Source organism: Agelaius phoeniceus, chromosome 3 (genome assembly GCF_051311805.1).
Source record: "Agelaius phoeniceus isolate bAgePho1 chromosome 3, bAgePho1.hap1, whole genome shotgun sequence".
Taxonomy (NCBI): domain Eukaryota; kingdom Metazoa; phylum Chordata; class Aves; order Passeriformes; family Icteridae; genus Agelaius; species Agelaius phoeniceus.
In genome coordinates this window covers 84,896,337-84,967,976 of record NC_135267.1, presented here as the reverse complement: position 1 = coordinate 84,967,976, position 71,640 = coordinate 84,896,337, and the positions used below count along the sequence as shown (strand labels likewise).

At 48.0% G+C, this 71,640-nt stretch overlaps 1 protein-coding gene across 6 annotated transcripts; it reads right to left on the bottom strand.

Moving 5' to 3' along the window:
- Nucleotides 1–38,113: 38,113 nt before the first annotated feature.
- VEGFA (vascular endothelial growth factor A) lies at nt 38,114–61,521 on the bottom strand. 6 transcript variants are annotated; one of them, XM_054629757.2, is made up of 8 exons: nt 60,445–61,516; nt 54,605–54,656; nt 49,294–49,490; nt 47,552–47,628; nt 47,103–47,135; nt 44,303–44,374; nt 43,051–43,182; nt 38,114–40,812 (listed from the first exon to the last, which is right to left on the bottom strand). In XM_054629757.2, exons 1-8 carry the CDS (start codon nt 60,508–60,510, stop codon nt 40,791–40,793), a joined length of 651 nt encoding a protein of 216 aa, XP_054485732.1. In that variant the 5' UTR covers nt 60,511–61,516; the 3' UTR covers nt 38,114–40,790. The 6 variants fall into 6 exon arrangements, with proteins under 6 accessions (XP_054485732.1, XP_077031893.1, XP_054485733.1 ...); XM_077175778.1 differs by lacking the exon at nt 43,051–43,182 and having other exon boundaries at nt 60,445–61,518; XM_054629758.2 differs by lacking the exon at nt 44,303–44,374 and having other exon boundaries at nt 60,445–61,517.
- Between the last annotated feature and the right edge of the window lie 10,119 nt (nt 61,522–71,640).

Genomic DNA, 71,640 nt, shown 5'->3' with positions numbered 1-71,640 from the left:
AGAAGGGATTGTAAGGATCCCTCCACAAAACTAGCCCAAAGTTTCTCAACCTGGGTGGGGAAATAGGAATTTCTTTCCCTGAAACAAACTGGACAAACAAATGGATGAGAGGAGTTCACCTTGCTGCTCTTTCTGCATCTGGAATGCTGGGGCATACATGCTTCCCAACTCTTCTCAACAGCTGCCCACCCCAGCCTCCCAAATCTACCCTGAGCAACAGTGAACATCAGCCAGAGTGTCTGTGCTGTGGCACTGACAAAGTATGCAGGGGCTTAGGATACTTTTGGTGCCTCTGCAAACCAGAGGCCCCAAGTGTTTGTCTGTTTTATCAATGTTTAGTGTGGGTCATGTTAGGGGAAGGGAAGGGAAGGGAAGGGAAGGGAAGGGAAGGGAAGGGAAGGGAAGGGAAGGGAAGGGAAGGGAAGGGAAGGGAAGGGTTAGGGGTACATAACAGTGCAAGATGAAGCACTGCTTTATTCCCACGTGGCTAAGGCACTTGTGTTTCAGTGGATGCACATGCGCTCACAACCCAGTGATCTGTTGACTCAAATGCTGTCATGGACATAAGCAGCATAAACTTTGCCTGAGCACGAGCAGCTGTCACCTTGTGAGGCGCATGTGCTCCGAACCAGGTGCGTGTCACTTCTGTAATGCTGGTGGATATGTCTTTGACTTGGCCATAAAAGGAAGGAGGGGGGACGGACCTAGGGAAGATATGGACACTGCAGCAGGTACTGGAAATTGTTCTTGGCTCCTAGCAGCATTGTTTGATGTGTTCAGTGGGTCATGTGCCAGCCAGCCGACTTGCTACGTGTATTTAGACAGCTCCTGCATGTCTGAATTCTCCTGGCCAGCTGGTGCTTTAACTCCTTCAGCTGCCCTTACTGCCAGGAGTCAGTATTGGAAACAGCAAAATAAAACCCAGCAGGGTTGAAAAGTAGCATAGGGTTTGAGTTAAGTGAAGATGGGTTTGGGAGTGACAAAGGAAATGAGAATTTGCTGGGACCTTCGCATTAATGATTGCTATAGGTAAAAGAGCATGACCATCATCCTCCTGAGATGTGTTTCCTAACACGCTTAATAGAAAATTAACCAGGAGAGCCTCTGCTCTCTCAAGCTTTGAAATCCTGCCATGGAAACCCGTTGCAGAGAATGAAGACACAAAAGCAGCAGCAGCAGCACAACCTGGCATCAAGAATAACTGTCAGAGACAGGTGCATACACTTGTCCTGCCATGCCTCTTCAGTTGCATGCCCCCTCACAAAAACAAATACTAAGACTAGAAAGCCTGCAAAAGTGTCACTTTTCACTGAAGCTCATGACAAACCTGTGATCCTCACCCCCTCCCCTCCTTACCCCATCACCTGACAGCTTTTAAAGAATAGTCTCTGCATTAGTGCTGCAGGTCCCCTTGAAAACAGGCTTAAATGTGAACCCAGGCAGAGCACTGGAGAAACACTGAAGAAAGTTTTCTAGACTTCCTACCTCTCTGTGAGTCCTTTCTTTAAAAATATTCACTAACAGCTTTGAGGTTTTGATGTGACTTTTTGCCCCTGTTACATACTGAAGCCCTTATACCAGCAACCCCTCTCTCTTATACCAGTAACCCCTCAGCCTCTTCTGCTGTGCTGATCCAAATTCTCAAGTCACTGGTAGCTATCCAGAGTCATTCCCCGGGGTTTATTCCAGCCTGTCGGCAGCATTGCTGAAAGCTGTGTGCACCGTCCTATTTCCCACCCCTTCACCCAGGGTGACAGGCTGGTTGTGAGGTGTTCTGTGACATCTCACACTTCAGGCATTGTATTGGTGTTTGTCATGTTGCAGCATGAGGAGACCCAGCTGGCATCCTGGGAATTTCAAACAGCATCCATGAAGACTTCTTTATTCTGCTCTTGGATTCTCCTGCACTGATGATCTGTTGTCCTTTTCTGCAGTTCAATAAAAGCAAGGGCAGAATCCCAGTCATGTCAAATGAGCTGGGGAAATCCCACAGAGAATGGGAATGAAGGAGGGATAGGGACACCCTTCCACTCAGCAAACAGGCCTGGGGCCACCGTGATCACGCAGTGTCTGGAGACCATCCATAACATAAAGAAACCATTACAAACTACTTTGATGGTGAAATGGCAACACATTCCCACTGACGTTTTCACAAGCTAAATGGTTCTTGCACTGCTGACAAGAAGGCTGTTTCCATCCATCATGCCACTGAAGTCAGGACAATCACACTGATGCAGAAATTGCAACAGTTGAGATCAGAATAAGCTGCAATTTTCCAGCAACAGTGAGAAAGAGTGAGCTTCCTTTCATTAGCTCAACTATGAGTCCTAGGGAGGCAGACTCACTTCCTCACTCCTGTTCCATGGACCAACCAAGAAGTTGTTCAGGCTGTCAGAATGGGGACTAGGCTAATTATGGAGGAGGTCATGGGTTGGTTCCTGTGATGGCTACTTTTTCTTCAAGAGGGGATTTGTTAGTATGTGCAACTGGCCTGGAAAGAGAAGTGGGAAAGAAGAAAGAAATGGCATGTAGCCCCCCACTTCCATCTGCATTTGCCTGCTTGGGATAGAATATGCTGCTAGTGCTACCCTTGACAAAAGTCTCAAGCAGGGGTGCCATAACATATCCTTGCCTTGTTTCTCTGCATTTATGTCTGCCCCAGAAGGCTGGAAACTTGCCAGGGGGCCTTGCAGAATCTGGGTCTTGTTTGCTCTTAGTTGACTTTATTCCGTTTTACAACAGCAGCTGCAAATGCCAAGTAGCAGCTCAGCCCCCAGTTTACAGGATCAGGGAGCACATGGCTCCATTGGGGTGCAAGATTAGTATCCAACCCACTGGCTGGGGGTTCTTGTGCATAGGGGTGAGGGAGCAGGCATCACTGCCACCTTCATCATGGCAGAGACAAGCAGCAATAGATTCTTTGGGCACCTGTCACCTCCAGACCAGCTCCCTCTGTCATTAGGTCTGCTATCAAAGGCAATGCTATGTCCTCCCCAAACCTCTTGTCTCCAAAAGTAGATCCTGGCTGCTAGGTACACAGCTATGAGCAGAACTCCTGTCAACTTTGAGAAGCAGCTTTTTCCATTGTATCTTTCTGAAATTATAGATGTCTGCATGGAATCTTCTGCCTGCAGAGAATAGTACTGAACTTCTCTAGGACTGAAAGCATCACAAGACAATGAGGGGATCAGGTATGGGTTTATGAAAGTCAGCTCCTGCTTGACCATCCTGACCTTCTGTGACAGGGAGATTCTCTTAGTGGATGAGGGAAAGGCGGTGGATGTATCTACCTGGACTTAACTAAAGACTTTTGTACCAGTTCCCACATCATTCTCCAGGAGGAACTGGCTGCTCATGGCCTGGATTGGTGCACTCTTCACCGGGCAAAAAACTGTCTGGATGGCCAAGCCCAGAGAGTGGTGCTGAATGGAGTCACACCAGCTGGTGGCTGGTCACAAGTGCTGTTCCCCAGGGCTCATAACTGAGGACAGCTCTATTTAATATCTACTGATGGTCTGGATGAGAGACCTCAGTACTGACCTGGGCACCCTCAGTCAGTTTGCAGATGCACCAATTTGGGCTGGAGTGTCAATCTGCTGGAGCATGGGAAAGCCCTGCAGAGGGATCTGGACAGCCTGGATCAATGGGCTGAGACCAACTGTAGGAGGGTGAATAAAGTGAATTCTGGGTCCTGCCCTTGGACCACAACAATCCCTTGCAGCACTGCAGGATGGGGCAGAGTGGCTGGAAAGCTGCCCAGCAGAAAAGGACCTGGGAGTGCTGGTTCACAGCAACTGAACATGAGCCAGTTTGTGCCCAGGGGGCCAAGGAGGCTGGTGGCATCCTGGCCTCTGTCAGCAGTGGTCTGGCCAGCAGGACCAGGGCAGGGATTTTCCCCATTCTGCTGCACAAGTCTTATGAGGAGCAGCTGAGGGAGCTGGAGGTGTTTAATCTGGAGAAAAGGAGGCTCAAAGGGCACTTTATCGCTGTGTTCAACTATCGGAAAGCAAGTTGTAGCCGCATGGATAGTGGTCTCTTCTCCCAGGTAACAACATACAGGATGAGATGAAACAGCCTCCACTTGTGCCTGGAGAGGTATAGATTCAATATTTAGAATGGAAATTTCTCCAACAAAAGGGTGAAGAAATGCTTCACCAATTCTCAAGCATTGCCCAGGGAAGAGGTTGAGTCACCATCCCTGAGAATTCTGAGTATCTGAGAACAGCGCAGGTCAGTAAAAGAAACTTTTACATCCAGTCCTCTGTTGTGGCAACCAACCATGACCACAAATGTACTCAAAAGCACCTTTGTAAATCAGGCTGTCAGGTGCAGTCTATCTACCTTCCTTCCTGGAGAGGGAACTGCAGAAGCAACTTCAGCGTCAGCAGAGCAGCAGAACGAATCAGACAGCTATCTTCAATAACCAAGATGGATTTGTGGCATTAGGACATCAGCACTGATCTCAGTAAGTGGGTAAATATCTGAAGCATCACATTGGGACTGATTTTATCACTGATAAATTGCTCTTACAAAATTTTAGCTTTAAAAATGAGAGGAACTTCTATCCTCATTAAGTTTTCATGATCTGGACCCATGTGCTACTTTTAGAAGAGACAAGAACTGTTCCCTTGCTCAAGTTTTCTACTGTCCACACATGCCAATTAAAAAAAAAGTTGTTGTTTTTTTTTTTCTTTTTTGTTGAGAGAGGCAAAGGGGCGGACAATTCAACACCAAGATCTGAGAATTTGTGTACCTTATTGAAGTCCCTTTAGGTTTGACAAATTGACCCTTCTTTGCAGCCTAAAAGGAATTACAAAGCAAAATAAAATATTTTAAATGCTTATTCATATTGTTGCACTGCTCTGTTTAATTGCTCTGGCAAACCTACTGTTGGTTATAAATTTCTTCCCTATGCCAAGTCGACCCAGCAACAATGAAACGTCCATGCACCTGAGTTACTCTGGGCCCTTGGCCTCCTGGCACTTATTATCCTTTTATCCTTTCCTACCTATGCCTGTGGCTGTCTGTGTGGTGCTTTGAAACTGGTGAATGTTCACAGAGGGCTGCAGCCTGTCAAGAAGACACCTGGCCACACGCACACTTCTCACCCGTATGCCACCAACTCACGGCACCCCTGGGCTGAGTATCCCAGCAGCCAGGGCATATCTTCCCTGCTGACTCTGTCTTGTCCTTTCCCACACCTCAACCCTCTCCACTCCAACCTGCCTGACCTCCTGGCTCCCCACACCCAGACCTTACTGAATGTTCAGGTGAACACTTGGGTCCAAGCCAGCAAGGCCATTGCTATGTTCTTATGTGCTGTGTACCATCCAATAGGTCTTTTTGTTCTTTTATATGAACCTAAGTTCACCAGAAACTCAAATACATCTAACTTGTTGAGCGATGACAGATCTCCCAAGACAAAATGCCTAAATGCCTTCTGCCCTGAATGCTGCACAGCCTGGCCCTGGATTGTATGTTTGTGATTGTATGTTTGTTGAGATCACACGTGGCCCTATGACTTCATCATCAAGAATATTCCCAAGCATTAGGGCAAACTATTGCATTTGAGGAATGACTAAACACCCACAGCACTCCACAAACACCAGCACTGCTGGGAACCCCAGCAGTCAAGCAGATCAGCATGCTCCCTTCCCCACATGGCCCAGCATGCCTACAACACCATCCAGAACATGTGAGCAGCTCCACGTGTGTGCACCTGTGCCCTATGGACTCTGTGTGGAAGCCCTGCACAGCCCCATGATCTGCCTGCCTTGGAGGAGGTGGTGCTCAGGGAGCCACACCTGTGGAGCAAGTATCTGTCACTGTGAGGCACCTTCTGCCAGAAGGTGTCACAGCAGATTGGAAAGGTACACCATCCTCCTCACTTATCTCTTACAGCAAGCTTGAGTCAGTGACAGAGGTGATGGGGGTGCCCCATGTTACCCAGCAGCAGCTGGCTCCCTAATGTGCATGACAACAACCAGAACAGTGGTGTGCAGAGCCCCTGGCAAATATACCCAGGCCTCCTTCATCCCTACAGTAAAGATAACTTCTGCCTGCAGACAGTGTCCTATCAAGCACAGGGATCTCTGTGTCCTGTGTCTGCACTCTGCATGAAGGAGACTCAGCATGGCTTCACCTTGATATCCTGAAAGCTTCAAGACTCATACAACCTAGTGCCAAATACTTCTTTGTGAAAACCGAACTCCAGGGTAGGATTTGGGGTGTGAACAGCTTTTGAAAATTCTTGCTCCATACCAGTGTGGGTTTTGTTTGGTAGATAAATTCATACACGAGGAAAATGGTCCCATCTGTAGCCTTCCGACAGTAACAACTGCCCAATGTCCTCTTGGTAAGTTCTCAAAAGTGATGTTATTATGGGTAGGATAAAAGTCTCCAGAGATGAGTTCTGAACTCCTTTCATTCCTGACTAGGTACATCTTTCAGAACAAAACTAATTCTAATTTTTTCTCGACAAAGCTAGCAGTCATTCTGGAATAGAAGTTTGTTTCATGTCAGTGGAGAGGGAAGCAAAGTCTGGCCTTTGTGTTGACCTATGTCATACCTATGTGGCTGCATGTCACCAATGCTACAATCTGGCAGGTCTGTCAGTGTTGCACTCTGCATTCTGGTTCTCAGCTGTATCCCCTTCGCCTCCAGCCCACACAGGATGTGCAGCTGCTGGGATGTCCTTTCTAATAACAGAGCATGCCCAAAGCTCATCAGCAACCCCTCGAGATTGAGTGATGATGTCACGTTGAGTATCTGCAGAAAGGGAGTGTGTGGCAGGCCTGTAGGTGCCCTAAGGACTGCACACACCCTTGGACAGGCTCGCCTCAGGGCACAGTGCAGTGCAGTTGCCATCTCCCGTGTGTGCTGTTAGGTCCACCTACTCTGCCTGGGTTTTGTGTGGTTGAGTGACTTTGAGTTTCTTTCATAGCTCAGGATGTTTCCCTCTGCTGGTATGTTGTTAGAAGGGTCAGGCATTAATTTGTGTGGTTTTATAATTGATGTGCCTGCACCTGAAGGTCACAACAACAATTTGCACCAGGAAAAACGGAACACTCAGAGGAAAGCCTTGCTCATTTTCTGCACCACAAGGGAAGTCTCTGGACCCCGCACATGACTCAGACATGGTCCACAGCAACTGCAGGATTCTGGCATCAGCCTGGTGATTTTGCAGGGCTGCCTATTGTACTCTAATCACCTGCTCTCATGGGCAGCTGCACCAGCGTGACAGGTTTTCCTGCCTCTTCAAAACACAACGCTGGCCAGTGGATATGGGCAGAACTTACTGTTTACACTTTTCTGCATGGCAGACATGTCCTGTTTTTCTGTGGGAAACTGCTGCCTGGGAGGAAGTGGTGACTTCCTTGCGTGTCCTGTGCGTTACCCTTTCATCCCATCTTCACTCCTAATCTCAGGACTGAGATTTTCCAACCGACCAAAAGGCTTTGAAATTCATGCTCCTCATGCAAGAACTGCAAGCTAAAATGCTCCTCAATGCTTCTAACATGCTTGGTTGCTTCAAAGCGTGCTTCAGGGTGGGGATTATATCTGACAGCAGTGACCAGAAAAGCCAGTGTTGGCAGTAGGCACGACCCCAAAGAATTGTTCCCTTCACCCAACTTTGAGTAAAGCAGGTCCCAAGAAGAGGAAATCCTAACACGTATGTGCACTGCGGCAAACCTCATTTCCAGGGCCTCACTGGACCTGGCCATTTCCTTGTCAATCACTGAACTTTGGAGTGAGGCCCAAAGGAAGGCAGGTAGGTTCCATGGCAACTTTAGCCTCTCTCTGCTCACCAGGGTCAGCAGATCAACATGCTGCAGTGGCAGTACCATGAGCAAAGCTAGGAGCCTGTTAGCCCGCTGTCAAATACATGGTGGTAAATGAAATTACTCCAGTCCAAAAGCCAGCCTTATTTGCTTGAAGATTTTATTCTGATGCTAGAAAGCATGGCGCAGGGAAGTTCCTCCACAGCCCTCAGGAAAGTCCTGTCTTCCTAGACTACATCCTGAGCTTCTCTGGGTCTGTATACCAGTGCACAGATTGGCCACCTGAGTAAAGAAGTTGTAGAGCATGGCACTTTTATAACACCAAGGACACACAAATGTATACAAAGTTTATGGGTGTCTTTCTAATGCTCAGGTGTTTTCCTGCACCAGGTGGAATGTGGAGAGGAGATCAGCAGTCCTCTGGTGACTGCACAGACAGGGAGGTTGTTTCACTCACTTGGCATCTGCAAGGACACAAAATGAGTGTGGTGGTATCAATAGAGGCTCTAATTAATGTTTTGTCTGACAGACAGAACCCCTCTGAAACTGAAAAGAGAGACCTGAAAACTCCAAATGGCAAGGGTGATACAGGGTGACAGCTGGAGAGAGAAAAATCCAGTCGACTGTAGACCTGATTTGTACAAGAATTGCACACATCCACTACCTGTCTCCAGCCAAGGAATGTGAGATTGTACAGTCTGCCTGGCTCACCCAGCATGGTCCTCAGTTCTCACAGGCACCACATTTCAGGAATATATTGAATTCCATCTTAAAAGAGGCTTGGTATTTGCCTGGAGTAGAAATCTGTTTCAGAGCTCAGCTACTGAACACAACCCCTCCAGGGTTATGGCATGTTTAACAGAGGTCATGAGCCTCATTGGAAAAGTGCAGAAGTGGAGCTTTGGCTAGAGGTTGGGTAACATCAGAAATATTGAGCCTCCTTCAAATTTCCCTCCAAATTTGCTGTCCTGCCCTCACCTTCTTGCCTTTTAAGATGGAAAAGGCTGCATGCATGCTTCAGTAGCTACCCAGTGTTTGTTTATTTTTTTATGACCCATTTGCCTTAAAATTATCTTGGTTTATTCCCAGTCTCCACAGATCAGCCTTAAAGTTACCATGTAAATCACAGCTCTCCGCATTCTATACACACAGACAGGGAGCAATAAAGAAGCTATAAAAAGAATTTTGGCACTTTTTCAGCTTATCATCTAAGTGTAATTGGTTGTTCTTTACACAAGAAAAAAGTTGACCTCTTGCCTATATTATTTGCATGGAAGAGGTGAAGCTAGATGGGGTTTTAAAGTGGAAAATTTCTGAAAAATCAAGAAGTGAATGGCAGAGAAAGGTCTATTGGCCCAGCTGTCAGGTCTAGGTTTCACCCTGGGTCACCCCTGCATGGAAAGGAAAAACATGTCTCCTCTCTATGGTGGCTGGGTGGACGAAAGAGTTGAGAGCAGCAGGGACCCTGATTTACAGCCCAGCTGTCCTCACTCAGAGGACATGATCAAAGCACCCTGCGATCCCCCACTGAAGAGATGGGAAGAAACGGCCGACTGGCCATCTGCTTGGCATGTTCAGCTCTAGCATGAGGCCAGGCAAGGGCTTTGTTTTCATGGACCAGAGCCTCTCACAGTGGCTGCTGAGAGGAAGTGGCTGAAAACTAATTCTCAATTAAGTTGTAGAACCAGTAGGTGGGAAGTTCCACGCAGGCCAAAAGCCCATAATCTCGTCTAGAGATGATTTTTGTTAAGAAAGAAAAGGGATTTGTGTTGTCCTGTCCACAAATTTCCTGGTGTACTCTGGAGGAGGTCATGACTGCTGAAAATCTGTGCCCCTCTCTCACTGGGGATTGATGCAGTCATTTGGAGACCCAGCTACCAGAACATGAGCAGATCCCCAACCAGAAGTACAAAACAGCAATGTGGGATACTGCTCTCTGCGTTGAGCACAGGAGCAGGCCAAGGCCCTCTGTGGTTATGGGATAAATGTGCACAAGGTCACAAGTCACGAGCCCAGGCTGAGCTCAGAGCAGAGATGGCTGTGGTCTCCTCAGGCCTTCACCACAGCATGGAGTGTGAGGCATCTCCAGAGACATGGCTTGACAGGGACAGTCAGCTTATCATCCTGGAGAAAAGGCATAAGGCACAAGCCATGCCTAGTGCTGTGCTATTTCCAGAACATGGGGCTAAAGGGGTTCCTTTGGAGGGCAGGACTTTCACAGGTGTATACTGCCAGTCTGAATCACATGGCAGGGTGCCATGGACCCCTCACATACACTGCTGATGGCCAGGCCACCAGACCTGGCTCACCTCCAGATGCCTGCTTGGAAAAGGAAGGGTACCCATAGTGAGCAAGCAAGAAAACTGGCTGAAGGGATCCTTGTGAGAGCAGTCCCACTCTCTGCCTGCAACCCCAGCAGCATTTCCTCCACCACAATATGGTGTTGTGTGCCTTGGATTATTTGATCTTTGGGACTTTCTTGAGAGGAAAAGCAAAGAAGGGCCTTTGTGGAAATGTCATGCAGCTTGCCACCAAAGGGGCGGCTCCAGGGCAGCCTCAGGAGGCACCACTCTGTGGATGGCATGGCTCCAGAGCATGTGGGGAGTGTAAGGATGCTGGGTCCTCCCACCTGGGGAAGGCTGCAAAGGAAGCTGATTAATGCCTGGGGGGCTGATTGTTCTTCCCTTATGAACCTGGGTAAGGGGTGGTTAGTGGAGAAAGGGACTGGAGAAAGGGACTGGAAACATATTTATATGGGCTATGGGAAATAAGGAATACTTGAGTCCGTAAAAGGACAGACCTAGGCAGAAGGGATGTGCAGAGGACAATCACTGGGGCATATGTGGTATAGAGGTGGACTTTATGGACAGGGGTAGCTTCCACTTTGGGCCAGTCCTGCAAATCCAGCTGTGATTCCTCAGACTCATAAGCTGGAAAATACAGCAAAGCATTAGATTCCACCTCCAGCATGTTTATTCCTTCAGTTCCTCCAGCCACCTCCTCACCCTAGCCTCTTAGCTGTAATCTTTCATGTTTACATCACACTGCCTACCAGGAGGACTAACTCTTGGCCTGTACAGGAGCTTGGTCCTTGAGGCTTGCTCTCACCATCAGAGTCACACCCTGAGGCACAAGCCACCTGCCTGGCCACCCTTCCCTAACACTACTGCCAGCCTGAAGGAAATGGTTGAAACATGACATCCACACCTGGTGTTGACCCCTGGTGCTGTTGCCATTTCCAGTTTTATTCAGTATGGCTTCCTGGACAAACAGATGGATTTTCCTCTCCTGACCCTTCATAAATATTATTTCAAGGGTGCCTTTGAAATTGTACAAACAATCACCTGTTTTCCACCTTCACACAATATTTTTACTGTCCTTCATTATGCAGATGTTTTTTTTAGTCCCTGACTGAGTTAACATTCTTCTCCAGTGGCTCTCACTTCTGTTTACCTCATAAGCAACAAGTGCCTTTCAGCCACAGCCCTGAATTTCTTGCATCCCAAATGATTTCAGAGTATTTCAGTCACAGCAACGACTGAGGGATTCTTACAGTATTGGAGGCCTGCACCTTCCTCACAGAGATATCAAGGATTCTATCAAAAAGGCCTAGCCTGACAAGGTTTTCTTCCTTGAAGAACTAAAATGCTAAATTTGGATGTCTTACATTACCGTAGAATATAGGCAAGTGAGGGAAAACCTGCCCTTATGTGCCTTAAAGCTTGTCTTTTTTCCTAACTGTGTGATTTGGTGCAAGCAAAAGGTATATTTTCTCCCCATGACACTTTATTTATTTATATTATCTACCACAGATATAACACAAATATGGAACACTGTAAACGTGAATGGCTGGGGTGAGGTAGCAGAAGCAGTCACCCCATCTGTTTTTCAGAATTTAGTGCAACCATAAAAATCATTCCTGATAAAATACTAGAAGCAAAATCAGCAATGAATGCATCATCACCATCATAAAGGCACTGAGAAGTCAACCACAGACAAGCACAAAGGGGAATCTTGAAGGCCTCTGAATTTTGCTGATTTACTGCTACTGCTCTTTTTTTTGTACTTATTAGCTGCCACCCCATCTTGAGTAACATCTCTGAAGCAAGCCCTGAAGAAGTGTGGCAGCCAGGGGCTATTTTTCCTCTGCTCTCATCTTCTGCTTGAAGACCTTTGCTCCCTCAGCAAATCCTAACAAACTTATATGGCACTTGAATGAACAGCTTAACTGTAAACACAGAGCAGGACCAAAGGTGAGATAAACAGGAGCCCAGCAGCTCTCAATGATCCGGGAACAAGGGGCAGAGTTGACGTTCAAGAATTGGACTGAGACTGATGTTTGCTTGCCCCTGAGATCACAGGATGTTGTTTTGAGGACCCTTTCCATGGGGTTCTTGTAGGAAATTCACTGCCTGTTAAAAGCAAAGTGGAAGAACAAAATTAACTCCATAGCTCAGACCACTGACTGACCCTCTGACATGCTCACCCACTGCCTGGTCATCCATCACACTGACCTCATTAGCAGCAATGGGGTCCTCCTGCAGTTTATGCACCCTCTGCTAGTACAGCTCTCTGGGACAGGAGTTTCCCTTCACCAGGTTTGCAGAACACACAGAGCCAGGGAGAATCCGTGGAAATACTTACAGATAGATAACCATTGTTTTTCTAAGAACAGACTTGCATTGCTTTCGGCAACATTTGACACAGCCAGATTCAAAACACTTGTCCTGGACCAGGAACATGAAAAAGCTGAGCAGGATTGCACTGAGAGGGCGCCTTGCTCGTTGAAGAGAAGACTGGTATTAGCTGCTGCTTCCTCACAGCCAGCACTACCTGTGAGACCTCAGCTCATCTGCCTTCCCCCAACACCTCCAGGAATGCATGTGGCTTCATGGTGCAGTGAAGAGGGTGCCAAGGGCGGAGCTGTAAGGCCAGAGTGACTTGACCAGGTGATGTGCTTGGAGTGCTGTGCTGCACCTTTCTGCAGACGTGCCAGCAGCATGTTGGTGAAGCTGCTTCTGCAATGTGTTATTTACCTCCATACCCCACCCAGCATGGCTACACCTGGAGCCAGTGTCTGCAGACAGAGCAGGCTAGAATGTTTTAAAACACAGCTTTTTGCCCCAAAAGGTTTTTATATTAAATGCATTATTTTTTAATAACCAGATATGAATATCAGTGGAGATTTCCCTGGCAAAATACGTCAATTTGGGCATCTTCTTTGTTCTGGGTGGAGAAATACATATTCATAAATTTTAAAAATTCAAAATTTTATTGCAGTTTTCATTGTAATGCTTTTTAACTTAATGAGAGGCCCAGCATGCTATCACCATATGAAAGACTTGAAATATTGCCATTTTATTTCCTTTCTTAAATCATGATGGACAGCTGCTATTTAGTACTAATTAAAACACCTTATCTTTTTTCACAGATCAAAGTGTCTCCTGTTTGTTTTGTAATGAAGCAGTGTGACACTTTTTGTGTTTGACTTTTTGTCAGACTGTTTCATTACAAACAAAAGTCACTTTGATCTGTAGAGAAAGATAAGATTTTTTTAATTAGTACGATATAACAGCTGACCTTAATTGTGCTTAAAAATAAAAAAACAAAAGGCTTCAAATCTGTTGTCATATCATGCACTAAAACTTTGTCCTAAAACAGGCAGCAATCTCTGTAAAACACAAAAAAAAGACATGAATTAGGATTTTTAACAGATGCTTTGAAATTCCAAGATGTAAATGAAATATAAAATGTAAACCCTAAAATCCCCAAACTGGAAACACTATGAGGATCCATATTGTAAGAAAAAAAAATTGATTTGCAAATCTCTTTCAGAATTACTCTTCACATGGAAAAGCTGAGGGTCTTGCCCTGAAAATCCATGGGCAAGGGCTAAGAAGAAAAAATTTTTTGGCATGTTAGGACAACCCACAGCCTTGGTGTTCCCCTGGCTCCTCTTCACTTCTAGACATGGAAATAGCCACGTCTGTTAGATTCGTATCTGCTGCTCTGTATGAGCATTGCCTTGAGCAGCAGAGTCCCATTCTTGACTGGCACCTGATGATACTGCTGATGAAGAGTAATAAAGCATCTTTTGGCAAGGAGACAGCACCTCTTTCCTGCTACACTCACATTTTGAATTGGCCTTTCCAGAGATGACTGCCCACAAATTTATCACCCCTAACTCCAGGTTGGGCACCAGCACCAAACATCAGAACCTTTTGTTCTCTGCACTAGCTCTGTACCAAATTTTGGGCCAAAGTCAGACTTCCAGTTCTTCTCTCCAGACCAATTCACAGTTTGGGTGCTGACTGCCTAAGGGAACTGTTTCATGCTTTCTGGTGGTGGCTGCTCACAGCAGCAGTGATTCACCCTAGAACTTTCAGTCTCAAGGGAATGCTGATGTCTGCAGCAGATGGGCATCTTCCCTGCAGCTGACTCCCACCCATGGAGCTTGCCCTTGCAGGGAGTCACAGGAATGACTCCCAGCTTTCCCATCTCCCAAGGCCAGAGGCATATCTCATTTCAGCCAACTCACCAGAACAACGCCACACACGCCAAATACAACCCTCACTGCTGCAAGCATCAAAGAAGATTGTCTGTCCCACTGATGCAGAGGTGGCCAGCACAACTAAAGGACCTGCTCCCGAGGAAAAACTGTGTGGAAACAGGAGGGATGGCAAGGGAAAGTGGCAGCATCCCTGCCAGCAGCACATCTCTGCCAGCAGCCAGCACCGCATGCTTCATGGGAGGTAGTAAAACCCTCGTAGTGGACAGTTATGCAATAGGCTTCCTTGTCTAGCTCGCAGCAATTATTGTCATGCAAGATGAAGATTTATATCCCATGTAGGTTTTTTAGCCCAGCTGGTGTAGGGGTGGATGATATTTTTATTGCTTCTGTATGGAAAATGTGAGAGTAATGTCTTCCCAAGCTCCTGGCCCCAGTCGTGCTTTCACACAGCGAATTCCACAGGTTACATACTGTGTAATGCAGCGTGTTCCTTTATTAGTATTTCAGGTACAGTATTTTAAGTCATGATCTTTTTCTTGCTCATTCTGGTATTTTAATAAAGAGTAAATGCCTGGATCTTATGCGCCTTCTCCCTGCCAATATTCTTTTCATTCCCATGTCACATCTCTCTCGCTAAATTAATAGTCCTAAACTTTTCTTTGTGAAATCCTTTTCTAATAATTTGTATCAACTATCTTTAGACATCTTCTATTTCTGATATATCCTTCAGAAAAGTGACAAAATCTGAGTACATCGTTTCAAATGTAGACATAATTTCAATTCATAGGAAGGTATCATAATAATCATAATTTTCAGTGCTAGCTATTGTGATCCCTACTTCTTAAGGAGCCTGAAAAGGACCTTGATGTTTTCCAGAGTAAGAAATAAATAATTTAGGGCCTGTCATGTTATGTAAGTAGCTTAAATTGATTTTTCATGTTGCATTACCTTGAACCTATCCCTGCTGAAATTAAACTGCCAGCTGCCTATTCTGCAGATCCTCACATTCTCCTCTTCAGTGCTCTCAGCAACACCACTACCCAGGGCCCAGGCAGGTGCAGCAGATGCCACACAGCCCTCTGGCAGTCTGGTGTGGTGGGTAACATATCCACCATCCTCCACCCACTGCTGGGGAGATGGCTGCTGAATGTTCTGCTACACCACAGACGGGACTGCAGCAAAAGTGATGTGACCCCACAAAGAATGGCTACTGTCTGAGGGGATAAATCCTTGCCTCTGCATGCCCACAGGGATCCTCAGGCACTTTTCATCCAGCTTTCTTCTTAACACCTACTCAGTACTAGCCATAACTTTTCTTTCATTCCTCTTTTCCTCAAGCCTTGATGATTGCTGAACAAGGTAACACCTTGTCTTGGGGTGAACAACTATCTTTTGGAAAGATAGCCAATTCCAAGCTGAGAGAACAAGGCTCAGTGATCCCACTCCATTGGTGTGTATTTCTCCATGGGTCAAACTAGAATTTGGCACATGACCCTAGCTCCATACACCATCTCTCACCTCATGCTGATGATGCTCCTGGGAATATCCATCTCTTTGTGATTGCTGCTGTTTTTTAATTGTGATCAGTGACTCAGCACAGGCTGGAGGAGTTGCATCAGTAAAGCTGAGAGCAATGGAAAGTGATTTGGCTGAACCTGGATCAGGAAAGCTCCATACCTTCTTTACAGTGACAAGGAAGAGCAGAGTTTGGAAGACAGTTGGCAAGATTCTATAGCTTTTCAAGATTTATCTCTTGGTACAGATTCTTGGTGCCTTGAAAGGGGCTTCATTAGGGCTGTTTATGTAGAATTGTCTAAACCCTCAGTAGTTTTAAATCAGCACTTCTCCAATTAATTCAATGAAACTGCCAACTGACACCAGATAAGCATAGTTTCTAATACAGTCTTGAATTCAACCTGATCATCTTTTCATAAATACCTGTCTGGTAGTTTTCCCTCCAGGAGCCCTGCAGACCTTTCCTCCTGGAATCCAGCAGACTCCATGTCCTTGCTGTCTCTCTGGGCACAAAGTAACATCTGAGTGTTAGCTCCATAAAACAAAAAAAAAGAAGCACACATGGTTTTTTTTACAACAGAGACCTATTAGCAAGTCAAAGCAACAGCTTGGAATGGTGGAGGCACAAATGTAAGGAATCTGTGGTATTTGTAAGAAATGCAGATAGCAGATGATTTGACTTATTTCCAAATACTACGGCAAATGTTCCTCTTAATGCACAGGGCTGTGCTCAGCCTATTGCATTGCCTGCAGTAGCACTGTATTTCTGGACAGCCAGAGGCAAATACACAGACCTTCTTGTAAGAACTTCTTGACCCATACAGCAAAGGGATAATGTTCGTCCTTCCAGCAGTGGATTTCTGGACATTTGCAAACAGCACATTCAGCATCAAGGAAACCCTCTGTGAAGCAACTGATTGGAGTTGCTGTACTAAGAGAGTGATTCAGGAGGTTACTGCAGGACAGTGGGAAAGGCAGAAATTAAACTCTACTAACCCACTTTCAGGCTACAGTCAATCACTTCTCCAGCCTTGAATTAGAAGCCAAAATCCTGATTGCACTGGCTTCAATCTTCCCTTTTCATTGGCAGAGTAATACCTACATCTCTCACACTCCTAGCCCGCACTCTAAACATTATACTCTTGGTAGAAAGTCACCCAGAAAGACTCATTTACTTTCTTTGCAATTATGTAAAAGCAAAGTCCCTCTGGTCATGGAGCAGAGTGCATCTTTAGTTTCCTTTGGAAGTCTCCAGTGAAGATTCTTGAGGAGAGGAAGAAGTCCAAGTTCTCAGTAAGAGACTTCTCCAAACTACTTTGCTCCTGTTCGGGCAAAAGTTGAATAAATCATTGCAGTTCAATCTGAATCTCTTGCTGTGTTTTTGGTGGTGATGTTTCAACTCAGCTCATTATTTCAGAACACTGATTCTCATTCCAGGTGATTTCTCCTTTGTCTGCCTTCCTCTTTCCTATTCTCTACATCACATAGATATTTTTTGTGTTTTCCTACTGTTCATTGCACTATATCCCCCAGGTCTTATCCATCTTATTCTACCTTTTTCCATTTTCTTAATAATTTTTTCTTGAAGTTCAGTCTGAATTCAGGGTAAGCTCTCTTTCCTGACTCCAGGGTGTCTGGATATTTTGTTTCTCCTGATGCTGGTTGCTGCATCTTTCCTTTTCTCATTGCTCACCCAGCTGTAGGTGGCATTACTTGTATCTGTTCTGTGAGGTGTAGGAGCATTTTCTGCTTTACACGGCTAAGTCCATAAGCTGGCCAAATTCTGATTTCCTGCTGGGACAATGCTGGATATACTTGATTCTTAGTCTCCATGTTTCTATGCCATGCCTTAATGTCCACAGGAAGAGGATCAAGTTGCCTGTGCAAGAAGATATATTGAAGCCACCTCTCTGCCCTGGAGACTCACAGGGCACAGAACTAGAGCCTGTACCATAGTGTACCTCTCCAAAATGTGAAACAGGTTTTTCTGACTGTACTTGAACAATGATGTAAAAACTCCACCTGTTCAAATATTTTTACCATACCTCCTTACAAAAACTTAAACCAGACTTTGCATGTGAGAAGTGATCAGCACCTCTAAACTTATGATCACATAGTTGCTGAGCCAGGCAATGAGATAAGAGATAAGAGAAGGCTTCCACAACCAAAAATATGTACAAAGATGGAGCCTATAATCACACAGCAAGTTGGCAATAGGTTAGGTACAGCACTAAGTCTCCTGATTGTCTCCACTGGTGCCCTCACCAGATTATATGACATTTCCCTCTCCTCACTCCCTTCTCATCATTTTCTCCATTCCCCCCAAGCCACTCCTTTCCTTTTATTTTAAGAGCTGACTCTGCCATTTCCCATCTATAAGGTGACATATGAAAACTTTCTTAGAAAACAGTCATAAAAAGAAGAACAAAATGAAAAAGAAAGGCCCAATGGAGAGCAGAAAATTACAGTGTCTGGGCCGTATTTACAATAATTATAATTATTATAATGCACAATAGGGTGTAGAAACCCGTAATTCTCCCGGTGCTTTCTGATTTTTAGATCTATGTTTAGAAAGCACATGTCAGAGAAACAGTCAGAAAAGGAATACCATGAAGTCACTTTCCTCTCTGTGTTGTAAAACCATTGGGGAGAATATTTGTGTCTGCAGGAACACAGGGACAAGCAGCTTCAGAAATGAAACCATCATTGTTTGTCCCAGAATAATGTGCTACCTGCTAAAGTGAAAAATATGCTCTCTCCTGACTCTATTTCACAAAAGAGGCCCTCCTTTTTCTTCCCCATCCATGTGTCATTTTTATAGGAGCAGACATTTCTTCACTTCTGAGGCTTTGATGACTCTTCCCCAAACGCCAGCAGCCATGACCCCTATCCCACAGTAACACAAACTTGGAGTTGATCCCTTCCTTACACAAACTATCGTGGTGGTGTCTGAAGACCTCCTGGTAGCACCTGAGGCAGTTTGACTAACATCTACCCTATAGGACTCCTTTCGTCATTCCTGTCCCACAGGCAGGAGCATGAATGTAATGCAAGTGTTTTATTTTCCTCACCAGGTATCACAGGAAGAGAAAGCAACCTTCAAGTGCTCTCATGCATGAGACAGAAGATGGAAAGGCTTGTGATGTTCTTTTTCTCCTGCAGACAGCCCACCAGACAGCTCTTCTGGCAGCCCAGAGGAGCTCTACCCATTTGGCAGCAAATTCTGTTGCTCATTGCTGCAGTTTAGTTCTTAAAACTCATGCAATCTCTTCAAGGAAAGGGATGAGATTTTCAATTCTAGTCAGAGGTCTGTCACGAGAATAAGAGTTCATATTCCAACTTAATCCTCTACAGAGACTCACCTTGAAGCCAAACCAGTCCATTCTGGTCTTCTCCCAGGGTACAGTGTGAGTCTTGTGTCTGTTAGAAGAAAGAGAGAGGTGTCTCCATAATTGCAGTTTCTATTATGTCCACAGGAGTCTGTGTTGGTGTGTATTTACCTCCACCGATCTCTGCACCCTTTCCTGGCTCAGACTCTGCCCTCTGTACCCTGTCTCTCAAGCTCTGCTGTTCTGCTCTAAGCATCACATTGCAGCTGCTGTGATATATGCCAACATCTCCTGCAGGGACACTTTATAGCCAGTAGCAAAAGTGGTGTTTGAAGTGCTATGGAAGTGCCCATATCCCTTTCAGGGATCTTGGGATAACTTCTCAGACTATTTAGCTGGAAGCAACTACTGGACCATAACTCCTGCTGTGCCAAATGGACACTGAGGACTTTCTAACCAGCAAGATAGATTAGAGGCATTTTCACTGGAAATAGATTTCTTTCTAAACACAGGCCCTTAGTTGTCTTTATTAATACATAAATGGGTGATAGCAGGACCTGAATATAAAAAACTCACAGTGAATAATTACTGGGAAACCTGTCTGAGTAGCAGAGCCATGCTTAGTGACATCTGGGTAAATAGGAAATCAACTAGGAGCAGCTGTGAAGGAAGAGACGGTCTGTGTTTTGGGCAGGAGTGAATACACCCTGCCCTCAAGCTCCATTTGTGTTTGGGGATGGGTATAGGGATCAGTTCTGTGTATTGCACAGCTGTGTATGAATGTATGTACATGAATGCATCTCTGTGTGTGTGTGTGTGTTTTTCTTTGAATGTTACACATTTTTTTGCTGAAATAAGGAGGAGTGAGACTGTACCATAGATATCCATAAGTAGATGAGAATAATCCATGCAATATTTATGCCAGTCTGCAAACCCCCTCCCAACCCAGCAGTACACATCAAGATCAGGCTCAGATAAAAAGTCACAGGATTATCCCAAAAGTGGAGTGTGTTACATGCCTTCCCCAGGCATCCCCCCTGCTCTGGTGCAGGCCTAGAGGAGAAGAAGGATGAAGAAGCCCAAAGATCTTAGAGGAGATCTCATCAACCCTTGCTGTTTCCTAAGGGGCAGGTGGAGACTTTTGCATGGTGCCTTCAGCAGCCAAGATGAGCTCTGTCCCTGACAGTGAGGAAGGCTGCCAAAACAAGGAGGTTTTCCATAAAGAGGGCTGAGAGTCACATCTGGCCAGGTATTCTTGCTCTCTTATGAGGCCGACTCCCACCCCACCTCAAATGAGACAGCCTGAAGTAGGGAGAGAAGGTGATCAGATAGATGCACACAGAGTTATCTCAGATATGCACCTGCCACTCAGCCAGCGCCAGGGAGACGCCAGGCACAGAAGGAAAATTTTTTTTCCTCTGACATTTTTGGTGTGGATAACAGAGTTCAAGAAGAGCAGAGGAGCCCAGCAATAATGGCTTCTGTTGCCTTAAGCTAAGCTGCTTAATTGCATTGGACTGGTTCATCTAATCAGGGAGAAAGGTGAAATCCCTTGTTTCTTGCCCCAGCTGACTTTCCTCAATGAACAAAGCCCCTGAGCCAAATGCTGGTGATCCCAAACATCAGAAATTGCTGAACAGGGCAAACAGACACACTAGGAGTCCTGTAGGCAATAATGTGTGGCATGTATACACTGAAATGGCTTGCAAATCGGGCTGATTCTGAAGCCCAGAAGCTATGATCCTCCCAGCCTGCTGGAAACACATCATTCCTAACTTACCTCCTCTCCCATTCTCTGGGCTCTGGGCAGCAGCAAGCAGTTCCCAAATGATTTTTGGTATTTAGAAGATACTCTGCTGAAACATTTGAAATAAGGATCTTTTTTCCATTCAGTGTCTCACAGTTCAGGGTCATTTTCTCTCATTCCTGCCCTTCTCCTCCTTAGCAAGACCTTGGCTTGCTGTTTAAAGAACTTGCAGTCACTGTAAGTTATAAACTGTTCCTCCAGAACATTAAACTAAAGATCTTGATGTACCCCAAATAATCATGGGTAGAAGAATAAAACATCTCATCAAGAAGGCCCCTAGCCTGGACTGGTCTCTTTCCATGTCCTGTCACTCAAACTCTGCAGCAAAGCTGGATGATATGGGGTAGAGCCTTGGCCAGTGTGAGATCAGGACAGGGCTGGGGCTGACCTATGAGAATGTGTGCCACAGCATAGAGAGAAGCATTGATAGTCTCATTAATTTTACTTTGGAGCCACTCAAGGCAAGGCAGGTATCAAAGGAACAGTTTTGGTGCCAATCTGGCTTCTTTGACCCATGACAAATTCCACATTAGCCAGGAACAGAGTCCATCTAAACCAGTGACATGCATGGAGCTTGACCCTGGTCTTCTCTCTCTGGTGACTAATGCAGCATCAGACACCACAGTGTCAGAGAGGTGACCCCAGGCTCAGTGATCAGTGCTGTGGCTGCTCTGGGAAGGGGCCCCACCACCAATACACAGGAAGGGCTCACCACACACATCACTCCTGCGGCTGCATGGTTATCACCAGCATCAGCCACATCACTTTCAGTGCCACATACCCTGCATCTGCCCAGATGTCACCATCCCCTGCAGACAATGCTCCAAACCCTCCATCTGCTCTTGAGGGCTGCTGGCTGGCCAGGGCTTACCTCCTTGTCCTTCCACCCATGCTCCCAGCCAAACCAGGCTTTCCCTGCCAAGCTGGGGTTTGTGCCAGGAGAGGGAAGTACCCTCATGCAGGGGAAGGGTGAGCTGGAAGGTGGACCCTGGGATGGTTCTGGTACCATGCTGTGCCTGATCCCTGTGGTGGATGTAATGCGTATCCACAGTGCAAATATCATGAGACTGGGCTGCACATCCTGCTGCCACGACTCACCCAACACGTGGCCCTGGGCAAGGCTTTTGCCACTTCCTTCTTTCTGTCTCTCTGCCTATCTGTCTTGGCCAATTAGGTAAAAGCTTTCCAGGGTAGAGATCGTTTCTCCCTGGGCTGTGACACAGAGTGGCTGGAAGTGCTCCTAGACACAATTAACACCCAATTAGAGCAGACCCTCTGGATATGACAGTGTCAGCAGGAACAGGCATCCCTAATGCAAACTTATCTTGTCTCAATTAGCAGGCAGCAAAATGTCAGACCTTTTGTGGTTTGGTTGGAAAGCTAAGGGTCTCCCCTACAGAACCAGCCAGAGTGGTTCCCTACTCTCAACATGCTAGGAAAAGTGTGGCTTTTGCAGGCAGTGCAGGATACCTCTCCAAAAAGCCTTGCAAGCTTGACTCAAGCACAGAGCAGAAAGGCTTTCTTGATCTTTGGTGCTGCTAAGGGAAAATCTTTGCCTGCTGGCTGGAGATAGCTGGAAGACTTCTGAAGCTCAGCCTGTCTTGCAGATAGAGGAACACAGGCAGAGGGGAAAAATTTAATACTCCTCTGCAGGGCCAGGAATTGGACTCGATGATCCTTGTGGGTCCCTTCCAACTCAGCATATCCTGTGATTCTGTGACCCTGGCATAGTTAGCACAAGGGCTTAGGGCTGCTCGCCTTCATCAGGGCACAGATAACATCAGCCTACTGAAGACAGTCTCGAGCAGCCTAATTGCTCCTGCAGAAGGAAAATGTGGGCCACAGGAGCTGCTCTGGCTCTTGGCTAATTGTCAGGCAGTTGTGCTGCTGGGATTGTGTATCTTGGAGGAAAGGCTGATGAAGATGGATGCTGTGGCAGCCAGCATGGAGCTGAACCTTGTTTAAACACCATGAGGGATGGGTGGACAGAGGAGTACACAGAGGAGCAGGCTCAGTTCTCTGCATCCTGCTCCTCCCTGGGGATGTAGTTCCAGGTTCGGGTACTATGCCAAGCAGGGTGGTTGCCATCTGCCAAAATGGTGAGGGCTCTATTGAGAGCCAAAGGAGAGTAGGGAGCAGGGGTGTGATGGCTGCTGAGAGTTTTAACAGGAGCACTGCAAGGGATTCAAAAGCAGGGTCTCACTCAGTCCTTCACTACCTGCCTGATAATTTCATTGCTGTTTGCCAGTAGATTGAAGATATTGAGAAGAGAATGTCATGAGTCTAGCACCACTACAGACACTGCTAACCTCAAATGCAATCACCACAAACAGCATAGCAGAATGGCAAACCTGAGGTGTGTGGACATACCAAACCCTTGCTAAAATCCACATGCTCAGGATGTTTCCAACATTGCTTATAAATAACACATTGGCCTTAAATATTCGGAAACCCACAGTTATGTCCTCTAGAATTCATGCCAAACAAAATAAGCAAACATTTTGAGATTATATAAGTCTATGTGCTTGAGAGCTGCATACTAAAAATGGCAGTGGCAACAAATGCAGTGATCTTTCTCTTCCTGGTGGACATTGGAGAAGTAAAGTGTGTGTCAGGTAGGGTTCTGGCTAAGGTGGAAACTAGGCCTGGCTTTGAGCATGTGGTTCTGGGAACCTTCCTCTCCTTCTGCCTGAAGTCCTCTTCTCCCTGCTCTGAACAGTTCACCAATTTGGCTCATCACCCTGGCAAGGACCGCAACAGAACCCAGCTACCCTGATGGAGATCCACCTACACCAACCAGGCTGATTGCAGGACAGGGAGCTGAGCTTTGTGGAGCTTGAGAGGCAGCAAGAGCTCAAGCAGTCTTCCCTTGAGCTCATTCACAAAACGGGAGCCCAGATCCTTGTGAATCCACATGCTCACCAAAAGGAGCCTGGAAATGATCTGAGTGAGAGCACAGATGGAAATCATTGTCATCAGGGAGGCCAAGAGCTTTGCAGGAAGCACGAAAGGATCAGATGTTTCAATGGATAAAAAAGAACACCAGAGTTACATGAGACAGAATAGAAATGTAAGAGATCTTAGCCCTCTTCCTCCAAAATACAAGCCAGCCCTGACAGGGACAAAAGGACGCATCTGAGCAGGTTGTTTTGTAATTACCTGCAGCTGCATTTCCTGCCCTTTTTCCCTGCAATGTCTGGCACTGGCCCCATCCCAGATGTAACTCTGAATTAAACCACTGGGAAACTGGCAAGAGTGGAAGGAGGTTCTGTGGAGGGGAGACAAGGAGACAAACTGAGAAACCTCAACTGTGGTAGAGCGCACACATCCCCCTCTTGCCTTCTTCCTTATCCCCCCTTTCTCCCCCACCACTTCTGCCAAGGAAAGATCTTGCCTAAGCAAAGCTCTGATGACAGAACAGCCTGCCTTGGATATTTAGTTAGGCAAGGGAAAAAAAATTAATTTTCAGACCATCTGTCCTGTCCAAAGAATAGCAGTCTTTCCCAAACTGAGCTAACTCCATGAAATGGCAACAGTAAGCAACATGATATTAAACAATAATAAATCAAAGCTGACATCATTTGGAGCATATCCGAACCCTCCCCTGTGGGGGCATCACTCTTCTGTGTGTCAACAGCAGAAAGAGAAAAGCAGGAAGAAGCTTAATCTGAATCAGATAATAGACAGTGGGCCTAAGATGGTATTTCTGAGTTAATCCTGCCCCATCCTTCCTTCCTGTGTCCCTTCCCCATTCTCAGAGTGCCCACAGCAAGCCTTTTGGAGGGGTCTTCTCTGTCTCCTTTCCAGCAGATAACAGTCTAGAACAGCAAAGCCACTGGGCTCAGAGGGCTGGGATGGTCCATCCCCACTGCAGCACACAGCACACCTTCCAGAGCCTCTGCCTTTGCAGTGAGCTCCCTTCTTCAAAACTGCAAGAGGGCTGCCCACCCTAGTCCAGACCAGCCAACCCAAAAGCCCAGACATATTAGGAGCAGCAGGGCAGAAGGAGAACACTTGGGGTGGATTTGGAGTGGATTTGCCGTAGAAAATGCAATGAGATTTTGACAGTGACATAAAGTGACAAAAGAGCAGTCCAAAATCATGGGAATGGCTTAAGACATCTCTTTATCTTTAGACTAGATGGAGAGTAATGGGAGAGTATGGGCAGCAGCAGCAGCCAGCCAAGCTTGGTCTAAGAGGGGTGTGCAGTCCAGACATCTCAGTGACATGCCACTACTGGGATCCATGCTGTGAGACAGAAAACTAGGTTAAAACTCAGATTAAAACCCAAGCTCATCAGGGTCCAATCCCCCTGCTGGAATACAATGCAGACATATGCAATGGATGGCTGGGTTTAGCTATCTCCCTGTAAAATACTAATGGAGAAGTGACTTGAGAGAGTTTTGCTCCTTCGCCAGTCCTACAGCTGTATACTGAGCACTTCAGTGTAAACCTATGTTTTGTTGACTTTAATAGGAGCAGAAAAACAAAGCCATTTTCCCAGTGATGTACCAGCAAGGGGCACCAGTGTCAGGTGTACTGCAGACAGAGTTTCTGCTCATGTCTCCACTCTGCACACATCCCCCAGGTCAGGATATTTATACCTAGACAGAAAGAATTCTCCTCCCTCGGTCCCTCCCTCATTCAATGCTTTCTTCAAATGCATGTCCAAGAAACCAGCCAGCAGGCAAGAGCAAGGTGCAAGTGGATGGTGTTCAGCTTGAACCTAAAAGCTGAGGGCATCTCTAAACTTGTGCTATGGGCACTGTCAGCCCAGTGAAGGATGGTTCACAGTGCAAGGCCAGTGCCGTCCTTCAGCTATTTCAGCCTTTGTAAGAGGTTGCAGACATCAGGGTGGATGGCTCTAAAGAAGGCAGAATCCACAGCAGTGGGTGAGGAATGGTTTTAGGATCACACCACTGACAAGCCTGTCAGTCTTGGGGAGCTCTTTGAGGCCTGGAGCTGGGCTGGTGAGGGAAGTGGGGCAGGAGAGATAGGTCCACTCAGAGCTAGGAGGGGATTATAATACACAGTGCTGCTCTCTCTATGAAGACACTGAGATGTGCGTGTGATAAAAGAGATTATTTACAGCAAAGGGAAGAAATAAGGTACTTGATCTTCTTCCTTTCAGGTTTAATGGGCTTCTCGTAGGTGTGCCGCTGTTAATGAGTGTTGAGTCATGCTGGCCAGATCTTTCTCTTGCACAACTTCTCCCTGCCTCCCCAGGTTGTTCTGTATCTGCCCTCTGATACTTTACCTGATGACTAGGGCAAGCACCACTGCCAGCAGCAGGCCTTACGCAGTATTTGCTGAGCTTTAGCAGAACGGGACCCGATTGTTTCACATCAGCCGCTGTTTGCTCGGCCAGCTCACTGTTTGTTTGGCTATTCCTCTCCCACCGCCCCTCCAAAACCCTCCACGGCTGCTTTAGCGGTGGCAAAGGGCGAAGCAGCCCTGGGGTGCAGCCCCAGAGCCCGCGGCCCGCACCAGCGGCAGCGCCGGGGCCGCCCTGCTCCTCTCTGGTATCACCCTCACCCCTCCCTGCCCCTGAGCTCTGCCACACACCCACCACCCCAGCCCCGCCGTCAGGGCCAAACACCGGGGCTGAAGGTGAAAGAGGCTCTGTCCTGCTGCATCGGACTGCCAGCCATGCAGGCCCCGCTGTCAGGGCCAAACACCGGGGCTGAAGGTGAAAGAGGCTCTGTCCTGCTGCATCGGACTGCCAGCCATGCAGGCCCCGCTGTCAGGGCCAAACACCGGGGCTGAAGGTGAAAGCGGCTCTGTCCTGCTGCATCGGACTGCCAGCCATGCAGGCCCCGCCGCGGCCTCACAGCAATGCCCTCAGCACAGCCTGGGTACAGGCTAACCCCAGCGGAGAACACACCGGATGGGTGCAGGGATGGCTCACACTGCAGCCACCTGGAAGCAGCCAGGAGCAACACTACAACATGATCAGCCCCCCATAAATTTTCCTATTCCTTCCTATTATTTTCCAGTCTACCAGCAGAGAGGTCTCGTGTGGCAGGCCATATCCACGTGCATCATTCAGAGGCACCAATCCCATCAGTAGATCTCCTGACAGCCTCTATGCACTGGGGAGCACTTCTCAAGGTCTGGTGTGTGAAACCTCCCATAGCAGGACTGTGAGTCCAAAGACACAGTGCAAGTAGACAGCATTCCCTTGCTGATTCAGCTAAATGTGCTGGCACATCATCACGGGAAAAAAGCTGAAGTGTTTTCACTGACTCACACAGGTCCAGAGATCCTGTTAGATCTATCCCAGCCTATGACAGTGGGTAGAGCCTTCTGTGAGTGTCAGTGCTCTGGGATTGCAAAGGACAGGAGGGGAAATCCCTTGTGGGGCAGAACTTGGATCCTGTCTAACACAGCAAGGAGAACAGAGCCCTTCCACCCCTCAGCAGGCATGGCCTCAGGGCTGCACAATGGAGAGCCTTGCAGCAGTTTGGGTTCATCTCTGAATTCGGCCTTCAGTCTCCGAGTGGCTCCGCATGCCAGGGCACAGTGTCCCGGCATTAAAAATACCAAGGCTGACAGATAGTGTTTATTAATAGCACGAGTGGTGTTTATTGCTGAGCAACAGTCAGCAGCTCGGAGGTTACTGCTGTTACAAGCCAAGGTCTGACAGCATTGCCACATTGCTCCGTTCTCAGGGGAGAGAGGCTCCATCTCTGGAGGTAGAACCCATGGGGAGAGGGGGCCTGGCTGCCTCAAGGACCTGCTGTGAGTGCAGAGGAGCGGGTTACAGGCTGGGGTCCCAGCCCATGGGGGATATCCCGTGTCTCAGGCCAGGACGCTACGCCTGTAACTCAGAGCCCCGGAGTGACCGCTGGAACATGCAGTGCAGTTTGTGCGAATGGGTGCAGAGCAGACACCAGTGCTGAGCACCCACCCTCTTCCCAACACTGCATTAAGCTGTGCTTGAGGCACCATTCCCTGCCCGTGAAGAGCCTTGGTCTCCTGGGGCCTCTCTCAGACCTTTATGTGGACTCCCTGCTCTGTCCCTGCCAGGCTCTAGGTACCAAGCTGCTGTTAAGGAGGACACTGGTTTTTAACATCCTTGTCCCACAGGAAAGGAAATTGAGGTGTAGAGAGGAGAAATGATCCACCAAGGGTGACCTACTGCTTGTGCTCCAGAGACCTCCACAGATTTCACGACTACATGGATCTGGATCTTAGTGATCCAGAAGAATCGATGGAGTAGGACACTTTGCTGGGTGTTCTGCAAAGATCTACATGCCCAGCTTCTCTGAAAAGCTCTGAAACAGTCCTGAAAGAGGGGCAAGGGTTCAGAGACTGAAAAAACTTGAAACCTAATAAGCTGTTGTCATTCCTCAGACTCACAGTTCATACTCTGGAGCTGGAGGCCAAATTCACTTTTCAGCAGATACTTCCTTCCAGTTTTTGATCTTACCATCTCAGCAGACTTCATGTGATGCTTCCCACTCTCCAGGTTTTTTTCCTGAAGGGCTGTGTTTCCTAGTTTTTACCAGTTTATGGTTAAAACACTACAGCATGAGTATGCTACAAGCAACATCCCACTTCACTCTGTTTCTCCTAGTTTTTTCCTTTCTCTTTGTCATCACAGGCAACATGCAGGGGTCTCCTAGGGAATGTTAGTCCTGAATTATCTCATTACATATTGCTTCAAGGGAAGACGAGCTGCAGCTGGGAAACTGATCCACCCTGCCCACACAGTGTGCTGCACACCTGGAATTAACATTACATGACTGATGAGCACTCATCCTAATGAAAGCATGACTTTCCTTTGGAGTCAGGCAGCGAGGAGCAGAGGCCCAGGGACAGGCTGGGCATTGCACTGCACACAAAGCTTCTGCTCCCCACTCACTGCCCGCTATCCAGGAATCTCTGAGCACTCAGCAGAGGCCACCAATTAATTCTTCTTTAACTCCTCACTGTTAATTCACTTACAAATCAGGCCCTAGGGCAGCTCAATACTGTTATCATTGCTGTACTCTTATCACCATTAATAGCTGAGGAAACTGAGGCACAGATCAGAGAAGTGATTGACACCGCACTAATTAGAAAACAAGGGACAGAGCTGGGAAGACAACCCAAGACTCCCAGCTCTGGCAGAATATCAAGATACAGAATCACCTGTAATGCACAACACTATAATTTTAGTGAATTTTTTCTACACAAAGGCAAAGGATTTAGCAAAAAGAATCTTGCATAGATGCTACAGCTTTGGTTTGTCTTGGCTACAAGATCCTATCCAAAACTCCTTTCATTCTCTGTAGTATCCTCTGAGCAGGTTCCCTATCCTTACACTGCCTTCCATCTTTACTCACACCCTCTGACCCTCAGTGAGTTAGAGACCAGTCATCCAGTGCTAACCAGCACCCTGGACTCAAAGGATCCACTGTTTCCTGGTGTCTTCCAGGCTGCTTGGACTGAAAGAGCCAAGGATCTAGTTCAGAGGTATCCACAGAAAAGACTTTTGTCACTAGCATGTTCATATACTTATCATCTGAATGAGAAAGTGAGGAGTCCCTGGATGCATTAGCATCTGTTCACACAGGCAGGTCCGCGTGGAGATGCTGATCGAGCGCACAGACCTCTTGTGCTCTCAGCTCAGCAAAAGCAAGGTGCCTTCTCTCCTCCCTCAAGGACCCTCAGTCTGGATCAGGGAGCTGGGTCGTGGATGTTTAGTCTGGAACGGTCTGTGGAACACGATTTGGTGGTGTTCCCGTGATATTTCACACAATAAGCTTAGGGAGGACAATGCAGTTGCTTTGTGAGACATGGTGATGCTGTGTCTTGTGACACAGCCTATTAGCAGATTGGCTAATGCTGGGTGTGCAGCTGCTTTCTGTCACGGGAAAGGCTGAAAGCAGCCAGAATATACCTGTGAATCCTGCCTCTAATTATTTAGAGCAAAACACACTGTGCTCCCGGTTTTCCTGCATCTGTGTACCTTGCACACACATGAAAAATAACAGTCAATAACACAAACAGAATTTCTCCTTTATGCCTTACTGAAATCCTGCTCAGTAAACAGGATTATACTTTAAATAGGCTACAGTAGAAATACAAGGAAAGACACACAGATACCCGCATTTCTTTTCATGAAGAAAATTGCTAATCAGCCAAATGGATTTTGCTACTTCTGCTTAACCTCAGCTGCCTCTACAGCCCCTATTTAAAACATTTTGCCTCTTTACAGGATCTGTCTGGCAGCCCTCCATCACTGCCTAATTGTGCTGGGGTGGGGTGCGAAACACCCTGATGAGGGAACATAACATTTTTCCCTTAATTTCACCAAAGTCAAGATCTCCCCTTCTTGCTACAAATGGCTTGGTGCTAGCAAGAATCCCAGCAGTGAACTTCCTGTGAACTGATGGGAACAGCCCTTCTCCTGGGAGCAAGGAGACGATATCTGAGAGATGCGGATAGAAAAATGAGGTAGTCAGCTAATAAAGAAAATTAACCCAGTGGACATGATTTGCCTACATTCTCCAAAGCTGGAGTTCTTTTATAAGGCTTGCTGCAGAAAGCTCTTAAGGATAACAACTAATCCCTGGATAAGGGTCAAAGTTCTTGCTGGGCATTAAAACTTGGTGATGTGATTAAAGAAGAAGTGAAAACTTGCTGCTTGGAGCAGAGCCTCCAGTGAGGAAGCTGCAGGGTGCCAGTGCTCTGGTGGGTTCTGAGTGATCCCAGGACACTGGGGATGAGGAGCTAATGGGTTTGGCTCATGGTGCTGGGATGTCTGGGGTGCCTGAAGGAGATGTAAAGATACTTTGGTGTGAAGCAGTGTAACAGCCCTCTGAAATGGCCCCCAGATAGGCAGAAAGTGAATACCCTGGCACAGAACAGCTGGAACTTCACCTCTTCACCAACATTTCCTGAAGGTCTCCTCTGGAAAAAAAAAATATTTAGCAGTTGCTGTGGATACTCCTGATTGGATGTCTGGATGTTTATGTGTATTTACAGCCCACGAGGCAAATAGATCTCAAGTGACTTAAAACTGAGTGAGAAACTGTAAAATATCCACAGCAAGACAAGGATGAATATACAGCTCCCTTCCAGGTTTAGGAAAGGTCTGCGATTGACAACACCAGAAGATGGGGAGCAGATTAAAAATAGGGTGGAACCTGGATTTAAAGGGATATGGCAAGAGCCTGAAGAGCGGAGTCTGAAGGATGCCTGAGGGGATTTACTGGCAGGATCCAAGGCTAGGAACGAAAGTCATTGCTGCCAAACCACTTGCCCAGCTGAACCTCACAGCACTTTGGAAACGAATGCAATTGGGGCACGATTGCCTTCTGAGCTTTTTCATATACTTGGGTCATATTGGATTTCATATCTTCAGGAGCATGAAAGACCAAAATCTTTTTGGTTTGGCTAAAAGCAGGTAGTTTTTCACACCACACTGGTCTTGTGCTGGTGTAAGTAGCACAAGGTTCTCAGCATTGGCCATCTTGGGCTCTAGCAGGTGCCTCTTCATCTGCATAGTCAATAGACACAGGATATTGACCCCCCTGTCTGCAGCAGGGCTCTCTGTAGCAGGGGGAGGCCAAGGAGCTGTCCAGGGAAGGTGCATCAGGTGCTGGGGAGGATAGAAGCTCAGACCCTTCTTCAAACCCTCACCATGAGGTTTCCAGCACTCAAACCAATTCAAACCAGTGGGAAATGTGTCCATGGGAGTGCAGGAGGTTTCATAACTGGGAGGGTTCCCTGCACCTGGGGCTGATAGATAATCTCAGACCTGCCCCACCCCACTCCTGAGACACAGCCAGCCTACTCCTCCTCATCCTCCTACCTCACCTCACAGGGCATCCCTTACCTTCCATTCTCATTGCCTTTGCACTATGTCCTACCTCAACCAGCCAACAAAGCCCCTCCTGAGCTGTGCCTTGTTGTTCTCTCTCTCCCCAATTCCTCTATCCTGTTTGCTCCTATCTCCTTCCTAAATACCAGATGGAAGGAGATGCTGTTGGTACCCAAATACCTGTTGAGGTTCTCTCTCTAATGATGGAGAGGAGCAGGGAGATGGGACTGTCATTGGGACTGTGTGGTGAGGGGCCAATGACTTACCTGCTTTGGGAGAAGGTATACAGAGAACCCTTACCATTTCAGCAAGGTGAGAAACCTTCTACTAAATGGAAATAAAATAAGAATTAGTAAATGGCACTTGGTGTCTGTTAAGGATCCAAAAACATAGGATGGGATTTGTCTTATGCATGGAGGAATCAAGGCAAGGGAGGGAAAGTGCGGTATTGGTGATCCAGTTGGGAACTGAACCCAGCTCCTTCTCTTCCCACACCTCTGCTGTTCTACAGACCAGGACTCGCTGACTCCCACGGTTCCTTCAGCTGTGCTAGGCAATCCCTATCTGATGGTGAGGCAGAAACAAGGCTCACCAGGTGATTGAGCATAGCTACGTGCAGGACCGCACTGCATCCACTCCGTGGGCACCAGCACCACCACCCCAGCACTGGCAGCCACAGCACCCTCCTGACTCAGCAGCACCAAGGAGAAGGTTCTCTCATGAACTCCCCAAGCTGGCACGTCCAGCAGAAGTGATTGCAAATTCCAGAGCAAACTGAGAAATCCTCCAAAAGGATTTAGAGAGATTAGAAATGAGCAGGAAACAAAATGAGATTTAACTTGGGAAAAGATAAGCTAATGTATCTGGGGCAAAGCTGCTTTGCAGTGGGAGGGGACACCCTGGAAAGCAGAACTGCCAGAAGAGGTTGAGAAAGAGCAACCATGGAGTGATGCATCTAGAGAGAGACATAAGGGGATATGTTCAGAGCCAGCTGCCTCTTCTATGTTTTTGGAGTGACTCACCTTTGAGCGTGTTCAGCAGTAGACAACTTTTGAGGGGAAAGGAGTATTATTTTTATATATGAAAGGTGTTGGGATATAAGAAAGAGGAATGATAGAGGGCAGAGCTCGATGAGCTGACACCATGGGATTTAAAGATCCATTTTATGTCACTGGCCAAGAAATTACTCCAGAGGGACATAATTAGACTCCACAAGCATATGAGGGTCTACATCAGAGAGAAAGGGAACACACCTACTGACACATTTGCGAACTTAAGGGTGAAATTAAGTTAGAGAAAAGAGAAGGACAGAGTCCAGGCAGTGCAACAGGTTAGGCTGTTCATGACAGCAGCACGTGGTTCACAAGACAATCTAAACCCACAAATTGCTCCTCTTGGGATGTCTCTGAGTCTGTGACTGGTCCCAACAATTCAGCAAGGGTGTGGATCACACTCAGTCCCACAAAGTGACTCACAAAAGTCACAGCCACTTGCACCGTGCATCCAGTCACCCCAGTGGGGTACTGGTGCAGAGGGCAGTGCCACTCCCTGACTCATCAGCACCTCCTCCGTCAGCTCAGCCAGTTCTCCCAGGTGCTGTGTGTCAATTAGGTCTACACTACACATCCACAACACAGAGCTCTGGGAAGCCAATACTGCAACAAAAAATTGGCCCTCGGCCTCAGGACCAGAGTCAGATTAGTCACTGAATAACTCAGGATGATCCAATGACTCATAATTTATTATGCCTATGAAGACTGGAAACAATCATATCCTGTGCCGTTGACCCCCATTCACCACACTACCCGTAGAGAGATAAATCAAAGTAAGTAGGAGTTAGCTTCTTATCCCCAGGAGCAACAACACCTTGGAACAAACATAATCTGCTCAGGAGTCTTCAGGCTGCTTCTCCCAGATGTGAGGTCCTTGCAGTGCAAAAAAGAAGACCTGAACCTTCCAGCAAGCTGCCCAACACGAAGAAGGGGGCTTGGAGGGAGAACGGGCAGATTGGAGTGGTGAAGAAAAATAGTAGAGATGATCAACAGGAAGTTGCATTTCCAGAAGTTAGTCTCTGCACAGGCATCTGAGCAACCGGGTGAGGGGTTTCTTTGAAGGAATGAGCCCATCATAAATCTCTATTGGGGCTTTTGCTTCTGCACTCATGGTGTCAGAACTGAGGACAGAAGGAAGAGCAGGGAGGAATGCTGGTGTGGGTCTTGCTTCTGGAGAAGAGGCCAATGACATAAGCATCTACTCCCTGGTATTCATATGTTTGTGGCACAGGCTGAATCCAGTACCAGCAGGTTCTCTGTAGGTGAGAAGGTCAGGAAGGCCAGGCAGTGAGATGGAAGCTTGGACACCTTTCCAAAGTGTACACCATGGCTCAGGAAGGAGTTATGGGCAAATGAAGGTGAAGGGCTCAGGCCTTAAAATCTCTGAAGAGGTGATGGAACTGAATTACTTGCATAAGCTGATCATTATGCTCCTCTTGTGCTGCCTCTTCTCCTTTTTATCTCCCCTTAGATACTGCTCCCACTGAAAAGGGTTGCAAGGGCTCAAGAGCTTGCATCAATCATACCCTTCCTTCCACAGACTCATTTGACCAAGATTCAGAGATAATGCCATCTGGGGCCAAAGATTTCACCTCAAAGCTACCACACAGGTTGGGAGCAAGGCATCCTGACCTGCATCCTAGATTGTTTTGGGATTACGTGAGCCTCCATGAGGAATGTTCAGCAGGAATTGACACTCATCACCAGGCCTGGCAGGGGGCTGAGCAGAGTCAGACACCCTCCCTAGCCTGGGTCCCACCACGCAACACTCTACAAGCATGGAGCACAGCAACAACTCTCAGAATAGCTGACAAAGGAGGTGTCAAAGCAAGCCCTGAAGTAAAGCCCTCCTGTGCTGGCATCAGGCTTGCAGGATGCCTTCCCCCTGCTCCATGCGTGGCCAGGAGATGGGCAATGTGGTGGGCTGGGCAGCAGAGGCACGTGGGTGCTAAACACACAGAACCCGATGGCAGCTGGCTGCAGTGGGCACCCTGATGCCTAAAGAGATGCTTGGGCACACACAGGCTAGGGAGAGATGGAGCTTTTTTTTTCTCCCAAAGAAGTGTTTGGGGCATCTGAAAAAGCGAGGTAAAAATATAGAGCACGAACCAGCAAGATTAGCCCCGTGTCACAATGTACAGGTATAACCGAGAACTGCAGATATTTCCTGACGTCTCTCAGTTGTGGATAGGCAGCATTGCTCACCTGGATGTATGGAGGCAGCAAGTTTAAAGAAATCCTTATGGAAAGGCCTTTTTGGCCTTGGGAAGCCAGGCTTGGGCATGTAAACAGGTGGCACTTGCCCAATAAGCCTGCTTCCCTTTATATATCTGTAATCACCTCACACAAGACAGAGAGTTGCACCTCTGCAGATACTATCCTGAGGCAGGCAGCTGGCAAACCTCTGACATTTGAAGGGAAACTTCACCCTTTTTCCCCTCATGATGCAAAGCCCCTGGGGTCCTTCCACCTTCCCACACGAAAGGGCAAGCTTTCCCCAAAGCTGTGGTCAGGCACTCTGTGCATTCCTTTCGCACTCTCCTTCACGGCTGCGCAGGGGATATCACCTCCCTGCTCTTATCCACAACTCACCACCTCTTACGAGATATGGGGTACTTGGCTGGAGGTCCAGGCTTATTAGGCACAAGTGCCTGGTTGCTCTGGGATGACCAGCAGCTCAGCCACCCCATCGTGCAGGGTGTCAGGTGCTGTGGGGCACAACAAGGGCCAGCAGCTGCTTTGTGGGGTGGCACAGTGCCACCAGGGCCACACTGGCCTGGCCCCAAATGGGGAGCTGGGAGCAAACAGGGCGCTTGCCCAGACCAGGACTGCAGACCTTGTGCTAGATGATCTGGATTAGCCTTGAATTTCAGCCATCCCAAGCACAGAGAGACTGCCTGCTCACTCACCACATGGACTACTATAAAAATACCCATCTCTCACTACCAAAGGTCCCATGGGAGACAGTGGAGGACATATCCTGTGAAATGAATTTTCTTTGGGGTTCCAAAGTCCTTTGTGGGACCATGCTGAAGGACAGGAGATTTATAGGCACATTTAACACAGACACTGTAGGTGGTGGTGGAGCCCAGGCAGAGCCTGGCTGACTTACAGACCTGATGAGCGGTGCAAGACATCAGCAACAAGGGGTTAAACCAGCTAGCAGGTGCCAAAAGGGAGAGACAGACAGGGCTTCCAACCAAAAGCATTCTTTATTCCATTGCCAGTGGGATTTTCTGTTGTGTCTGCCTAGGGCACCCTTTTCTGCCTTTCACGGTGCCTCTGCTCTCTGAATCACACAGAATAAACGCAGCAGGCACGAGGAAAGCATCAGCTGGCTGCCTGAAGATAGCATTTTAATTAGCCAGCAACCAAAACGTGGACGTGACCAGAAGCCTTTCAGGGAAAGTTCTCATGCACACGGTGAAAGGCTGTATGACGAGATCAGAGTGCCAGCCTGACAACCTGGCCTCCCTCCATGTGTCCCTGCCTCACCTCGGGCCACGGCACAGGCGAGCCAGGTGCAAACTCTGGGGAGGCTGAGGGGCAGCTGCTCTCCTACGTTCCAGCCTCTCCAAAGGCAGGGTTCTCAATCATGTACAGCCTCTCCAACCAGCCTGAGCTCACTTCCAACACCAAACTATGACCATGGTCCTCACAAGAGATGACAGCCTAGTTATACCCACCCTGGAGAATAAAGAAGAGTTGGATTGCTTCCAGGGCCCCAGGTAACCCCCATCAGAGCTGGCTTGGGCAGGGTCTTCCTGCAGATGTTTAAGGCAGCTACCTCGGCGCTGCTGCATCCACACAAATTCTGTGAGCTGTCCCATTTGAAATATGCCATCCAGCCACTGTCTCATGAAGTAGGTGTCTACCAGGTCACCTCGCTCTGCAGATATCCTACTTCTTCTGAGCCCTTAGAAGTAGGAAAAGAGAGGAGCACCAGGAGTAGCCAGTCCAGCTTGCCATTAGTGGGGTGGAATTTGATGTGGTGGGTTTGATGTGGGTTTGATGTGTTGTGACTGACAGAAACATCCTGACTCATCCATACAGGAGACCTGGGTCCCTTCATGCTGAGATTTCACATCCAGCTCAGCCCAGAGGAGAAGCACTTACCTGAGGGTTTCAATTTTTCCAATTTGATAACTTGTAAACATTTCCCAGATCACAAACAGGCAGAGCAGGTCTCCTGAGGATAGGCTTGCTGTCTTCATCACCTTGCACAGCCACAAGCAAAAGAGCCCATAGATCCACACAGAACAAAAGCCAGTGGTGAATATACAAGGGAAGCAACTCCTTTGGGTTCCTCATGCAGAAACATCCAGATGGCTCATGTTCTCACCTCACTCCTGCAGTCCACAAGACGTTACTGAATACAGTGAACCAAAATGTCCTCAGGTACTCATCTTTCTTCTGCTCCACCCTCTGCTGAGGCAGTGACTGCAGGTCCACCTGTTGAGCTACTTGAGTCCATCCTGCACAGAAGCCAGATTCTTTACCCTCACAAGAGCAGGAATGATGCAGCCATGAACTCAGTGGTCTGTATTACCCTAAGTGAGTTGCCTCCCAGACATCCAGGAAACATCCTGCATGCTCCTTTCCTGTGCTCCTTTCCATGACTGACACATGACGCATTCATCTCCATGGATAACAAGGAAATTACACCATTGCCAAAGCTTTTCCTCCTAGACCCCAAAGCACATCACAAAAGATGCAACGGTATCAAGATCCCTCATGAAGTGATGAGCACTGTCAGAGCTAAACAGTTTTTTGTTCGAAGTCATCCAGGATGGCAAGGTCTGGCTGAGCCATCACTGACAGCAAGTTACATGCACAAAGATCCAACTGCAAACACCAAGTCCGTTACCAGAAAGGGCAGGATCACAGCATTACTTTCACCTTGGATTGTAAATTCCACCAGGATTGCATCTACTCATGCCTGTACAGTACCCAGCTCATGGGACTTGGCTCCTGACAAGAGGCAGGGTTGGGACCATCACCACACTGCTTGGCATCAAGGTGGGAAGGAACCCAGGAGTCCTGCCGCCTTGGTCCTGCCCATCACACCACCCTCTTCTCACCAAGCAGGGAACTCGAGCTGAGCTCCACACTAGGATTCTGGTGCCTACCTCCCATTCATTTCAGTGGGTTTCAGGTACCTAGGTGCTTTTGGAAACTGGGCACAAATCCAAGAGTCCAACTGGTAGGCTGCTGATGCCCTGTAGCCTCCAGAGGCAATGCTGGAGAAACTGTTACACAATGGAAGAAAACCAGGATGCAAGGCAGAAGGAGAAGGCAAAGGAAATCAAGGTCAGAATTAAATTCTTTAATACAAAAAAAAGTTTGTTTGTTGTCGTCGTTGTTGTTTTAAGATATATCTGTAATTTCTTTGTTTAAAAATAAATATGTACTAAGGAATATCTTGAAAAAATTCACTAGACACAATATGTAGTGTTAATATCTTTTTTCCCCGCAATTATTACAGATAAACAGTAGCACCAATAAATAAAATGATAACAAATATTAAAATTAAAAAGGAGAGAGATTCAAGATGTAGAATTTTCTATTTTTTCCTGTTTCTTCTTTTTACATATATAAAAAAATTGTAGTGTCTATTTAATCCGAATCACACATATACATAAACATATATATATATACAAACACATAGCCAAATATATATATAGTATGTAGATGTATATCTAACCGTTGTCTCAATAGGAATGTGTAGGGGTAGGTGTTAGAGAAATTAATTAAATAACTGCCCATAACATGCTACTGACTCTGCCAACAATTGGGGAGAGACGGGATGGGACAACAGGAAGGTTAAATTTATACACAACCAGTACAAAAAAAAAAAAAAAGGAAAAAAAAGAAAAAAAAAAAAAAAAAAAGGAGGTACGGCTTATAAATAGTTGAAATTAAATATTAACAAAGAATACTGAAAAATCCCTACTCTTTAATTAAATTATCTGTTTAATTTCTAATTTAAAAAGGGATATTAAATAAGTATATAAAACACTTTCTCTTCCCTCCCCCGATCGGAAGCCTCTGTCTTGCACACGATGCAGCATGAGTATTCTACATTGCAGATGCAAGCACCCACCCGTGTGTTTTCTCTCCTTCTGAAAGCCATCAGTCGGATGGGGAGATCCTAGTGGTTAGTAGTCGCTTGTTGTGAGTCTGTTTTTAGACTGTCTTGTCTTTTTGGAAGCTTTCCGTGTTGTACATTATCAGGCGTTGAAAATTCAATTGCAGATGATGTTTGGCAGCATTCTGACACAGACTGAGTACCTTTTTGATTATTATTATTATTAATAATAATTTTAATCACAGAACTAGATTATATATATCCACATAGATGTACAAACACACTTTCAGGGGTGTGTGTGTGTGTGCGCGCGTGTGTAAGGTGGGTTTCAAGTACACCACAGCCTACACTGCAGATACACACATAGCCAAGAACCTCACGACACAGCTAAGGGACTCCAGCTGTCTTCACATTTGATTCTCCAGCCCAAGACATGGAAAAGGGGCCTGATATTTACAGTACGTCATTAAAAAAAAAAACTTGACGTTCTTAAGGGTCATTCACACTGGACATGCGAACTGAAGGCAGCAAAAGTTGCTTTCTTTTTTCCCCCCCTTCAATCTTGGCATACATATATATTATTTTTTATATATATATATGTATAAAAATAAATATATATATATAAAAAAGAGAAAAACACATACATACATACATACATACACACACACACACAAATGCATACATTCACATACATACACACACACCCCCACTACTGTGTATATACTTCTGATTAATATCCCTTTCCAGAAATGTTCCATAAGCATCTTGGATGCTCTTGAGTGGCAGCTCTGTGCATGAAGAAAGCAGACAGTGCTGAACAACTGTGTGGCTATGCACCGGTCCCCATTCTTGCTTCAACACACTGTAGACCTTGTGTCCTTCTGCAGCCACCAAGGGCGGGAAATCTAGACTCCTGTGATAATTCCTTGAACAGAAAGTCAGTGCGCATCAGCTGCCCACCATCCTTAAGAGAAGCCAGCACGACTCTCTGGCAAAGGTTCTACAGCGAATAAAGTCAACGCAAAATGTACACTGACATCCCATGTCCTGGCAAGGCAGGCAGGTTATGAGACGAGTAAGGGCGAAGGTTGGGGGAAGAGAGGGGAGGAGGAATCCTTGATCACGGAGATGGCCATTTCCTTGGCCTTTGACCCATCGCACCCTAGGATGCCGCTCTTTGGAACTCCCTGCCCATCCTCTCCATCACCTCTCCTCCCTGTCCCAGGCAAGGAGAAGGTGGTTTGTGGTACAGCACACTCTACAGAGAAACAGCGGAGGCCGCACAAGTCAGTTAGAGTTAAGAAGTTTACACCCAGCGCTTCTACTCAAGTCCAGTCTTAGCTTGTTTCTTATGCCCCAAGTAGCCCGCTTGTGTCCACAGCAGTCGAGTATTATCCAGTGAAGACACCAATAACATTAGCAATGTTAAAAAAAATAATCAGTGTATATATATATATATATACATATATATATATATATATATATATAATATATATGTGTGTGTGTGTGTGTGGTTAAGATATACATATATGTATATATAGATGTGGTTAAAATATATATACATATATATATATGTATATGCATGTATACACACATATATATGTATGCATGGGAAAACCCATCAAATACACCCCTATAAGTCTTCCTGGCTCTGTTATTTAGCAGCATAAAAAGAAAAATAAAATAAAACAGTTCAAAACCCAAAGGTGAATTCTGTGCGGCGGGTGCCTTGGGGAATGTTCCTTCCGGAGTCCATCGTCCGTACTGAAAGTGCTGTGCTCTACCGATCCTTCATTTTTAGGGTTCATTTGGATTAGTGTTTTGTTTGTTTTATTCTGTCCAGGCGAGAAATCAGGCTCCAGAAACAGGGCTGTTTCCCCTTCTTTTCCGCTGCTCACCGTCTCGGTTTTTCACATCTGTCGAAGAGGAGAAGGAAGGAAAAAAAGAGAACGGGGGTTAATGTTTGTGATGGGGGTGCAGCTAGGGCAGGGAAGGGAAGGAAGGGTGGTGACTAATGTGTTTAAGAGCACATGGTGTTAAGACATGGCATGACGTCACTGGTGGGGTGAAGTGCTGTGCAGATGGGGCAAATCAGCTGAGAATCTTGACCCCACAAATGAGTCAATGAATTCTATTCCCCCAGGCTCACCTAGACAGAGCAGGGGGGGATATTCAAACAAAATTTTTGAGCAGAATCAGTGGCTTCTCACAGATAAGCTGAGTGTCTTGTTTACACCTTTGCACACCATACACACAAATACACACGAACACAGAAAAACAAGGCTAAGCAGTGCATGCAGAGACACACCCTCGGCTCTCCACCTAGTCTCTTGTTTGGGTTAGAAGCAGCGCAGACAACAAGGCCCCATGCAGGCAAGAAGGTGAAAAGTAAGTGCTTTTCATTCCACTAGGTGCTGTGAGTGGGGGTTAGCACCAGAGAACAGCAGTGGCCTGAAGAAGCAGCAGGAGAAATGAGAATTTTTCCCTCCCCTGAAGGTCCCAATACTAATTCTACAAGAAGGAGTAAGAGGAACTTAAGCTTAACTAGCTTTTTATCTGGAAATTGATAAACTAACCACTCCTATGACTCCTTCCCATTTTTCTGGCCAACACATCACCTATGGAAACCTCCCTTAGTACCAATTATCCCATCACAGAGAGGGACTAGTAAGAGAAACTAGCAAACCCCTTCTGCCACCATGATTTCTTTGGTTTTTTGTTTCTCATTGTATTTATTACTATTTCTCACCCTTCAAATTCTGTGGGGTAATTATGAGTTACTCTGGACTTTGGGAAAAGGAACAAGGGGGAAAAGGCCAACACTAAGTCTGGTCTCAGACTTCAGGGGTTTTACTTGCTAGAAGTGCAACTCTGAAAGTCTCTCTATTATGGCCCCTCCATCAATTACCTTCCCCTGAAATTACAGCATCCCAGAAAAATTCTCTTTATACAGAGCAGTTTCCATCACGCTGGCAGTGCCAATGCCTCTCTGGCTTGGACACGAAGCATTTTCACACCCAAAGGAAGCACTTGCTACTTGTAACAGCCTTAGCCACCTAGCTAATGGATGCCTCCTCTTTTCAAGATAGAGCCACAGAGGACCCTGGATCTCTCTCCCTTGTATTCTCCTTGAGCCGCTGCCACTGCAATACTGCAGGAACAGGAACAATCTCCTAGATCTCTGTGAAGGGGATCCGAGTTCAGAGTCACAGCCAAGTGCTCATTAGCGACCCCATTTCTGTGTCTCCCTCTACACAGGTAGGATGATCCCACACCAGAGATGCACACATAGCTTGTGCTAGTCAAGACACCCCATTGAGTTCACCAAAGTGCTCAGGTGAGAACCAGGAATCGGTTTCTTTACGTGTCTGTGCCACAGATGGTGTGTGACAGACTCAGATGACACATGCACAACATGGATCTCTGAACAAACACTAACCCCCCAGTGCCTTTATGTCTCCCACCTCACATCTGAAACAGGCACCTCTGCCTTCGCCCAGGGTCAGACTTAAACCTGCTGTATTCCATTCACAGTCCTGACTGCAGCCTCTCAAACCACAATTCTGGACAGGACATGGACAGGGAACTGTGAGCACAGTACAAAAACACAGGGTGCTCTCCCTGGCCTTTAGAAGAACAGAGGCAAAGGAGAATGTAGGCTCAGCCTTGAGGGAGGCTCGTAATGGCTTTCCTCACTCTGCACACAGCAGAGCATCTACAAGCCACAGAAAAAGGGCTTGGAAGACAGAGATGGTCAAATCCCAGTCAGTTAAGGATTTGTCTTTGTCCAACAGTATGCTCAGAGCGGCGTACAGGTAAGGTACAGAGGGATACAGACCCTCCCCTGCCTAGCTCAGCAACATGAACTCCATTATGCTATTCTATGGTAAAGACTACCTGAGATACAAAGGGCCTGTCTCTGCAAGCCATCCCCATCCAAGTCCTGAGAGCACACCTGAAACAAGCAGCTGCCCTCTGACACAGGGAAACTCTGTCCTCACCCCAGTTAGACTCTCTGCTCTCTGGCCCACGTAGGACAGAGAAAAGAAGTAATCAAATAGCACTGGTGCCAGAAGTCAGCAGGAAGCAAGCTCCCCCCCTCTTTCTCTTTCTCTCTCTTTCTCTTTGTGTGTTTCATCCTTCAGGACACAAACCTGCAAGTGCGCTCGTTTAACTCAAGCTGCCTCGACTTGCAACGTGAGTCTGTGAATTTGCAGGAACATTTACAGGTCTGGGGATCTTGTACAAACAAGTGCTTTCTCCTCTCTGAGCAAGGCTCACAGTGACTGCAAAAAGGCAAAAGGAAAGATGTCTAAGCTACAGCGCTTCAGCAGAAAGAAAATACACATGCAACACCCTGAACATCAAAGCAATCCCCTTGCCCCCTCCCGCAGCCCCCATGCTGCCAACTGGAGTGCCATGGGCTGATGGATTTTCCAGCAGCACCTCAACAGCCCCAGGACAGCAACCCCTTGCATTAGCGCAGAGAAAGGAAACAGGCCTTCTGCACAGTATTCACAAATGCTGCATTGGATCCATTGGCTCAGGCCAGAGGGAGGAAGAAGGGGAAAGCAAGGATGGCAAGGTGAGAGGTCTCAGCCAGCTATTGACACATAAGCGAAATGAATTCTCTGAAGTGGACTATTGGAGTAGAAAGAGGCCAGCGGCTAAACGAGTTAAATACACAGGGTCTCTCCTCCCCTGGAAAGCAGCTGGGCTCCAGCACCACATGCTGACCCTGCAGCTGGCACTGCCCCATCCCAACCTCACCACCTAGGAGTCTCCTATGGAGGGGCCGTGAATTTACAATGCAGAATTTTGTGAACCACCATGAGAGAGGCAGAGCAAAAGAGACAGAGAGAGACAAGCCACCAAATCCAGCAGAAAGAGAGGAAAAAAAAAAAAACAAACAGAGACGCCCCCCCTGGCTCCCCAGCACCCCCTCTCTGGCTTCCCACTGTCCCACCTCTCCTCTCCACCTGTGACTCCACCAGACACGCACGCACATGTGTACACGCACACACACACACACACATGCATGGCAGATGCCAGCCTGCCTGTCACCAGTCATCATAGCAGTGAGGACACGAGACAAGTGGTGGAAAGCAGATGACAGAGTTACAACCAGAAGGCGTGAAGAGGTGCAGGGTACTCGTCCACCCGCCACACTCTTGTGCCTTGGGACAATGGTCACCACTGATGATTAGAGAGCCAAGCAAGCTAAAGCCACCTTTCCCTGAGATAGCCTTAGTGCCAGAGCAGTGCCACCACCAGTGCTGCCCCTGCAGGATCTGCAGCCCACCAGTGACTGGGAGGGGAGGGTGAGATTTGAGCGAGCAGCAAGCAGGCAGATTGCTTTGGGGAGAGGGAGGGAAGAGAGTCTACAAGCAGAGGACACAAACGTACAAGCTGAGTGGTTTGTACCGGCCTTTCTTGCGCTTTCTCTTTTGACCCTTCCCCCTTCCTCGCTTTGATTTTCTGGAAGAAAAACAAAAAAAAAAAAAAAAAAAGAGAAAGAGAGAGAGGGGGAAAGAAAGGGAGAAATAGAGAGAAAATGGAAGAAAACGCAAGGAAGAAGAGAAAAAAAAAATACAGCCATGTGCCTTGCTGGGAGGGGAGAAGCACATGAGGCAGGACTGGAGGGTAAATCCCAGGGCTGAAGCACAGATCTCCATCTTGCACGCACATTCACCGGCTCCGGCGCTCCTGTCAGCTCTGCAACCAGCCTGCCCACAGCCAAGCCAACACCAGGGAACTCAGCAGAGACCACCTCCTGCAAGGCTGCTGTGAGCAGAGGCGGATCTGCTGGAGCCTCAGAGGGGCACCTGCCCCCTCCAGAGAGGGGCAGTGGGAAAGGGGCAGGGGGTGAGAGGGGGAAGGAACAGAAAGCTTTGTGAAAGCATCACGCCACCGCGGTGAGTGCAGACAACCATTCCAGGCGACAAGCACAGGTGCACAACGACTGACAAAAGGCAACCTGAGTGAAAGGGCTCTCTTCAGGGAAGAGGACACCACTCTGACCTGATGCACTGCCCAGTACTGGGCCTAGGAGGGGGCAGCTGAGCTCCAGTAGCTCTGCTGCAGGGTGGGTGGCAATCCTGCTATGGGACAGGAGCACTCCACATACAAAGGAAGAGATCTGATCTCTGAGGAGCTATCCAACCTGAAGGCTTTGCTTATCCACCTCACCTCCTGCCTGTGGTTCAGAGGACTCCAGGAGACCTTACTTGGATGTTTGTAACATCTCCTCTGGCAGCCTCTATTCTGAGTACTGAAGAGTAAAGAGGGGGAAGAGGATGGCCTGACCTAGTTATTTTACCCAGGAGATAATCAGCAAGCAGCTTTCAGTTCTTCCCTCCTTTCCCTCCTGTCACTGTCCACATGGACCTGCCAGACAGACAAGCAGATCGAGCCAAGGTACTGACTCTATTCTGAAAAATTCACCAGTTGCCTCTGATTCTTGGGCAGGGGCTAAGCAGGCAGGAGCTAGGATATGCAGTCCTGGACACTAACCATGGATTTCTATGGGCCATTGAGAGCACAGGGAGCGAGGGAGGCTAGAGCCTGTACTGCTCCTTGAGCGACATTAGCACAGGAGCAAGGGAGAGACATGCAAGGAGAAGGCCCTAGGAAAAGCACCAGGGCTTGTCAGGCAAATGAGTCCCAGCTCTGAGGCAGTTCAGCAAAGGCTCCCTCGTTCCCTGGTGCAGCCCACCTCGGGAGAGAGCTGTCAAAGGGAATTGGAGGGATAGAAGAGAAAGCACCATAGGTGTCTCCTAGGCCCTGTTCAAGTCGTCTCACTGGAACGAGTGTCAGAGCATCAGCTCAATCCCAGTTCTGCCCTACATGTCAGGCAGGAGTCACAGGGAGACGGTGAGGGGAAGAAAATCAACCTGAAGGGAGGAGAGGGGTACCAATATAACAAGACTTTCAATCTGGCACAAATCAAAGCACACCAGTCTCTCCCCTCCCTTCCCTTCCTTCCCTGGGGAGTGCAGAACCACCAAAGAGCAGGCAAGGTGCTGTTAGAAGAGGAAAAGTGAATGCAACACAGTCCGAGCTGGCTGCTACAACCACACCCCATCCTCACCAGAGCTCATACAGACCAAACTCTCACACACCTTCAAACTACAGAGCCACACAGACCGACCGTCCCCGACACGGCCCTGTGCAGAGAGGACTGTTGGCTGCACACAGTGTGATGCAGCCAGGAGCAAATTTCCAGGGGGAGGAGGAGAGGCTGGAAGGCAGCTAGAAACATACAACCATCAGGAGAGGGGTGAAAAAAGCTCTCTCTCTACTGTTTGCTCCCTCGGTCTCAGATTCAGCCTCATCTCCAAATATTCACTCCTTCCTCTCCAACTCCACACCTCTAAATGGCAGAGTTCCTTTCCCAGCCATGCGCAGTCCAGCTGATCCTCTCGCTCAGAGAGATCACTCTTTCTTTTCAACGTTGTTTTGTATTTTATGCTCATCTCTGCAACTACTGCAGGATTAGAGCTTATTTTTCTACTTTCCACAACCTTTTTACTTTGGAGAGGAAGAAAAGGGAAGGTTGTGACTTAATCTCCTTCAGGCCACTAAAGCAAACTCATCAGATTCAAAAAACCCCTCATGAAAGCCTTCACCGAAACCCAGCTAGGATATCCACCTCCCTTTACACCCTCCCAGGTCCCCACCCAAACAAAACCAGTGTCACATCCCGCATGGCAATAGTCCTGCCTCCACCAGGCCTCTACTTCCACCTCTCCCTGTAGCCAGCAGAGCTCCTACCAAAGCTGCTGTGAAAGAAGCCAGCAAGTACTCACTCAAGCAGCAAGAAAAAAATTAATAATAAAGAAAGCCAGCAATTTGCAGTAACCAGAAACACCCCAGGAAGAGGGAAGGGGAGAACAGGGGCTGCACCTTGAATCCATTCCAGCAGGACAGACACGACAGGACTTCCCTGACTCGGGAAAAAGCATTAGGAATGACTGCCATGGCCATGGGTCATGCAAGGTCCATGTCTGGGGTATGAAGGAAGGACCATCAGATGTGAGTTTCTGTGACCACCTGGAATGGATTCAGAGCATCGCCCCATGCAGTACCATATGCCATTTCCTTCTTAAAGTGAGTATATCCAACCAAAGAAAAGGGCAAGGGGCAGTGGGGAGAGGAAATGCCAACCAACCACCAAAAGAGAAAGGAGGAAAAGCTTGTCACTTACTTTTCTTGTTTGTTTTTGACATCTTTCTTTGGTCTGTGGGGGAAGACAGAACAAAGGCCTCATTAGAAGAGAGCTTATCACATATACTTCTGGTACTATCCCCAGTTCCCGCCAAGTCCAGGGAAGGTCATGTACAGGCAGCATTGCAGGATGCCCTCAGCACTGCTTAAGCGGCCCGACTCAAGGTGGTTTTGCTCTCCTGTTGACCCTTGCTGGTAGCTAGGGCCAAAAGATCCCAGGATGCAGGCTAGCACTGTCCACCAGTGATAGCTAGAGATGGAAGAGCCCTGACAGCAGAGGGCTTCTTTTCCCAGTCTCAGCCATCCTACTGCAAACCAACCAAGAAGGCTGCAGAAGCATCTGAACAAGAGTCCCAACCCAATGGCAGAAAAAAAGAAAGGCTCAGAGTAAGTTTATTGCAAGAGGAGCCAGTGCTGCTCCATTCTCACCTGCAGTCACATTTACTGTGCTGTAAGAAGCTCATGTGTGATATGTGCTGACTCTGATGGGGTTTAATTCTCATGATCTGGAATGAAAGAAACAGAAAGGGTCACTGCCTGTTCACTCTTCATGTTCACAGCCCCAAATCAGGCTGCTGTGCAGCTAAGCACTCACACCCCAGGTGCTCCTGGGAAGAGCAGGGCAGAGTTCGAGCTAGCTCTGAGGCCCCGTTCTCCCAGTCAGGGAAGGCCTTTGATCACAAGCGAGCGGCAACACCAGACTTGTGCCAAAGCTCTGTTTGCTCGTGCATGCCCAGTGCCAGCTCTGGTGGACTGCCTTGGAGACAGGCATGGGAGAGGGTGTACCCCATAGCAAGGTCCTCAATGAGCCCTCCCTGGCTGATGCTGGACATCCAGTCTGCTTGTGCAGAAGCCATGCTTCAGTCTCACACAAAGGTCCCAAATGAAAATTCCAAATCCAACCTTTTCCTTAAGCCACCATTTCTTCCCAGCTTACATCTCACTTTCTCAGTAACTTGACACACAAAATAAATCTGGAGATCTGTGTTTAAAAGAGTCCTGCAAAACCCAGACCCCAGCACCAGGCATATCCAGGAAAGTTATTTAGAAGCTATGGAATACTGTCACATTCTCTTAACCCAGAACATGGCTGGAAAACTAGCTCTAGAGATCTGCTTTATTGCCTCTGACCCTTTACAGGCATGCGGGCATACAAGTCAGGAACTGTAATTCAGCAAGGAATGGTAGGAAGAAAACCATCCCTAGCTACACCAAGCTAGTATGACTGGAGCCTGCAAGTGGAAAAGCAGTGTGAGGAGCCATGAGAGGGCACAGGCAGGTTCTCCAACACAGTTCAAACACAGCCCAAAATTCAAGTAAAAGGACCTGCTGGTTAATCACTTAGCACTGTACATCTCTCATTGACATTAAAAATTCACAGCAATATTTACAGTGGCCATTCAAGAGGCTAAGGGACAAAAGTAGGTGAGGGAGCTATAGGTTATAGGTAACGGACACCAGCACAATTTTGGACAAGAGCTGGGATCCAGTCTCACAGACAAGGGCAATAATTAAGCTCTCTAAAGCAATTTGAATCTTTCCCAAAGGCCCAGCCTTTGCTATCATGGCCACCTTCAGCAGTCTCCAAACAAAGGAGGAAGAGCCCAGAGGCAGAAAGGCTTTTCCAGCTGACATAGAACAGTTTGTTTCATAGATCCCCTTTAACCCCTGCTGTGGCAGGATAGCTGAAGACCCAAATTCCGTGCTCTGTTGGTACAGGTTGACCTCACATGCCCTTCAGGAGAGAGTACTGACAGGTTCTCCCCTTTTGCCCTACTCAGCTGCCTTCAGAACAACAGCTGTGTGTAGAGTTAAGGTGGTGCAAGGGTCCAAGGAGTATCTTTAGAAACTGGGAGATAACGCCATCAGAAATGCTCCTCTGCATTCTCTAAGCACAAAGTGCTCCTTTGCAGAAACTCTTCTTTGCATGCTCCTACCTACTGTATTTGGGCAGGAGCCAAAACACACTCTCCTCTTAGCCTTAAATAGACACAGGCAACTCATCTTTTAACCCTGCGTGGTGTAACACAGAGCACCAGGGTCAGAAGAAAGGGTCCCTGGGGTAGGTTGCACTTCCTCTGAATTAGCTGGGAGCTGGGACTTGGGGTGGCTGTGATGGCTGTCTTGCTTCCTTCCAACCAAGCATGGCAGATGGCAAGCTGGACCCTCACCTCCATTGTGACGTTGTACACATCCACAGGGACACATTCTAGGCCCTCATCGCCGCAGCAACCCGCACATCTCATCAGAGGCACACAGGATGGCTTGAATATGTACTCCACCTCATCAGGGTACTCCTGGAAAATGTCCACCAGGGTCTCAATAGTCCTGCAGAAGCTGCGCTCGTAGACTTCCAGGAATTTGATAACTAAAAGAGGAATGGAGGGAATAAGTTAATACAAACTTAGCTCAAGAATGTCTAGGGCTTCACCCCTTAAAGTGAGCCAGACAGTTGCAACACAACTACCCTATGCTCTTCACTAGCAGTCTTGCAGGCCTAAATCCATTCTCTGTGCTCTACATATACACACATCAAGTGGGAAGGGAAAAAGACAATCTCCTCCTACAGCTGCTTCAGGGCAAGGGCAAGATGGACAAGAGAGCTCACTGCCTTCCTTGTACCATGATGCATGCCACAGGTGACTCTGTCCCAAACCTCTTCTCTGCTATTCCCCATACTCCTGGTGTGCTGCCACTAAGACTATCAGCTAAGCCAAAAAAACCCTGAAGCTGCAGCAGATAATCTGCGCTCTGGACTAAGGCCCTTCACTGGTCTGCCCTTTACTCCCTTTCAAAACAGTCAGTGGATGCCCCAGTGGTTTTAAAGCCAGAAGCATCCTTTGTATGGACCTCAGTGCACAGACACTCCTAAGAGCAAGCAAAGGCTCTGAACCATGGAGCTATGCATCTTCACCCTTCCTGTCATCTACCTCTTTTGGCCATGCAGAACGTCCATCTCAGCAGGTCACCAGGGAACCATGACAGCATCCACTACAAGTCACAGCCTCCGTGTCTCCACACTGACCACTTTCCCAGACCGAGGAACCAAGCCACCCACTGAAAGATTCAAAGTAGGCTCGCAGCACCCCCAGGATTAACCAGACTATATATTTGGCTACTGAACCACAATGAGACAGTGTGGGAGGGGGAACAGGGTGGATCTGCCATTATCCCATGCCTTCCCTACAAATGGAGCAAACACTAACCGCTTGCGATCTGCACTGATTTCACAAGTATTTCTCAATGTTTCCCAGTCTCTTGCCAAAGCTTCATTTTGCTGCTTGGTCAAGGGTTGGAGAGATTTAAAGAGATGAGAGATAGTATAGATAAGTACACACACACAAACCTCAGGTGCTAGTATAGTGCTGCAAACAGTGAGTACCTGGAGCCCTCCAGGCTTCCTAGCTCTAGCACCACACTGGCAACAGAGGATGTCTCACACGGAGCAGAGGGTAAGAGTATGCACAAGGAGATAGTACCTGCCCCATGCTGTTATGCACTATAATGATCCACCTGTACAGCATGCAGAGTCCTCCAGCACCAAGGTTGATAACTCAGAGTGATAAGAGCAAACTGCTTGCATCATGGAAAATAATGGTCTCCAGTAAGCGCTTCTAAAGTGCCCTGAACTTGTGACAAACTGGCATAAAGGTTACTTTGCCACAAAAAATGCAAAAGCTGCAGGGCTTGGAGCTCACAGCCCGCAGTTAATTGTTGAAAGTTAATTCTAGGTCATGCGGGGCTGACAGTGCCATAGTGCTGAAGTGCTGAGAGTGGGTACAAGAGGGGAGGAGCTTCCCTCCAAGGAGTCTGAAGTGTCAGAGAGCGTGAGCAGCTATTAAAAGAGAAAGTGGCTTGTGAAAGGGAAATGTAGCCTGGCAGGCATGGACTGCTTGTTGGTATTCCTTGTCTAGAAGACAACGTTTCTGTTCCTTGTTCCTTCCCTTCCTCTTCCCTCCTCCCCTAACTGCCGTATGTCTCCTGTCTGTTCTCCTATCTTGTCTGTGACTACCTCCTTCTCCTCCTTCTTCCTGTTCCCCTTTGGAGTGACCTTAGTCACCGCCTATGTTCCAACAACTTGAACAATTTAATACGTGGGAAATTCTGCGGGCACAAAGATAGTTGCTGAACTGCACTGTTGATTATTCACACTGTGCCAGACACAGGATCTGAGAACTCTGGCAGTAAAGACATAATTCAGGATCAAAATGCTTACAAACCTACGTCAAGGGGAGGGATGGAAAGTAAGAGGGGGGGGAAAAGCAGCAGTTACCTGTGCAGATCAAATGCTGCTCGCCACACCAGTCTGGGGCATAAAGGAGGCAGAAAACAAGAGTAGAAAAGTGTCGTGAAACTGACCGGCCTCTGTCATGCTTTCCTAAATATTGCATTATCCAGACATTTGGATTACACCAGAGAAACCAGACTACAGAACAGGCCCCAGAACAGCATATTAAACTTCTTTTGCAGGGCCTTTACTTTCACAGCTACACTCTGACAACTATACTTGAGATCTGAGAGATTTGACAGGACTAAGTCGTTCACATGAAGAATTTGGGAGTTTCTACCTTTACTTTAACACATTATGGTTTTCCAAAGTCTGAATCAGCCTCTGAAAAGGAAGCAGGGAATCTTTTCCTAGCTGCCAGTCAGAAAATCCTGCCACAAAAGGCACATTACCTTATTTTGTTGGACACAGAGCATTCACATGGAGACTGCACAACACTCTGTAGTTCATTTGCACAGTTACCACCCAAACCAAACCAGAGCGCATGACTGAGGTACAGTCAACCTCACAGCAAAGCCCTCCCCTTCTACCATACCTACACTTACTCCCATGTACTGGGAGTTATACTGCACACTTTGCTGGGCTGATTCTGCCTGCGCTTCCTTTCCGTTGGTTGTGTCACAAACAGAAGAAGGTCTCCTTCATGGGGAAGCACAGGAAGGTCACCGAAGGACTAACACCACTAGGTCTGCTCCCTTCCTGCAATCTGGGCTTCAGCCCACATTAGAAGTTAATCCCACAATTAAATCACACTCCTACCCTGCAAAACACCTCCAGATTTGAGTCAGAGGTTCTTTGTTGTGAATGGAGGTGGAAAGAAGGTTAAAACATAGACAGGACCCACACTAACTCTTCAAGGCAGAGTTTAAGTTCGAATTTGGAGCAGTTGAGTGAGAACATGCTGGACTAGAAAAGGAGAAGTCTCTGATCATTTTGCTTCCCTCCCCATCAACGGCTTAGCAGCAATACAAACACACTGTTATTTTGAAAATAAAAGTGCAGCCACAAGTGATGGTGGTTTCCTTTATTTATACCAGAAAATCTTTTCCCGTGAAACAAAAGAGTGTTTGTCTGACTCCTCTACAACTTCCTGTACCACAAAACATGTGGAAGCCTCTCTTGAGCTCAAAAGGGTAGGGGCTGAAGCTAAAATAACAGTCTCCAACCAGAGTAAGTCCATCCCAAATAAAAACCTGTCACAGTTTGACATCACAGAGAGAGCATAAAATGGCCAAAGACACAAACCCACCTTTCAGCCCAAGCCCCTAAGAGCTTCAGAGGAAGGAACTACAGGACCGTCCTTGGGTAACAGAGGCCCATCATCATCTCCTCTTCACAGAGGAGAAACTGAGGTATAGAGAAAAGACTTCTAAGTTCAAACCACAGGACAGAAGTAGAGCCAGGAGTCCTGACTTTTATTTCACAGATGTATCTACACTGCAGAACCTGAAATAGCACCAGACAATAACACTGAAGTCTTACCACTTATATTGCCAGACCAGCTTCTCCTGCAATCCCATCAACCTTCTTGTGACAGAAGTTAATTCTGTTTGATTCTTTTCCTCCCCAGGAGGGATTTGTTGGGCACAACAAATGGCACAGATGAGGACACTAGCTCTTTTCTACCAACAGCAGAGAGCTGGTTACCAAAATAAGCCTCACAGCAGGCTCCATCTTGATCCCTCTGGAGTCACTGAACCTTCTTCTGTTGACTTCAGCAGGAGCAAGGGTCAAGCGCAACAGGCGGCAGCCCACCAGAAAATCAGAAAATTTGCCAGCACAAAATGGACACCTATCCCAAGCAGAGCCTGCCACAAACCTCTGGCAACACACATGGAGTCTGTCACACCAATAAAGTTACAGAAATTGAAACTGACTGCTACGGAAAAAAAAAAAAGCCAAACTGGGCCCACAGTGCTGGAGCCCTCTGCTGACCTCTGGCTGGAATAACGCTGAAGGTCACAGCCTGTGGGGACCCTGCAAGGCATCTGCCAGACCCTGCCATGCAACAAGTGATCTGCTCTGCTATGCAGGTAAGGGGAAAACACGGTCAGGATGGTCTTAAAGCATGATGATCACCTCAGCCTGTAGGTTTCAAAGTCCACAGCCCTTTTATCCCACTGCTGAACTGAGGACTGCGGACAGAAGCCAACCTCCTGACATGCACGGGGCTTCACCAGACAGGGAGCTCGCAGGAGATATCTCTGACTACCCCAGGGGCTGACTGCCCTTCTGGTCTACATTTACTTGCATGAACCAATGAGGCAGGGGACACTGTCACACCCTGGCCTTTGGGCAACCGGAAAGACACAAGATCACAGCAGCTGCAGAGATATCACCTTGTTTCCCCACCAGGCAATGGTCCTGTCCATACTGGACAACCAGGAACCAATAACTAGAACCTATCAGAACCCTAGAGTGCCATTCCCTGAATCTGCAAAGTCTGCCAGCCCAAACCAGAATAAAAAGGTGTATTTTTCAAGCCTGGCTCTTTACAGCGCTTAGTAATCTCCTGACTACGGGGGTACCTGAGACTGCTGGGAGGCATGAGCCCAGAAAATCATCCTGGACTGCCCCTTTCTCCTTCTCTTCCTCAGAGATCTGCCATCTGGGGGCTGCTCCGGCCTTTGTTCAGGGATCAGCCCTGGCCACCCAGCCGGGAATTACCAGCACCGCCGGGAAAGAGGCACGCAACAAAATTTGACAAATCCCTTCCTACAGCACTGTGGCGAATCCCCAGCAAACTGTGCGCCACTACTCAGCTCTTTGTGTGCGCCCGTGTGTGTGTAGATATATATATATATATATATATATATAAATAAATAAATAAATAAATATATATATATATATAAAAATGAGGGTGCGTATGTGCACCGGCGCACGCACGCAGTTTCACTCTGAGTTGCGGTAAGCCAGGGGCGGGCTGGGCCAGCCCTGCTGCCCGCCCTGGCACCGCGGCCGCCCCGGCGCCCGGCCCCACGGCCACCCCCGGCCCCGCGGCCCGGGCCGGGCCCGCGGCGTGGGGCGGGGGCGCTGCGGCCGCCACCAAGGGGTTGATGGCGGCGGCGTCACCCGCCGGCAGCCCCCGGTCCCGCTCCCCGGAAGGTGGCGGAGTTGGCCGCCGGCGGCTCCGGGGGCTCCTTCCCCCCAGCCCCCGGCCGTCCCCGCCCGCCGGGAAGCCGCCCAGCGCTTACCTTCATTGGGTTTCCGCTCCCCATCCCCCAGGGCAGGCGCAGCCTTCGACAACTGCAAAGACAACAGAAAATCGGTCACAATGCGGAACCGTGACGCGGTCCCGCGGCGCGGGGGGTCCCGGGCAGGGTCCCCGATGGTCCCGGTCCCGTCGCCCCGCCGGGCAGGGGGTGCCGGGAGCCGCGGCGGGAGGGGGCGCCGCCGAGGCCGAGCCGCTCCCCCCGGCGGGCACAGAGGGCCCTTTTGTTTCCCCGTCCCCCGGGGGAGCCGAGAGGGGCACGGGCGGGACGGCTCCGGGGCGGGCTCCGGGGCTGTCAAGGCGGTGTGCCGGGCCCGAGAGACGCCCCAAAGGGAGAAGCGCGTCCCCGGGAGCTGCTGTCAGTGACCGCGGACAAACACCGGGAGCGAGCCCGAGTGCGGAGAGAAGTAACGGGGGGACATGCTGCTGCCGCCGACACCGACCGATGGACCCGAGCAGCACTTCTCCCCGTAAAGGTGAATCTGGCCCGGGAGGGCAGAGAGGGCAGAAGGGCAGCCAGACACGGAAGGGCATCGCTCCCCTCTCGATGTCACAGATGTCTGTCACCCGGCAGTGGTGGCCACGGAGGTGTCGGCATCTGGCCGGGTATCAGGGCGATTAACTGTGACAGCACCACTTTGCCGACGGACGCCGCCAAACCGCCCGGGTTTTCTTCCTCTCTGATGGAAGGGAGGGCGACTCGCGCCCTCAGCTACTGGTCCCAGTCCCCAGCCCCTGCGTGGATCCCTTTCCCGCGCTCCACAGCTTCCCCTGGGCCAAAACCGAAAAGCTCTGCAGTCATTCCTGCTGCCTTTTGGGACTAGGGACATTTCCAAAGCACTGATGCAGGCAGGAGTGGTGACAGGTAACCCACTCCCAAAATGGTATGGAGAAATATTACACCACTTTACTAAGGAAGTCTTTTTAATTCCAGGTGAAACAAGAACGCCACTCTTCCTGCTCTTCATGAGGGCTTTAGCTCTGACGTAACTTTCCAGCCAAGTCAGGCTTCCCCCTGCTGTTCTGTTCTGAACCAAAATGGAAAAAGCCAAGCTTTCTTCACTTCTCCGAGCTATGTTGCCACCTGTGTGATGCCATCCAGCCCAGAACCTGCTGCCTTTCAGCAGAGGCCCATAAGAAGCATGGGGGTCCATACAAAATACTGCTTTGTCAGCAATATGCTGTGCTCAGGCTTAGAAAAAGGCCCTCTGATGTTGCAGCTGAAGACAGAACTGAATTAAGGCCAAGTCCACCCCAAGCTCACAACAGGAATCTGCCAGCTATGGTCTTCTAAGCAATCCTGTGCACAGGGCAGCACCACCATCCAAGCAGCCGAAAATGTCAGCTTTTAAAAGGAGGGGGCAAGAGAGCCAGCTAGAAGCCCCTCTCCCAGACATTCCTTTGTGTCTGTGCATAGCTCCCTTTGTCTAAGGTCCCCCTGACCGAACTTGTTTCTCATTTCAATCAAAGTCTTTCTATACCTGGGCATAACTGAGCAGCCCAGACCTGAGCTGCCCCATGTGTGGATCTATTTCTTCTCTGGGGAGGAGGGGGGTTGTGTGCCCAGTCTCAGTGCTGTGACAACACTTTAAAAAGCAGGTTCCTAGAAACAGTTTCATTCCTGAAGTGTGAAGGTCACTGCAACAGCACAAACAAAATGGAGGCAGTGGAGGCTGCAGCGGCCTTCCAAAGCCACTCAGTGCCTGACAATCTCTGGGTAAAAGAAAACCGCATCAAGGGCAGGAAAGCCTCAATCTGCTATGGCACAGGAAGAGGATCACGAGCCAAGTCAGCTCATTCAAGTCACAATGCCCCCAAGACTTTTCACAGAGGGATTTCTGGTTCACACACAAATGACCATGACAGACTGAGCAAAATTAGTTTGGAGACACCTTGAGGGTCATTTTTACCCATTCTCTATGCAAAACTACCCAGCCAGCTGCTAAGCCCACTGCCTCCTCACGTGCAAGCACACAGGCTGCAGAAATGATGAGAAGCAGAAGCAAGCCACACACACGCTTTCACTACTCACCTGTGCCTAGCCAGCACCTCACCCTGCCCCGATGTAGTGGAGCAGGAGCCAGAACACTCTCGCAGTGCTCACCTGGACCTGGGATGTGATCTGACCCCAAAGATGGGAAACGAGATCAGTGCAAAGTGGGCAAAGAGCTTCTGAGCTTTCCCAAGGGAGCTCTCAGCAGAAACTAGAAAGGTTTCCCAGAACTATCAGTAACAGGCTCTCTGCTCACTATTCCAAGTAACTTTTCTGCCCTTTCAGCAGTGTCTTTCACCTGTGCCTAGTGCCCTCAAAGCATGTCCACTAGAACAGCAGGTGAGGCAGGGCCTTGTGCCTCACTTCAAAACAGTCTGCTACATATCAGACATCGGGAACCAAAAACATTCCTCGGGACAAGCAGGCCAACTGTGCCCTTCGGTAGGAGCCTGAAGGTCATGCTCTCCTCTGCTGGCTTTTGGCATTACCCAACAGTTCTGTAACACAATTTCCTTCCAATAGATTTTCAGCGTTTCACAGTAATGTGGAAGCAACCCCTGGCCTGGCCTTGAGAGTAGGATAAATGAGCCCAGAAATGGGGCTGACAGAGGAAGCTCCTTTCTGTGCTCTTTTGCAGGTTGTAGCAAATGCACATCCCTCCCTCTGTGGGGTAAAACCTTCTCTAACAAATAAACTCACTTCACACCATCCACATGTCTGTACCTTCCCTGCCTCCCTTCTCCCCCAGTCCCTGTCCAAAGCAAGCTTTGCTCTGAAGGGAGAGAAAAGGTTAATCAAGTCATTCCTCTCTAACCATCACCCCCCTCACCACCACCACCAGCACTCTTTTTCTCCCTTCCCCTCCCCCTAATCTGTGCAGGCTCATTAAAAGAGCTTTGTAACTGTTTAGGACTGGAACAAACAATCCATCCACTTTGAGAGGGACTCTGGGACAGGAGTTAAGGCACTTTTCGTCTTAGGCACTAGAAATTCTCAGCGTTTTCTGCTTAGGAGAGGGGGGGAATGGGACTCACTGCACTCCTTCTCCATTGTACAAGCAGACAGAGGTCAGTAATCCTGCAAGCTGCCAGCACAGCCAAGGGACCTCTGACAGAACCGACAGGAGAATGGATTTGGGGTTGCTCAGGAATCAGTGAGCCCCTCAGACATCCCTCTCCCCTGCTCCCAAAGGAGTGCTCCTCTTTCCAGCCATCCTCAGAGCACAAGAACGGCTCTGGGGAAGGTGACCTGCTGTGTCCCAGCTGCCTAAGGGCTGTGGAAGCAGGTTCTGGTGGCTCCCCATGGTGGTGCGGTGCAGAGGCACAGCAAAGGCAGGCAGCCTGGTGGGTGTGTGATCATTAACAGTCTAGTCACAGGCGTGTTCTCCCTCCCTCGGGGTCTGATCACTGCCTCTTCCCCATGGCAATACAGCTGGTATATCTAGGTCCCTCTGCTGTTCTGGGCAGGAGCGGAAGAGCTCCCAGACCATCATCAGGAGTGACCTGTCACCAGGCTGGAGCAAGACCCACTGATGAAGGAAGATGAGGAATAACCACCTGTCCCCCATTCTCTAGGAAAGGGAGGACTGGAAGGGGACAACAATGCAACCTCTCCAATCCCATGCTGCGTGAGGACTCTGCACACCGCTCAGCACAATCAATCAGCTGGGAGGGTGGCACTGCAAAAGTGCCTTTCCTTCCCTAGCCTGCCTGGAAAGGCTATCACCACCAGTGGAGGCAGACACTTGTGGCATCAGTGCTGCCCAGACACGACCATGAAACAATTTCCCACCATCTAAGTCTTGCTGCAGGAGCAACCATAACAACCACCTCAGTAAGGAGCCATCCCCCTGAACCCTCACCAGAGGAGCGCCGTGATTCCTTCATCCCTTCTCCTTTACTTACAGGAAAGCTGCCTGACACATGCTGGACCCTGCTTCCCCAACTCAGACACTGTCAGGGCTTTTATTTAATGCTCTCTTATGTGCCTGGCTAGCTAGATAGATCAGCCTGACAGCCAGATAAATATTATCATCAAAGCACAAACCCTAGTCCTGTGTGAAGAGTCATGCCTCCTGCCATGCTCAGAGTCATCACCAAGCTGCCTACGTGAGATCTGCTGGTATTCCTAACGTTCCCATCACTGTGGTGCCCGGACAACCAACGGACAAATAAGGACAGAACCGAAGGGCAGATCTCACCGTCCATCTGCCTGAGCACTTACATAGCCCACAGCACCCAGGTACCTGAACCTCCAGCTATCTCTTGTGTCTGTCCCTGCAACACTTCCCCCCAAACTCCTGTAATTCTTCCCTACCATTTTTTCCATCACTACATTGTTTTCTCATCTGCACCATTCTCCAGCCTAGGAGAAAAGGCAGCATGAGGTTTTTATGAGGACAGATAGATCTCGGCTCTACCTGATCCGCCGTTTCCTCTTCTGGGGAAGAGGAAGGGGAGGGGAAAAGGAACAAGGGGAGGGTTAAAGGGTGTTATCACTGGACACCAATACAGACTTGTCTATACTATAGGTGGGGAACAGATGATACTGTACAATTTTACTGAGGAGCTGGGAGGCAAAGAAACTCTTATTCTGGGTGACGGTGGAAAAACTCCTGGAGAGCAGAAACAATTGTCCCACCAGCCAAATCTGGCAGGAAGGCAGCAGGGAGCTGCTCTGTGCCACGCTCAAGTGAGAGTGCGCCTCAGTTCCCATCGAGCACAGCCGAGCACAGCCTAATGTGCGGCTGTCACTGGATAAAGTAGAGATATAACAGGCTAGAAACAAAGCGTGCAGTGCTTGCATGACTTCAGTTACGGCTGAAATGGCTCCTAATTGGGGAGTTGCCTTCCAGCATCGGTGCTGAACAAACAATGTGAATAACTGATTAGTTTGCAAGAGACGTTTATTTTCACGACTGTGGGAGATGATCTGGCCCATGCTCTCTCCAAGTGCCGAGCAGAAATGGCAGGAAAGAACTAACCTGTTAAAACCTTTAAAACGTAATCCATGCCTGCCTTGCGAGCAGCCACTTTCACGTGGGCACTCTGTCTAAACCCCTTAATATCTCTTGGCAACACAGCCCTCCTGACTCTTTAGAAAACAGATGTACAGGACAGGTTTGCAAAGAAAGCTGCCCTTCTTTTTTCTTAAAAAAAAAGGAAAGGAGGAAGAATTGGTTTCTAATTCCTCAAGAATGACAATGAGGTAAAAGTGACTGAAGAAAAAGAGAAAAATCCTTGGTTTTGTAATCTCGGTGCAGGAGATCTATATTTTGATTTTTTTTTCCAATCTGGAAGAAATTCTGGATCCATTTTGTCCTCTTTGATCTCTTATTTGTTTTTCCAGCTAGGCATTTTGAACTCCACACGGCGGCACGAACCCGAGCTGGGACCCAAGGCAAATATCGCCGAAGCAGCCTTTTGCAATGTCAGGAGACCCGAGGCTGATGCAAGAAGGCAGCGCGCTGCCTCCCTGCCCCGCGCCCCGGCCCCGGCCCCGGCGGGACCCCACGGCCGCGCCGCGCCGGGAGCCCCGCGCCGGGGCGCGCTCATGTGCGCGGGCACTCCGCACGGCGCTGCCGCTGCCCCGGGCCCCGCGGAGCTGCGGGCAGCGCTGTCCCCCCGCTGCAGCACCGCACGCACACGTGTCTGTGCCGCGGGCACCCACCCGCACCCGGCGCCAGAGGCGCGGCCGCACCGCGCCGAGCAGGTGGGAGGCAAAGGGGGGGGCGCGAGAAGACAAAAAAAGGGGGGAAAAGTATTGTCGGCCGTCTGCCTTCCCTCCCCCTCCGCTACACGGGGCATAAAAGCCCCCGTCCCGCCGCTTACCTCCGCGCTCTGCAGATAGAGCAGCGCCGCCAGCCCCCAGCGGATCCAAGTGAGCAGAAAGTTCATGGTTGCCGGCGCACGCCGCGAAGCGGGGCCCGCCGTGCTCCGCCTCGCCGCCGCCGCCCCGCTGCCGCTGCCGCCCCGCCGCGCTCTCGCCCGCGCCTCCTCCGTGCCCGCCGCCGCCTCCTGGGGTGCCGCCGGCCGGGCGCTGCGAAGGGTTGCGGGGTAAGGGGGGTTCCTCTTCGGGGTCTCCGGTTTCACCCCTCCATAAGCCCGGCTCTCCGCCGGCCCCTGCTGCTGCTTTCCGTGGGCGCTCCGCCGGGCCGAGCGCAGGCTCCGCGGCCGCCCTGCCGCCGCCCGGCCCCCGCCGCCGGGCAGTCCGAGCTCCACAGCGGCGCCCGTCCGCGGCGCTCTCCCCGCGTCGGGGCAGGCAGGCACCCGCGCCGCGCTCGCTCGGATTCGCGCACTCACGGCAAAGTTTGCGCGGAAACTTTCAATGCATCTCTTTTCCTGCGCTCCCTCTTCGCGGCGGCTGCCTCCGGCGGCTCCCCGAGCCGGGGTCGCCTCCCCGGGAGAAAGGGGCTGATTCCGCCGCCCCTCGGCCCGACCCCTCTCCGCAAATCGGGGTGGTGGTGGCGGAAAGGACGAACAGAGCGTTTTCCTCCTGTCCTCTCCGTTACTGTCTCTCCCTCTCTCTGTCCACCGCTTAAAAAAAAAATCAGAATAGTAATAGATGAAAAAAAAATCCAAGCTGGATAGAGAGGGAGGGAACTGGGGCGTGGGAAGGCTCTGTAGGAAAGGGAGGAAAAAAAATCCCAGCGGATCAAAGTATAGGTGGGGAAAAAATAAATTAAACGAGAGGATAAGGCAAGGCGGCAAGCTAACAGCAGGTCCCGGTGCCCGGGGAGGGCTGCTCCCGTGGCGCGCTGTCCCCCGCCGGCGCGGCGTGCGCTCCTCGCCCCCGGCGCGGCGGCAGCCCCGCTCCGCGCACTCCAGCGGCGGCTCCGCGCAGCGCCAGCCCCACCGCCCGCCGCTCGTCAGCACTCTGCAACTGAGCACAGCGACCACGGGGAGAGACGCTCCGGCAAGTCCCACCTCCTTGGCTATGGCCCGGCCTCCTCCCCGGCTTCCTCCCCGCCTCTCTGGCCCCGCGGTTCCGCACGCCAGAGCCGTAGCCCCGCGGCTCGCGCATTTCGAATCCAGCTCCCTGCCCTGCTTTCTCGCCGCGCCTTCTGCCGTGCCGATGGATACATGTTCGGGTCAAAATTCACTTTGCCCGTGGGAATTGTTCCAAAGTCCAGCAGAGCCATTTGGGGAGAGGGGCGGCGGGGGACAAACACACATGGGTAATCACACCCATCATCTGACCACCCCCCACGACGTGGCTTTTCCGATACAGGGATTTCTTAGCACCTATGTGTTAAAGGGCTGAAGGAGCGTTATCCTCAGGTGGGTTTTATTTCTCTTAACTCAGTGGTATTCTCCCGTGGCTCCAGTGCCTGCCTGTGCTGGCTGAGTGGTGCCCGGCTGTGCAGAAGGGTGTCATACTGAAGGGATGAAGGTTTTGCCAGACAAACCCCACCCTGCTTTCTGAGAAGGTATTGGAAGGGCAAGGAGGCAGCCCTGTCTCGCTGTGTTTCGTGCTGGCATTCCCCAACTGAGCTACTTGGTTCCTGTCACACAGAACATTTCTTCATACTGCATACATAGTAACAATATGTGTGTGTTAACATACATCTTTCTCCTGCTTTCATCTTCCAAGGACCTTATGTGGCAGATGGAGTGGAAGTCCAGACTGGCAGATCCCCACAGTAAAGAAAGAAAAGGCTATATTGTCATTTAAAAGCAGGTATTTCAATGCTATGCCACAGACTCATAGTGATACAGGCAAAGCATTGGCTCTATAGAGGCACCTGCTGGCTGAGAGAAACACATGAAACAACCCCACCCCCCCACACCTCCCTCCCCCCAAAAAATCTTTGCTTTCGGTAGATCTTAGACCTGTTCGTCCCTTTGTTTAATTTTTCAAGATTTTGTGTCACCGCTTGGTGCAGTACGTGGGGATGGTGCCTTGGTCACACTGATCCTGAGGCAGGCTGGGAGATGAGTGACAGCTCTGCCTGAGCAAGGAGCAGCTCCCATCTGGCCCCTCCACTGCCCCAGCTGCAGGTCACGCCCCACACCCCTTGTACCCACAGCCTTCCATCTGGGCAAGCGTAGAAATCCAGCCCAGTTGAAAGCCTGAAGGAGAATATAAACCCTTTCTCCTCAGTGATCATGTTCCTACAGTGGAGTGGTGGGTGTTGTTCAAACATTGCAAAATAATCTCTTTTCCTTTGCTTTTCCTGTAATTTTTTTACAAATTGTTGCAGAAGGTTTCTGAAGAAACAAATACCCATCCAAAATAACTAGAGTTCCCCATATTTAGGATACAATTGCCAAAAATGCCTTCCAAGAGACAAGGGGAATTCAACCTCCCCCAGGAAAAAGAGGGGATATTTCATTAACTGAAGGTAAAGCGCATTTAAAGTTCCCAGAGGCAGGAACCACTTCGGCTCTGTCCCAGTTCACTGTGAACAGTTCCGTCTTTATGCCAGGCCTCTGCACTTCAGACCAACAGCAAGCAGATTAACTCACTCAATCCTTTTATTTGGTGGAAGGTCTTAGGTGCCTTTTCCCCTTGTGCTAGATGAGCCTTCTATGAATGAAGGTAGCTCTACTGCAAATAACTTCCAATTCTAACACTTCTCTGGATGGACAAAATCCCTCCAGCTGCTGCTTTGAGGGAAGTCCCTCACAGAAACCCCACAGAAAACATTAAATCCATGAGTGGCAAGGGTCAGCCTTATCCCTGTAAAGCTACAATGTACTGTAAATAATGTACAGAACCCAGCTTCTAAAATTACCACTACAGGATTGCTCATCTCGTTTTATATTTCATCTGGATCCTATGATCTTCCCACCTGCCAACATCCTGTTACCAGGAGAGCAGTGTATGCGAAGTTTGTGCAAATGGTCATGTACTTGCTGAATTCTGGCACCAGCAAGGACATTCATGTGCCTTCCATGTTAACTTTACACCATAATAAATACTGACATTGCTATAGAATCTGCAGTGTTCGTGCTAAGCTCTGCTCACCGAAAAAGCAAATCTATCTGTGTCTCAGCTAGGCTTCTTCATTAGCCTTGTTACGCTCCCATGTCCATGGCCCCTGAGACAGAAAGCATCAACAGGCAGGATTTTAAATATGGAATACCTAAAAGCACGATCCCCATGTTTAGGAACTTAATGAAAGATGTGTGATTTGCAAAGAGGCAGGGCAATGGCTTATTTGGAGCTGTGAGACGCTGAAAACTTTTAAGAATAATTTAGGACTTCATCTTGCAGATTGAACTCAGTCAATGTTTTGGCATTGACTTCAAAGGGCATAAGATCAAGCCTTATTTAGGGGCTCAAAATACAAAATTAGGAGCCTAAATTTAGGCATCCATATTTTAATACCTTGACCTGTGTTAATAATACCCTTCATCTAATCCCTCTATTTAAGCCAAAAAGAGACGAATGTCAATAACTTTTTAGTGACTTGCCTAAGAGAATCTGTGGCAAGAAACGCATTACCTGCACTTCGTTTATTTTTAATCCCCTCTCTCAGATCCCCAAAATAACAGCTGGAGCAATGTTAGTGGAGGAGCTCAGACTTACTTTGAAATTGGTACAGGAAATGTGAGAAATGTGGACATCAAAAAACAAATTAAACAAAACAATATTTTCTTAGTATTCCATCTTGTGGGCAAGTCCAGGGGGATAATCCAAATTAGGAGAGAAGTCAGAGAAACAAAGAGTAATTTTAAGCATTTTAGTGCCAGAGCTATTTCTTAACACACAGCTCACTCACTGATTTCAAATATAGTCCCTCAGCGCAGAGCATGGAGGACAGAACAAGAAAAATCAACATTTTGCTATCGCCTTCTAGCAGATACGGAAAAAAAGGCCAGAATGGAGTTAACTCTTGGGAGAAGCTGCCAGGTGAAACAATCCTAAACATCCTGAGGTATTTCAGGTGTTTCTTTCTCTGTAAGAAATCACGGGGACACAAGATGCACTAACCCAGCTATGGCCAAGTTGGCTGCAATGGTCACAAAATGGTGAATCAATTAACTGCATGAGTCTTGTGATTATTTTTGTGTTGGTTGCACTAACAGGGAAGGGAGCAGCTGTAGGTATAACAAAAGGTTGCTCCTCTGAGATGCTTTGCCGACGCTCCCTCTGCTGTGATGTAAATAGAATACATGTGATGGGTAAGGGCAGCGCTCAGCTGGGATCTGCAAGTATTAGAGATGCCCATGCACCACCCACTGGCAGTTTCTCACTTACCTCTGTCACTCAGGAGTTTCCCAAAGATCTTCAGCTCCTGGAAAGAGAGAAAAATGTTCATGAATGCACAGTACTGTCACTCATCTCGTCCTTCTGGGTTGATTTTTTCCCTCGACACCTTCCCATAGTAAATAATCACATCATGTTATGAGGAGTTGCCTCCCTTTCCTTACCCTTTGTCTCCTGTCACTGACTGGATCTTTGTATCATCCTTTTGCAGTAAGCAGCAAGGACAGTGCCAAGTGAGTGGAGGTAACAGGACAGGTCCTCAACCGCCAGCAGCATTGTTTTAACATCAACACAGAGATCAAGAAACACAAAACAGCTCTTCCTGCCAAAACGATATGTAATGTCAGCTTAAGGGTACAATCATCTTGACCCTGACTTAGATTTCCCTGGCTAATTGATCTGGTAGGAGTACACACACAGTTTTTGTGATAGTACTTCACCTTACACTTACATCACATTCCCTGGAGAAGTATCTGATGGGGCAGCCTTACGTATTAAATCATTTCCTGTAGGGGAGAATTCATTTGGGCTCATTTATTATCATTTGTCCTGGAGCTCATATTTTGCATTCTGAGCATAAGAAGTGGGTGTTATTCATGGCTATGGGTCTAAGAACCAAATGCTAATTTCAGGAAAACTGTTCTATTGTCTGAGGTTGATGACTTGATGTTTGTCCCAGGTGCTAGACACATGTTGCTTGCTGAAGGAGATACGGCTTGATCTCAGATTTCGACATTTTGGTAACTACCAAACAAAAATAAAACTAAACTCAAGTATACCTATCCCTCTTCTGCAAATCAAGTGGCATTTAGCAATATTGACTTGAACAATAAATAAATCTATTCAACAATCAAATCAGAACAACCTCAGTGAGGCACCAAATGAGTACAATAACAGAGACACAGAAGTTGGACAGTCCTCTGCATATGCGGTCCTCTGCAAAGACAAGCAAACAGGACTTCAGTCCAGAGGAACCCACAGAGACCTATTCTGCATTCCAGGGGCCTCAAAATCCCCCCAGCACCTCTCACCACACTTTAGAGCTGAAGCAAAGGCCAAATACCACAAACATAACTCACCACAGAGAGGGAAGAGGGCAAGGCTCTCTCCAAAGTCCTGGCAGTGGCAGGCTGTGGTTTGCACCAGTGCCCCACACAACCACCTGCACAACTAGCACCAAGGAGAAAGGTAGCAAACCCCAACCAGTGGTGTCGATCTGATCCAGAAAGAATTCCCTCCTGCCCATAGATCTGACAGTCAGAATCAGTTCTGGGGACATGGGGACAGGACCACGAGCACACCTTGCCACAGGTCATGTCTTTTCTCTGGCCTCTCACTCTCCAGTGCTCCCCTAGAAGGAAGAAGCCACAGAAGGCCTTCCACACAGGCATGGTGTCAACAAGTGCTGACCCAACCTCCTCTCATCTGCTTGGTGAGACCTAAAAGTCCCTCTACAATGAAAAATAGGGCATGTGTGGAGGTATAACTTCCCTGGAGTGAAAAGCCAGAGGGCAGCTACTGGCTATTTGTGCTTCCCTGTCCCAGGGTACCAGAGGGACGTGAAATATATATGTACCAAAACAATACCCACGCCTCTTCCCCAGTAATTAGGGCCTGAGGTAGGGAATCTCCCCAAACACCACTTCCCCACAGGTGACTGTAGACCTCCTTGCACCATTTCCTCCTTCCACCCCCTTTCCCACAAGTAACTCGTGATCATCCCATTTTCACCTCCACAAATGACCTGGGACCTGATCTCTTCAGGAAATCCTGCCTACTCAATTGTGTGGGCAATAAACCCCAACCAAAGGATGCTCCAATAAAATCTGCAGCTGGATGCCAGTTAAATTTTCATACTTAGGCTAGATTATTATCTGATGTGTAAATCACAAACCATATATAAATTGCAAGGCTTCCATCTCAGAGGTATATTAGTGTCTGGCTCTATACTCTAAAAACATGCAATTTTTAAAAAATAACAGACCCTACAAATTGTTTTGGATAAATGGAAATTTTATAACTCTTTTCAATTGCAGTTTACACAAGATTGTATTTCAGTTTTGTGAGGATCTTAAGTAGAACATATTGAATACAATTCAGTGAGCAATTTCATGAAAGCATGTTGGGTTGGTCAAAGCAGGGGAGTTTTCTTTAATTCCTTCTGCCTTTAGACTCCACAGATGCCCACACACCTTGGTGGCTGTCTGCCCAGAATCACACCTTCACACCCCAAAAAAGGTTGGGCAGTACCCCAACTAATTAAAAATCAAAATAAGGGCAAATAGTCTATTAGAAGGCTCCTAAATTCTCCAGCTCTCAGTCTCCTGGGGGAGCTCTTCTCAGCTCTGGAACTGAAATGCAGGGTGTACAGCATTTCTTGAGATAAGAAGCTGAGAGAGAACCTTCCTCATCCTTGGGCAAACTCATCGGCCTCCTCCTTGCTAATTATAATTTCCCAAATTCTTTTTTCCTCTTAGCATTTCAAAACTGAGTTCTGAAGCCAAATCTTGGAGGAAGGAACTTTGGTCCGAAACAGCTTTAACTTGAGACAACAATTCACTAGTGTCAGTTCTGGGAAAACTTCACTGACACCAGTAGGACAAAATGTAGCTGAGGCTTAGAATGCCTGAGATGTCAGAAAGGCCTCCTTTCTTACAAGTACAATATTCATAAATAAAACTACTTTTGAAGAAGATTGGCATAATCTGAATTGGGTAATAGGTTTTCTGATGTCACCAATTCACAGAAAGGTCAATATTAAAAGCCCAAATGATTTAAAACAAAAACCATAGAGACAGCTACTTGTACAAATGCCATCCATCAACAAAATTAAGTTCAAACACATGATCAGTTTCATCATTTCCAGCTTATTTTCTGCTCATCTGAAAAGTGGTTTTTCTGGAACTAAACTATAGGTCAAAGAACATAGCTTTTGACATCTATAATTTGATAGAGAAGTTGCTTTTCAGTATTATCTGTATTCTCAAATATACAGTATTAACTCTTTTAAAGGCCAACGGACAGAGGAAGGGATGTGAGTTTGTAAATCACCAGTGAATCTAAAATATTGTCTCTATCCTGGTAGCTGAAAACACAGTGTAGGCTTACCTCCTCCCCTTCCTGGACATTTCACAAGTGTTATGGGAGGACAAGCATCCATCTGTACTTGTGTTGCAGGACAGCACAGGACCAAGAGGCCAGTGCTCCAAACCTGCATAGGGCAGTGCTCTCTTGTCATTGCAACGTGAGGCAGCAGCAGTCATGAAAGAGCAAGCACTTCCCTAGCACAGGAAAATCCATAGCCCTTGCTCCAAAACCATTTGCTATGAAGCTCCTAACAGTTTGTCTTTGCTGAAAGTGACTCCTAAACCAGCTCTTACAGGAATGCATTTATATGTGGAGAACTCCTGTCCCAAGCCAACCAGCTTGTCCATTCAAGAGAAGCAGTCCAGTTAGAATAAAGTTTCCCTCACCCTTTACAAACAGCAGCATGATGTTTCTTTCCATCTCCTTTTCTCATTTACACTCTCAAAAGCCGCAAAAGCACCAAAACACCCTCTCAACCCTGAACTAAATAAATGTTTAAATCACTTTACCTTTTAATGCTCACGACCCTGAAGCTTGGATGGCAAAAAGCCATCCTGCCCATCCAAAATATCTTTATGCCACAGCTGGAGTTTTGTGCAATTAGTTTTGGGAAGGTCCATTTTTATGTCTCCCAGTGCCATGCGCAGTGCTGTTCTGGGGCCCCAGGACACACCTGACACTGGGACAAGACAACTGTTCTCTGAGGCAACATCCCAGGTACAGTCACTGGCCGGGGACCAGGGCTGTCAGCAAAACAACTTTTGCTTTACTCAACATCAGCCCAGTTAGGTGAAATAACATGAGCTGAATTCCGTTTTCAAAGAAAATGATTGCACAAACCAGTGCTATCTGGGAAAACAAATAATTAAGCAAACAAATCCAGGCAGGAAACTCAGTGCAAGAATAAGTGTGTTTCGTGAAGTACCATGCCTAGCTAGCTAGCCTGGCTCTGGAGACCAGCAGTCCTGTCTCTGACACATCTGCTCACTCTCCTCTTTGCACACTGACACATTTCACTGCACTACACTTGGGGAGTTTGCTTTGATCTTTTGTGGTTCTCAGCAGAAGGACCCTGCAGTGGGGAATGGCTCCAGCTGCAAAGCTTTGCTGAAGCACCATTTGGGCCTGTGATTTAGCTGGCCTTCTCTGCTTGAGAGAAAGGTGGCTTTAAAGTCCTTGAGGGGAAGAGGTGAATTCTTGAAGGGAAATAACTTGTTCTGTACTTCAGTTCTTTCCCTGTTGAACACACCTGCTGCGCATGTACCCTTGTTCCTTCCCTTTCTGGGGTGAAGAGAGGTCTGAGCACACATGACTGGGCTGGGCAGAGTGCATCATGAGAGGATGATGCAGAGCTTGCTAGAGGAGGTGCTGGTAGAAGGTCTGTAGTTCTTCACCCATGGGGGAAAATGGTGCCTGGAGAATTCCATGGAAAGAGGACAACCTTTCAGTTCACTATGCACCTTTGATGCAATACGAGACACTGAGAAGCCCAAGGGCTACCACCTTGAAGAATTAAGTGGTTGCCAAGGGAGTTGCCTTCTTTAAGAACATGCATTCTTGACCCAGGTGCAGACCATGTGCAGACTGGCCTCACTGCTGGACAGCATCCTGTGTGACAGAAAGCTGAGGCTGGTGGCTGGGGGCTCATGCCAGGTTTCAGTCAAAAGCACTTGCTTTTCATTTTGTTCCAGGCTGAGCAGTGTAAATGAAAGAACTGCATCAGCCAGTGCCAATTTCATCCAGTCAAAAGTTTGGCAAATTAGTACAAGCCAAAATTCATTAAGCAGCTGCTGAGGTTGTCGGGGCTGGCTGCATTTTTCTCCAACAATGTGCACATGTGCTTCAGAGAGCAACTATTGGGTCAGCTACACTGTTCTCCCACATCCAGGACTCATTCTGGCAAGAGGAGGACTGAGAGGGTCATGCTGGTACTGCTCTCCTGGCATCCCACCTCTGTATCTGGACATCTAGGAGAATGAAGGCCTCTGATGGGGACATCACTAAGGCAGGATCCCAGTGCAGGAGTGATTTCCTCCCCTGGAGGCAGAAACCAGACAAGAATCAGGATGTGGGCCACATGGATGTCCCTGAACACTGATGGACGACAGTTAGATGGAGGCACCCAAGCACACAGCTGGAGCCAGCCAGCACAGCACCTCTGTGCCTTCTTTCAGAAGACGGGCTGTGCTCTGTCGTTGTAGACACTTTAGGGACAGTCACCTGCTGGCAAACAGGAAAAAACTGTCCAGGGTGGTTTATTGCTGGCTGCTTCTGTCCTGAAGGCACCAAAGCATGTCCAGCTCCAAAGCACTGCAGGATTAAGACCAAAACAGTCACCTGCATCCCAGAAGATTGGTACATATTTCACTCTGACCACCACTGGTCATGCCTAGGCTAACATGGAAGGTGACCCCACAAGAGTTGCACACATGTCTGCTGGCAGAACAGAGGCAGAGTGGGATAGAAAGGGTCAGGATGGACCTTCCAAAATATTTTCCTCTGGAGGAGATTCATTCCCTATTAGTATTCTGCACTAGAGCAAGAACTAGTAACACCAGAACTGAAAATTAATTATTGATTAGTTAAGACTGAAACGAGCATGACTCAATGTGATTTGTTACAGGCAAACAGAATAAAGTCCAAACTGCTCATATACAAACCTGAAGGTTTAAAAAGGCCAGTTTTCAAAGTGGAAAACAGTTCAGCTTTGAGCTAAATAAGATGAGAGAGAAACACAAACAGAAAAAAATAGAATAGTTAGGAAACTGAATATTTTTATTGGTGCTGAAATATCATAATTGAGAAAGAGGTGTGGTTTGGAGGGAAAATAAAGCAATAATTAAATATGTAGATGTTGGTCTCTGTATGGATTTGTATATATGTAGATATGGGGGAAAGAGAAAAACTAGTAGCAATAATTAATGTCATTTAATTGATTGCAACTGGATAAAATTGACATGGGGAGAAAAAGCACATGAAGGTATCTGTGAATAGGAGATTTAAGGGTAGTAAGACTGCTTTTTTAGCAGAGTAAAACCAAAGGTTATAAAAAATAGTTCTAGACAATTACTTTGGGATACTACTGGTGGAATAATTATCTTATAATAATACAGGGAACAGCTGTAGCCAACAAATATGGCTGTAAGGAGCCTGGACTGTGATGACATATTTTCTTTGCAAAAGAGACTGTGGAGTTTTTTACAAATGTAACAGAAGCAAAAGAAACCTGAAGGCAGTGATTTAGATTGAACACACACAAAAACCCCAATTTGTAAAGCACTAGAAAGTGTTTTAGGAGAAAGTTCTGAGGGGCTTTGATAAGTTTGGGAAAACAGATTTCATATGCCTAGAAACAGGGTGGCACTGTACCAACATTACCATGAATAAAACAGGAATATTGGGTGGCACTGCAGCAAAATACCCAGAGACCTGGTGAAACCTCCATTCCTGAACTTTTCAGTTAGGAAGAACTAATTCAAGGGGACAGTATAATTTGCATCAGTGTGTCTAGATACACAGAAAATGGACCAACTTGGTATGATGACAGCTTTTATCACTGAGATTATAAGTTTGCTTGACAGAGGTAAAAGGGTTGAAGTAATTTATTTAACTTCTTCAGGCCATTTTAGTTCATGCCATAGAATGATAGAAAATATGCATGAATCTTATTAAAAGGATTAAGAAGTGGATAACTAGTAGGTCTTGGGAAGTGATGCTGTAGGAGA

Coding starts and splice junctions, on each gene's coding strand:
- VEGFA (XM_054629757.2), bottom strand. CDS start 60,510: ATGAACTTTCTGCTCACTTGGATCCGCTGGGGGCTGGCGGCGCTGCTC. Junction 54,657..60,444: donor TCTATCTGCAGAGCGCGGAG/GTAAGCGGCGGG, acceptor TTGTCTTTGCAG/TTGTCGAAGGCTGCGCCTGC. Junction 47,629..49,293: donor TGTACAACGTCACAATGGAG/GTGAGGGTCCAG, acceptor CTTTCATTCCAG/ATCATGAGAATTAAACCCCA.